Source organism: Phalacrocorax carbo, chromosome 3 (genome assembly GCF_963921805.1).
Source record: "Phalacrocorax carbo chromosome 3, bPhaCar2.1, whole genome shotgun sequence".
Classification (NCBI taxonomy): Eukaryota; Metazoa; Chordata; class Aves; order Suliformes; family Phalacrocoracidae; genus Phalacrocorax; species Phalacrocorax carbo.
This window is the reverse complement of record NC_087515.1, coordinates 51654684-51726772: the sequence shown is the minus strand read 5'-3', so window position 1 is coordinate 51726772 and position 72089 is coordinate 51654684. Positions and strand designations below refer to the sequence as shown.

The window sequence follows — 72089 nt, the reverse complement described above, 5'->3', positions numbered from 1 at the left end:
ACCCTGGAAATTACCACTGACACTAGGCTGCAGAGTTATGTTGCTTTTGTTTGGCCATCATTTGATCTCATTACTTTCTTGAAGCAAGACTAGTCCAGAGTCCAGGTCCAGCCTGGACAGTTTCCCGGTTTATGAGTTAGGGATGTTGCTGGAAAGTAGGAGATAAACCGCAGAAATAGCTGAACACAGAGCTATCACTTTCTAGGGAGGGGTTGCAAGCAGCTGCCAAGCCACTATACAAGAGGTGAACATTGCTTCCTTCTCTGCCTTTTTGAGTGGGAGTAGCATGGGCAGCTGGGTTTTTGTGTTCAGGTGTACTCTGAGCATATCAAGGGGAGCCAACTCCTCAGGAGCTTTCAGTCACAGGCACTACCTCAGTTGTAGGTCATAAAGGCACCCAGGTTGTCACAAGGGACAACCCAGTTCACCACGCTTGACTACTTGAGGGTGTGTTTGCACATCCAACTTTACATGCACAACTTTTTGGGCCAGAGAGCTTCATTAGTTTTACACATCTCTAGCTAGGCAGCCACTGAGTGTGCACTGTCTAGCTTGCTGTCTTTTATCTAGGCAACTAAATAGCATTGGAATCCTGCTTTTGGTGTCAGAACAAGCATTCAGGATCTCACTCCAAGAACTGTGAATTAATGGGGCTTTTCCATTTCCTGTAAACTCACTTCACAGAATCTGTCACTGGAGAGGGAGACTTTAAGGCAAGTATTATGTTTCTGTTCACCTCAACATTAGTCACTTGGAAATTGGCCAATAGCTGTTCTTGTTTATTTCCACTTACTGACATGTTGAAATACCACCAGGACTGGTTATTCAATAGATGAATAAGATGCTAAGTGCTTAGGCATTATCCTACTTCACAAAAAACAAATAACTTGAGTTGGGAAGTAACTTCTGGAGATCATCTAGTCCCACCCTCTTGCTCAAAGCAGGGTCAGCTACAGCAGATTGCTCAGGACTGTTTTTGAGTATTTCTAAAGATGGAGACTGTACAACACCTCTCTGGATGACCTATTCTACTGCTTGACCACCTTCATTACAAAAAAAAATATTTTTATTATGTTTAAATGGAATACTTTGTATTTCAGTTTGTGCTCACTTCCTCCTGGCTTATGGATTTTCTTTCAGATAAGTAAATTTACCAAGTCAAAGCTTACATCTACTGAAAAGTCCTGCCTGTTCCTCCTATGGGCCTCGGTACTAGAGAGGTAAGTATCAGGAGAGCATTGAAAGCTATGCACACTGCAGTACGACTTTCCCCCTGGAATACTGCTGCAGACCTGTCATGACCTGCACGCAACAGCTATCTTCAGCCCCACCTCTGAAAGGCTCTTCACATTTCTGAGTGACAGTTGTCCATGTGTCAACAGATAAGCCACACCTTCCGCAACACTTCCTTAGCTTAGCAGGTGTGTAGAAGTGCCTCCTTCTACAGCAGGGAGAGCTTGAATCCATTTTATAACTAAAAGTACATCAGCAGAAGAGTTTTTTATCAACAAAAAACTCCTGCTTACTTATGGAACTTCTACCAGACTTCCTTTGGCCATGCAATTATAGTCCCTGAAGCATATTCCAACATTTTTGTCATCTGATCAGCCCTGCATAATTTACTTGATAGCAGCTGTGTGTGCTTTCTTCATACTTTCCCCCTTGTGCATTAATACTTTTTTTTTTTTTTGAAAGCTTTCCAGGGATTGTGAAAATTGTCTTTTGTTTCTTCCTTTTCTTACACTCCTCCCACACTGTAACACCAGCTTGTGCTTTTGCCTAATGGAAACCATCGAAGATGCACCTTTAAAAGACAAGAAGCAATTCTGCAACTTTGTTAAAAATCTAGAAAAAAAGATGCTTGCTTCTACTATGAGATACCTGAGCTTATTTTATGCCCTGCCACAAGCCTCCAGTTTAACCTCAGCAGGACTCATCTAGCCTATACTTGTCCAATTTTTCTGCAGAGGTGTTGGGAGAATAAAATACCTGAAAAAGATATTGGGTGAAGCCATGTTGCATCATAAGCATTTTCCCACTATAACTTAGCACATTTTTGAGAATCAATTTCCAAGCTTTTTACAAAAAATTCTAGAAGATGGCAATAAAATAAACTTCTCCCACAAAGCAGATTCAGACTTAAAATGGCAGCTGACATTATGTAGATATATATTTTAGTGATGATCATACTGGGAAAAATCGGGGAGGAACGGCAGTGGAAATGAGCACATCACCTGTAGAGTTATATTCAGTAAGAGTATCTTTCTTATAGAGGTTACACAGCTGGTGACTGAGATAAAGCAGAAAGAATATCACAAACAGCATGCATCTTGCATGGAAGAGTCACCAGATTGTAATATGGGCTATTCCTGCAATTGTTGTACATGATGAGTTCTCCAAATCATGCTACAGTTATTAACCAGAGAGGAAGGAGAACAATGGAAAAATTGTTAATTTGTGACCCAAATTCCGTACACTTTTTAAACCACTTTCCCCTTGAACAGAGTATCTGAAAGCAATATCCTGGCATGAGTTTAATCAAATTTAAAGTAACACAGGCTAATCTTCTGAGACCTGTTATGTCTATGAAAAGTTAAGCCCTGCTTCCCTTCTGGAAGTCTGTTAGTCATGAAATAAGCAAGCAGCAGTGTCTGAGGCAGTAAATACAGCGGTCACCCCCCATCCTACCCCCCACCCAGCCTCTGCTTGCTGCTTTCACAAAGAATATAACATCAAATGCCACTAATGAAACAGCTCTTTTTTTCCCCTCTGAGATAAAGGGTAATGAACAAGAGAATGGTTAATAGAGGTGGTAGCCATCATAACGGACCGGCATTACAAGGTTTTGGCAGTCATTTTCAAATGCTGGAACCAGAAGTTGAACATTTAATATCATTTGAGGAGTCTGATTTGAACCACTTACTTTCCTTCTTTTTTTAAAAAAAAAAACATTTTCCTTAGCACATGGTTCCAGTGCTGATACGCATCTGGATTTCTGGTTGTTAACTGAAATTTCTGGAAAGTCCCTAAAACCCTCTTGTGCTTCCCTTTCTTTCCCCACCCCCCAATCTCCTTACCCACAGAGCAGGATCTGGTTTCTTTCTTTATGCTCTTTTCTCTCTTAAAAAAGTCAGTATCACCAGCAGAACTTGTCTTCAGTTTCTTTGCCTTTCCTTCCAGGAAGGAAGGCTGGGTCCCATTAAGCCTCTCCAGTGCTGAAACAACTGGGTGTCCCATGGGCACTCGCTGCATTCACATTAAATCACTCCATGCTCCAAGACTCAGTAAGACACAGTAGCCAGCTGCCAAATGCTGCTGGTTTGCAGTTTTCAAGTGGAAGCAGCAATTTGTATCCTAGGTCTAAGACTGCATCCCAGTACTATCAAATTCTCGCCTTTGATTTTAATGTGATTACTGAAGAGCATACCTCAAAACTCAAAAGCAGCTTAATTAAGAGGCATGGAAATGTATTGTCCTGGATGGGATAGAGTTAATTTTCTTCACAGTAGCTAGTATGGGGCTATGGTTTAGTTTTCTGCTGAACACAGTGTTGATAACAGAGGGATGTTTTCATTACTGCTGAGCAGCGCTTACACAGAGTCAAGGCCTTTTCTGCTCCTCACCCCACCCCACCTGCGAGTGGCTGGGGGTGCACAAGAAGCTGGGAGGAGACATGGCTGGGACAGCTGACCCCAACTGACCAAAGGGATAGTCCACACCATATGACATCATGCTCAGCATATAAAGCTTGGGGAAGAAGAAGGAGGGACATTCAGAGTGACAGCATTTGTCTTCCCAAGCAACCGTTATGCATGATGGAGCCCTGCTTTCCCGGAGATGGCTGAACACCTGCCTGCCCATGGGCAGCAGTGAATTAATTCCTTGTTTTGCTTTGCTTGCGTGTACGGCTTTTACTTTACCTATTGAACTGTCTTTATCTCAACCCATGAGTTTTCTCACTTTTACTCTTCTGATTCTCTCCCCCATCCCACTGGGGCAAGTGAGTGAGCATCTGTGTGGTGCTTGGTTGCCAGCTGGGGTTAAATCACAACAGGTATCTATGCACACAAAAGACAACGTGACTGTCTTGTACCATATGTTAGCTTAGAGGATTCTTCATGCTCCACATTAATCCAAGTGTAAAAAAGTCAAGGCTGGCATGGGTCTGCCACAACGCTGAGGACAATTTAAAATACTAAATAAAATAAACCTTCCACAACTTGGACCCATCATAGCTCCAGGCTCAGAGCCATTTTTAGCACAGAGAGCTCCTCACTGCTTTCTGTGAGAGATCCCCACACAAAAGAGATTACAAAAGTCAGTCCCCTGGGGAACAGGGAATGTTGTTCCCAATTCCTCCTCTCAAGCTGCTATCAGATCAATGGAACTTTCTGTACGCATAGTATTCCCTCCTCTGAAGTTTCCTTTACTCTTTCAGCTCTGATTTCTGGGCTTTCTGTCCTGTTAGTTTCCCCCTAGGCATGATACTATTTGAGCTTCTCCTTTTCTCTCATGTTCCCTTGCATCCTGCTGAGAACATTGCAGGAAGAATTATAGCCAATTCATTTGCCTGCCTGCCAATTAGAAGTATACTATGTCAGAGTCAAGTGAGTAAATACCAATAAACAATATGACAGCTATCCAGCCCATTTGACCTTCTGACAGTTTTCAGTGCTTTCCACTTTATTAAAATGAGGTATTAATAGAACAGATATGTTTCACAAGACACAGCACTGTAGTACTTTGACTCACAGAGCTGATTTTTATAGGCAGAAAACAGATTCTTTAACATGCTTCTTTATGCCAGACACTGTTAAATCACAAAGTTCTGTGGGCATTTATTCTAGTGTTCCAGTGATAAAATAACCACACTGGTGAGCAGATATTCTCTTAACTCACTATATTTTTAATATTTGATTATGAATATTTGGAACAGTAACCAGTTCATATTGCTCGCACGACATCGCAAGGTCCCAGGTCTAGATTTGAGTAGCCAGGTCCTCTTGTAAAACACAGTAGTTCAGCAGACACTTTACGTCAACAGATGCCTTAGATATAAATAGAAGGAACAAGTCTTTCCTCCAAAGAGTAAGCAATTTAAGACCTCAGCTCCGTGTTGTGCATGGTGTCAGGGAAATTTTGCTTGCCCAGAAACACTGTTATTTGAAGACGACTCAACGTGGGCACCTGAAACTGCACACTTCTCAGCAAGGTGCTGGAGCATAAACAGACTACAACCTGGAAGAGGCAAACAATCAGACATATGGTCTCATGAAAAAGATATCTCATGCCATGAATATTTTTAATATGAGGCAACAATTTGACATAACTCATACTCAAGCAAGTTAAAACTATTCAGCATGCTATATTTAATATACGTTACAAGGCGGTAGTTTTAGCAACTCTCCACTTGAATGCTTTGATTTTCTTTTGCAGGCAAATAACCTTATGCTGCATCCATTTTTTTCACTGAAAAAACATTTCAACAATTATTTCCAGCTTGCACGCATTTGGATGTCCACCCTTAAAATATGGATAGCTGAGCTCCTGGAGGAAGGCCAATCACAGCTCTAAGCTCTGCAACTAGCGTGAAGTGAGAGAGGTATCAGCACCACAAAGCACAAACACACTCAAACCAGGGCTGTATAACCGAAGAGTCTCTTTGCAGCAGTAAAACCAGACGAGTTTCAGTATGCGCTGGCATGAGTAAATAGCAAGTACAAGGCCTAATGTGAGGAAGGCGCAGTACTAGAGGATGCTTTGTGAGTCTGCAGCAAGTGAGACAACTCTTTTCTGCCAAAATTAAACTACAGCAAGTAACCAAGTCAGGGCACCTCACTGCTCTTGGACATAGCCTTCATCTAAAAGAAGAGAGTCTCTCCTACCCCCACTCTTCTGGGAAGCACAAGCAGCCTCTCCCATTAATACTTATTTTTCGGTAGGATGCTAATACTGACTCACTACCAGGAGATCAAAGTTTATCTACAGAAGCCTTGTCCCTGTCCTTCTAAGTCTTTCCTTTAAAGACCCTTGACTCTCTTTTTCCTAAAAACCTTGTCGTGTGCTGTGGGACACGGAAAACCACACAGTATTCCCAGGCCAGCTATTCTTCAGCAATTGTGCCAAAAGCTTTCTCCCTTAAGTACACATTGCTGGAGCCGTACCTTCAAATGGCTGCTTTGAAGCAGCACGTCGTATAGCCAATACACCCCAGAAAGCAGAGTTCATCCTTGCCCAACAGTTAAGTGAAGCATTGCTTTATGTCCCAGCTCAGCTATCCTGTCAAATGAAACCCTGGTGTAAGTAGTAATTCCCTAACAAGGCACACATAATCAATATTTCCCCACAATTAATAGAGGAAAAACATGTGGTTAACAGACTTCCCTAATAAAATGGACAGAAAGCTTATTCAGCGCTACTAAATAGATTTAACTTATACTCGTGAAAAAAAGTTCCAAACCACGAATCTCCCTGGAATAGTGCTACATGTTGCAAAACTTCCATTTCATCCCTGCATACATGTTAGAGAGATTAAAACAAACCACACACTAGGTAAACCATGACTGCCTCACTGTGGATTAAAGCAATGCTTGCTTCCAGTAGATTGCTATTGCTACCCAAATATTGGCTTTTTCTTCATCCCTCAGAAAAAAAAAAAAAAATTGACATTTTGTTCAGGTGAACAATCCAAGGTATTTCTGAACATACTATTACAATATTTGTGTTGGCTGACAAATAGCTTGCAATAGGTGAAGCTGAATAATCAGTTGATCTTGGCTGAAATCACAGCCATTCACCTCAAGCATATCTTGAGGCTTGCATTTCTGCTACATGTGGATTTATTCTCAAATTTTGTCAAAACTCTCAATAGCTTTGCAAAAAATCTGCTTTAACACTGAATACTGGGTATTACATAACCATTTACTTTCAGGTAGGTTTAGAACCTACCTAGCAACTTCATTGCTATACCCGAGTTCACATTTCCTTCCTCTGAATTTTCTTATGAACTTCCTTGGAAGCACAGGCTGGCTGGGCTCCAGCTTTGAACTTCCTGGAGGATTTGCTTAAACAAGTACTCGCTTGCATCTGATCAGATGGACAGCAACAAACCAGATTTTATTTTCACAAGATAATGACATTCTAGCTCTCAGAGCATGACCATTGCGTACCTTGGGACCTGTTACTTACCACATGTAGGTCTTTTTAACCTGGTTCAATTAAAAAGAGTTAGACTGGAGTTGCTATTCCACAGACTTATTTCCGGATCTTTTACCACAGCCTCTGTAGCATTCCAGGCTGCATACAGTAAAATCATTGCTTCTTCAAAGCAAGGACGTCTTCTTATACAGAGGACACTGGTACCTTATGACATACCAAACACTTTGCATTTTATGTTGAACCTCAGCATGGTAGCTGGGTGTTGTTCAATTACTTTAGTGACTTTATATATCGTTCCGAAAGATTCATTTACAGAGTAATCTGAATTATGCAGGCTATGGTGCTGTCAAACACATATCCTTGGCAATTCATGTGTATGGCTTCTGCATGGAGACATAATCTGGTTACTAGATGCAATATTTACCTGGCTAGATCAACAGCTATAGCTACGGGCTGTCAGAGTAATGTATATGGTTAGTGCTGGTATACAGGCCATGTTGCTCAATCAAAAAAGAAAGTTTTCATCAACTTTTGTATGATACCTGTATTAATAAAACTAAGATGTCTTATTTCTTCTGCTATTATGACATATTATTTTCTGGCACTTCCTTCAGACATAGGCCCCACTGCATTAAACAGCCAGGATTTGTGCCCTTTCATTTGAGGAACTCCACTTGTCAAACTACATTTTCGTTCAGTTTTGGAATGTAGAAGTTCCTCATGAAAGTGAGAATCCAAACCAAGCAAAACTGCTGCAGAAGCTATCCATGAAATAATTTTAAGCATTTCTGTCCAAAATTTAGCAGCTCTAAAACAGGAGCCTTGGAATGGGGCTTGGATGTGCTGCAGTCAGGAGCCGTGGGACTCCCAGCACAGGAGCACCCTCCCAGGCAGTTACCCCAGGGACACCCAGGCACAACTCCCCTCCCAGGGCGTTACCCGCCACTCATCCACACACCTCCATTTTGACAAAACATCATTTCCCACACAAGCAAAAGCTGTTTTATCAGTGAATTCCTGCCCAGCCCCATTATTGACTCCAGTTTCCATCCCCTCAGCCTGGCCCTCATGAACAACTATTTAGCTGGAGTTTAAAAGCATTAACAACTTTCAAGTTAAATTGCTTTGTAACTTCCAAATCCTCATTAAGACATTTTGTCTCACCAAGAAGAAAGTAGTATATAAACAATGAAAAAGCATTAGATATCCATCCAAGGGCCTTTCAACCCCATAACAAAGCACTGAAGGGCCTAGAAAAGGTCACAGATGGAAGCTCCAGAGTGATGCAGAAAGCAAGGCAGAGCAGCGCTAGGAATATTCCATAACTGCTTAAACCAAAGATACTTGTCCAGGAGCAATTTCTCCCCCTCAGGCTCTTCCCAGTGTCTGTTGATTATTATTAATGTTATGGAAAGACTCAAAAAGTAGCTTGCATTGTCCTTACCTGGGACAAGTCTGAATTTTACCAGTCCCATCACTTCATGCTGGGATAAATAATCTCAAGAGCTGCAGTAGTTTCTGAAACTCACAGGCAACCTGGTGATCAGCATTCTCCTCAAGCTGTATGAGACAATTATGGCTTTATTGTGAAAGATTAACTATCAAGGTGAAATCTTTGTGGGGAAGAAAGAAGTAGGTAACTCTGTCTTAGTAATACTCATGTAAGAAAAAAACAAACCTGAGCTTTAGCTCTGACCTTTGATTTTCCTTCTATTTACTTCAACTTCAGTGAAGTCTATACCCTTTTGCTGACAGGGAGAACCACACATCCTCTCTACTTACAGTTTTCTTGACTTCAGAAGTGCACATGTGGGGGTAGAAAGAGGCATTTCACACAGCACAGGTAACTTGCTCCCTGCACAACAGAACTAAGATATCCCAGTTTCAGACAGATTGCCAAGCCTGTGCACCTACACCCTCCCATCACACCAGATGCTCCTGCTTACATACTCCAGCACACCCTAAGACACCTGGTCAGCACACACAGGGTCAGAGGGGTGGCTCTCACAGGCGTGCCGCAGCTGCTTGGTGATACCTACTCCAGGTCTTCTCCCCAGTGAGACCATTCTTCACGTCTCAGTTGCTTTAGGACATCTCTGCCTTCCTGCTCCCATGCAACAAACCGAGTAATAGGTTCAAAAGGTTTTAGGATAATACTGATCAGCAGATCAATGGGCAGCCAGTAAAACCCCACCAGTGCTGTTTCCTTAGCAAATGAGAATGAACATTTGGGAAAGGTTGTGTTGGATGGCTGGAACCTCAACGCTTGATGGGGAAGAGGAGGAGGGAGGAATGTGCTTGAGGGCCGGTTTTTGTTCTTTGATCTTGCTGCTAAACATACATGTTTCTTGCAGTAACCCTTTTACTAATTTTGAAAATTCACATTTTTTTATGTTTCATACCCTGTCATCTGAGGAACAATAAATTTATAAGCAGCACTGCCAATAAAAAGCCAGTTAAAGTTTTTGAAGGCCAAGGTGCTCCATTCCTGAATACATACATGCTTTTCCCACATATGTAAAGCATCTGTGTCTGAAACAACTCCTGGAGGAAGCTCAGGGGAGGAAACTCAAACATTGTGAGTCAAAGCTCCAGAAGGAGAGGCTATTATTCACAGAAGGTTACAAAATCTTTTCCTGCCCTTAAAAAAAACAAAACACAAAAGCCAAGAAACCAAAAACCAAAACGCACGAGACAAGAGCAATACATGCCTGCTCACTGTGAATATAAGTAAATCTCACTCCAGAAACATTTTTCTCTGACATGCCTTGCTCTTACCCCAGCCCTAAAGGCAAAGCCTGCTCTGGGAATTATGACAAAAGGATTGCCAAATAAATTCGTTTTGTTTCAAAATTCTAGCTTGGTTTTCCAGGGAAAAGGTGTTTAGTTGTCCATTTCATGGACAACTCTCCCCCATGGAACAGCAGTTAAGGGCTCCCTGTCCAGGGGGAAGCACATGGAGCCCATGCAGAGGGGAGGTGTTGGGAGGATGTGGGGGCAAAGCAGGGATAAGAAAAAGCCATTGTAACCATTACAGATAGAAGACAGGGCTTTTTGTGAATTAAATAAAACAAACACGTCTCTAACAGCTTGTGGAGTGGAACAAGAACAACACACAGTTTCAAAGTTGCCTAAGATAAACTTGATTTTGCTTTTCTTGCTGCAGAGGCTGGAAACAGCAGTTCCTTGGCAGGTTGCCACCAACACAGTCCACTCAACATGAGATCGGCTGACCTAACCAGGTTGCGTCAGAATGAAGCGATACCCACACCATGTGCTGCAGATGCACTGAAGTGGTGTCATGTATTCGCTTTGGCAAGGAGGTTATGCTGAACTTCGGGCTGCTCCACCTTAGGAGGAAAGAGGGACTTCGCACAAGCCCAGCCCAGGGGCACTGTGGGGTGGATGTGAGGCTGGGCCAGTGGCACAGTGCTACGGACTGCCCGCCCAGCCCAGAGGAGCACAGAGTACCCCTAAGCAGGCAGGTGCCAGTGTGACCTGCTGCTGGCATCCATCTGACCACCAAGACAGGTGTCAGCAGTTTATCCCCACAATGCCCTTTTCTCCTACCAGGAGGTCAATGTAACAGTATCGGTCAAGAACTTGGTCCTAAGCCTGAGACTGTGGTAGGTCTCACACGGCACTGGTCCACCTTCCAACCTCTTTCCATTTAAAACACAGTGCTAAGGGTTGAGGATTTGTTCCCAATAAGCTTTTAGAGCTGGCAACAACCTAATGCCCAGAAGGCTGGAGAAGCGGCGAGCATGACACAAGAACAAGCTGCAGTGAAAGCATGAATCAGAAAGCTACACTGGGTATGACGATCATCCACTTTAGTTTAAGGAAACTTCACAAAAGGAAGGAACAATACTGATACAGATTTTTTTGTGTGTACTCGTTACCTGACCACTGAATGCTGCTAGAACCATTTAGTTCGTATAATCCCTCCTCTATCATAGGTCACAAAATTATACCCAGGGCAGTTTCTTCAGCAAAAGAAGCTCTCTCTTCTCTAAACAGTAAATAAAAGCAATTACAAAGTTTAATATTAGATTCCGTAGTCATATTCCAGACTTCCAGAAGGATTTGCCCCTTTGCCAAAATGTTCTTTTTGAAAACCTGAGCCGATTTCAAAAGAAGCAGCTTTTAAGCTAACCACGCGCTTATCTAACACAAAGCTACCTAAGTTAGAGAAGTATTTTAACTAGCACGTCTCATCTTCCTTAGCTGATTAGCTATCCGTACTTTAAAAAGTGCTTAGCCTCAGGGTATATTTTTATACAGCTTTTGCACAGAGGAAATTATTTCTCTCCCGGTGTATTTCCCCCTACCAAAATAGAGGTAAAAACTGCATTAATATGCAGTGAGTAATGAACACATTCATAAGTCTTATTCATGGTCAAGCCCTGTATGAAGAGAGTATTTGCTGGCCGCAAAAATCAGTTCCCCTGAATTGCTCATAAGCGTCGCTGTCAGGGCTAGCAGGGAGCCTCACGCACTCTCAGAGGCAGGTAACGCGTTAGAAAACTTCGCTGCAGCGTGGAAATTGTCGTTGCAACGACTCATCACTGCCCCCTAGCCTCATGTCTCAGCGTGGCATCGTTCGGTGAGGTGGTGCATTTGCCTTTACCAGAGGAGGATTCCTATAGCCTGTAGGGCAACAGGAACCAGCTGGAGCAGCGCAGCGGGCTGAGCTGGCTAAGGACCACTCTCTTCTCATCCATCACACTGTCCTCCCCATGCGTACAGGCTTTTTTTTTTTAAAAAATCATAATTAAAAATAACAATTTCTAAGATGCTTCTTTCCAAACTAGAAAATCCTCTTGTGTAGCACTGAGGAGCCCCACAGGGAAACCCCTTGCCACTGTCAATGCCAAAGCAGAGCGTCCCAGCCCAAAGGGGTGCTTCATGGTCTCTTTTCCCATAGCGTTTTGCAGTCCAGACAGGCTAAGAGATACAAAGAGAAAGGACATATTTTAAGTGTGCTTGATTTAGAGTAAATAACCTAAAGCAGGAACATTTGTGTTTATTCACAGACTTTAAGATCCGGAAAGATGAGACCAAATCTCAACTGTTAACCAGTGCAAGAGTTGCCATGCTTTGCTGTGTTTATGAAATCCTACCCAGCAAAATGCTGTCAGCTGTCCTCGGTTCAGCTCTTCTCTTCAAAACTCCAGAAAGAGATTTAAATGATCAAGAAAAACAAACATAGATGCCATTAAAGCAGAGTTAGAAAGGACAAGGCTTTCATCAAGGCAATCCTGGAAGTGCTGCCTCAGAGGCAGAGCAGCTGTACAAGAAGAAACCAAGGGATTATTGCAGCTGATCATGTGTACGGCAGCTGAAACAGAAAACAGTGACCATGGCGCAGGCAAATATGAAGTTACTGCTTTTGCAGCTTTCATATATGCACTTTTTAAACTAAGTTTAGCTTTGTTCTCCTCCTTGTTAAACTATCCAAAAACTTACACAACACTGTAAGAATCAGCAGTATTTCAGTTGCTACAAAGCAACATATTAGCAACAGAAAAAAGTAGCAAGGGACAGCCAAAACATGAAAGGCAGCTTTTAAAAGTTAGCTCTGCTCTGCCAAATACAATGGTCGGTTTCTTCTGCAGCAGCCTTTATTCATGGGGCCAGTTTGAGGCTGGTTCACACAAGAGCTACACCCCAGGGAAGGTAACCCAGTGTGTTTTAATATTTAGTACACAGAACATGCTTGCCTAGGAATTAATTTATCAGTTGCGAGCTGCGCCGAGCCGCACATCATACCACTATGATTTTACGTGCTTATACGAAGGAAAGAGGAATCTATCCACAAGAGGGAGATAGCAGACCAGCAATAACACAGTCCTGTGCTCTGTTACAGGTGTAACTAACAGGCTGGTACAGCCTCAGGCTCAGAGCTCTGTTCCTTCCCTCCACACACTCCCTTCCTCCCTCCCCTGCACTGCAACCTAGAAATGGCCCTACAGGGGGTAGAAGGGGAGAAGGAGCACTTCAGAGAGTGATGAAGTAGCCCATGGACTTGCTTGCTTCAAAATTCTGAAGCTGGGAAAAAAACTGAGCAGGTGAATACAAACTTAGCTCAAAACATATAGTCATTTGTTAGATGCGTTTTTTAGTATTTGGTCTAGCAAAAGAAATGTTGATTATGTTGAAGAAAGGCAAAAAGGAGGTGTTTTAGCTATGGCTGGTGAAATTACATGTAGCAGTAGCCCAAAGAAGAGGCCTGATGCTTCAGCAGGGCAGTTTATCAGACAAAAGCATTTGATATTAAGTGAAAGATACTAAAGAATGACCATCTATTTTTGAGTATTTTCTTATTGGAGTGGCCTCTAACAGAGGTCTGAGCACAGAAACTGTCTGTGCTCCATATGTAATACCTGGGATGTTTTTATTAGCATTGCTTGCTGTCCGATGGGAGGGACTTTGTCACAAGCAACCTGCCCGGTCTTGTTCTAGAAATTACGGTGACAGTTTGGTGGTCACTTGAGGACCTTGACACCCCTGGCAGCCAGAAAAACTCAAGCTTCTGTGCCTCAGGGAGCACCTGTGCTACACCTGCAGCATGGACCTGAGGAGAGCCAGTGCCAGAGGCTGCAGCCTGACCACCCTACTCAGGTGTGGCAGCCCAAGGAGGGGTTCAGCTGCAGTGCTCATTTCTGAAACCTTATCACACAGATGAGCAAAAACCTCACCACAGCCTCCTCACAGGCTGGCAGGCCCATTAATAAATGCTGGTTTGAGTTTTTTCCACATCAGCACAGCATTCCCCAGCAACAGGAGCAAGCTGGCTGCTCCTGCCTGGCTCTGCCATTGCACCCACGCTTGTGCTTAGAACAAGTCAGTTATTTGCCCCCAGCAGGAGCTGTAGACCTGTCAGCACATCCCATTTGGGATTTGCTACCTTTTCCTCTTCCTCCTGGGCCAGGATGTTCTCCCAAAGCAGGAGCCTTCAGCTGAGCAGGGGAAGGGGCTTTGCCTCTTCTCAGCCTCTGCCTCAGCTCATTACACATGCATGGACACCCAAAAAAACCCACAACAAGAATACAATTTTTAAAAATATTTAGTGATCAGCAATGTGACTTTTCACTTGGAAGATGTTTCTTGAGATTCCATGTGCTGGCACCACCTGGACATGTCATGCCCTCCTCCAGAACAGGGAGAGATAGGGCTAGACACAGCCCAGACAATGGTGCAGGCTACACACATCAGGAAGGTCTCCATCCCTCAACAAAGGTGTTCTGCAGCTGCCTGAAGCCCAACTTCAGAGTCACACATGGAGATTGTGTAGTCAGTTCGTTCCCACACAGGAAGATAGGATTCTGGAGTGGGGAATCCTCATTGAGGGAAGACTATCCTCCAGCTTTCTGTTATCTCAGGATCAGCATCTCAGCTGACACTACCCTTTCCACATTAACCGCCTTAATTTTACTGACTCTAAATGCTTGCCAACAGTGGCATCCTGGTATCTACAGAAATTCACCGCAAGGAAAAAGGGCAAAGTGTTTCCACAAACATTTCAGGGTAATGCAGTCTGCAGAAGGAGGTCCCTTCATGAGATCACTCCCCTGTAGCAATGCACTAGAAAGCAGCATGGATGCTTTTGCAGGCAGAGAGAATAGGGTGAGCCTGGCAGCACACAACTGTACACTTAGGGGGACCATCTCACTGGCAGTAACACACTGTAACCCATCCCGTAGGGGCAGAGCAAGAGCTAAAGCAGAGAAGAATGTATCTGTAAGAGTCTAAATTTCTTTTAAAAATAGAGTTGTGTGCAATATTTTTCTGCACTAATTTAAGAAATTCAAGGTTCAGGGGGAAAATGCACATTTCAGTAATAAGTTTCAAACCTTAGATTAACTGGGACCACCACAACCACATGAATCAGAGTTGAAATAAAACTGGGGAGGAGTAACAACCATTTGATACCAAATCTGTCAAAGCAAATTAGACTGTACTGGCAGCCTTTCTGAGCATGGGCTTTGTACATGTCATCAGCCACACTTCCCTAGGGCAAATTCATACAAGGAATAAGAGAGAGGTGCACCCCAGAACTTGGATGTCTACTGAAACCAGCTTCTGGATCTCTCAACAAACTGCAGATGTTTGCCTTATTTAATTACCTAGCAGCAGAAATTCAACAGTAAAGGAAAGGGATTCCTTAAACTCACTAATTAGCAGGCTGAGGGAATGCTGCCATCTATTCTCTAGCAAAAAAAAAAAAAAAGGCAAGTTAAATTTAAAAGTTAGTTTTGTTTGCTGTCACTGGTTAGTTTAAAAAACACAAATTTAGTCTTCTGACAGGCAATTTTTCAAGGGCTGTTTAATTACTACCAATTTTTGGTGGTCAGCGTATTTGCAGAATTCCCTGGCATTCCCTGACAGCAGCTCTGTGGTTTTCAGAAGCAAGTGCTTTCAAGATGAGCACCATTCCTCACCTACACAGAAAAATGTGCTTGTAAGTAAAAAAAAAAAAAAAAAAAATACATAGAGAGACTGCTGCATGTCCAGCTGCCGAAGTTCATCTCTTTTTACACATCCTGGAATGGAAGGTGTCACTAGCCTTATATTCAACTTAGTGTCCAGTTGCTGGGTATTTTTAGTGTGCTAAAAAATAACCCTAGCTTAGGGTAGTCACACTTACTCTCATTAATTTTATGTTAACATCTGCACCGTGCAAACCCTAGTGACACTGTGTCAATGCTCTTTATGCACTGTAGAGGAGATCACTACAAATAATCTACTTAGAGATATAAGAAAGTTCCTGTAAATAAAAGATGTTAAAATGTTACAGGGCTCATTTTCTCAAGCATCCTGACTGAGTGCTCCCCTTCCACCTACATGTCTCACCCTAAGCCTGGATTTCCCCTTTCCTTTACCCAGATCCCCAAGCTCCAACCCTGCAAGCATCCTGGCAGCAGCTGCACAGCAGCTGAAGCACCACCAAAAGGTGACAGATTCTCTGGCTGCCAAGGGCATAAGAAAAACCTGCATCCAGCCCATGACTATTTTGTGGGGTTTTTTTAGTTGGGTTTTTTAAGACTTTGCATGTGTCCAAACCAAAGGAACAGGAAGAAGCCAGAAGTTTCCACTGGCCTCAATGGTAAGACTGCATTTAATTTAGTAGAGACGTAACTACAGGAAATGCAAAATCCTGCTGCTTGGGCGAGTGGAAATTTCTGTCTTTTCCCTCCCACCCACCATAGTCAACGTATATCTGGGCAAAAAAGCAGCAGATGATGGAAACTCATATGAGCCATCCATATATTAGTAAGAGAGGGGCAGCCAGAACACATAGTTATTCCAGGTTACAAGTATTACAATTGCATGTCGCACAAACCATACGCCTGTGGGCATAAATTCAGGCAGAGTAGGGGATACTGCTTCTAGTGTACTGAAACAGAAGTTTTCATGTGGGAAGTTCTCAGAATGATTAAAGTTTCACAATTACTATTACTGATGCTGCATTAAGGTGAAGGACGGCAAAACACATGAAGTAGTAAGTCACACACGTTCAGTACAGTGCCCAGAACCCAACGCAACAAGCCAAAACCTTTTGCAAAACAGCATCAATGATTGTGCAGGATAACTAGTGGCAGCCACCTTGAATAACACGAAATTCACAAAGTCAAGCCAAAGTTAAGACAAGCTACCAGCCAATTTCATTTTCTTAGAGAAACCTCCTTTTCTGGGAGACACCAGAGTTTTCTGACACTGAAACAAGTTTGTATTTTCAAACGCAGGCAGAATCCCCAGGTCCCAACTACCAGCCAGATCCCCTTCACTGAGGATGCCCATTCTTCCCTAGCCCTAGCAGGTCAAGCAGTGGCCAGCCTCACCACTGCCTCCCTGTTATCAGGAAAGGTAGAAGAATAACCATTTTCTCCACCCCAGTGGCAAAAGATACCTGCAACAAGGCTCACAAAGGCTTTACCTTTCCCAACCACAAGCTTCTTGGCAGAAGCAATCATTGATTAAATACATTAGTGAGCAGTAAGACCACACTGCAGCAAGCTGTCCCTCTGGATGCTGAGCCGCAGGGCAGCCCCTGGGACCAAGCTACAGGCTCCTGGCCACCCCATCACAGGAGCATAGCCAAGCAGCAGCCCTACCCCAGAAGAATGTAGTGAAAACTTCACCACCCCACAGCAGCTCATTCCTCCCAGCACCGTCAGTTCCACAGCATAACCCCCAGCCCAGGAGTTCCTCTACACCTACCTGCAAGCTCTAGCATAGCTGCACCTGAGATTAAGGATAGACTCACTATTATCTTGCACATCCCAAATATTTCTGCAGTTCTCTCTCTCCCCAGCTAGCAAATCAGCTGGCTCTGACTGCTGCAAAAGCCCACCTGTGCCTACCCAAACCCACTTCACCTGCTTACTCTCCCTGCTCCCCACAGGGCTTGCCAGCCATGAGGTGGGTCAGTGCTGCTTGTGTGCCAGCTCCACAGGCCTAATGCAGCCCAGTTTCTGTAGGGACACGAGGCCTTTTGTAACAGATCATGAGTTGTTCAGCTTGCACACCAATCCCTGCAAAATTAGTAAAGGATCTTACATGACAAATATGAACAAATGGGCAGACTTGTTCATGAGCTGCTAAATGGTTCTGGTTTCCTTTCCGAGTGTCCTGTTAGGCTTCTTCAGGCTTTTCCCCATTCAGCGAGTGGGTTTTTCCAGGTTGCCTGTGTAAACCAAATAACTCTCCCCATACTGACCTACATCTCTTGGGCCTTGAATGGCACTCCAAGGAGAAGTCACTTAACAACATTCAGAGATCTCAAGTGCTGCAGACCTGACACACTCCATCTTGCTTTCGCCTCTGCCAAGGGTAAGGACCAGAAAAGTCCACAGCCCACATGCACAGAGTAGCGAGAGGGGGAAGTGTGTTTGCTGTGCCATTACAACGGGATGAAATTAAGGATAACAGAAGGTTTTTTTTCAGAGGCATTTGTTAGCCTGCTTCTGTTCTCAGTGAGGAGGAGGAGCAGGTATAATGGGAATGGTCATCTCTAAAATGCAAACAAGGTTCAAGCAGGTGAGTGTACTTGAGCTCAGGCAATAAACATATCCATTTTCTTCCAGACTTCGAGGACTGGAAATCCTGACCCAGCAGCAAGCATTCATTCCTCAGCTCGGGTGAGGCGTTGCATACTTAGCAAATAGCAGATGTCGGGGGTGTGTTTTACAAGGTGGGGGAAAGAAGCTGCTTGAGCAAGGCCAGGACTCACAGAGATGCAACCACATATGACAGACTTTGGGAGGTTTATCTTCCAGAGCAAACAGCCTGGCTACAAATTTTGAAAGAAAGGATAATGAAGGAGGGGGATGGAAATGTAAACTGGTATAGCCTGTGGGTTTATTGTTACCTGGCCTCAGCTGAAGCAACTAAGATGTCACAGCTCCTCTCCAGCCCTCTGAATCTCCCGTGCTGCAGACAGGGCCAGGGACAATCCGCAGAGCTTTGGGGGTGGGGTGGGGGGGTGGTATTATAGAAATGCATGTCTCCCTTGCAGCACCATTTCTCCCTGCTAGTTCTGGCCCTTGCAGGTGACCAGACTGCCACTGGGGCAGCCAGTGTCCCCATCTGCACAGGGCTGAGACCGTTCTCTTAAATCACAAATGGAGATTAGCAAGCGAATTATATAGACTAGGTAATGGCATAGCCTTTGAGGAAAGACCAGGATAGAGAGAGGCTGTTAGCAGAGGACTTGGACCAGTCTTGGTTTAGCACTTTCATTAATGACTTAGTCCAAAAATTAAGCGATCATTGACAAAAACTGCTGGAGATCTGAGGTTGAGAGATGTCATTAATACAGAACAGAGGTATCTCACAGGGCAAGCTGGACAACTGGGGAGCAATGGAAGTGGAGTAAAGCTGAATAGGACAAAGGCAAAGTCATAGTCAAGACACTAATAATAATACTTTCTGCCAAAAGGCAGTTCATCAGCAAAAAATAGCTAATGAAGGACTTGGATCACCGCAACCAGTCAATCACTGATGTAACTCTAGCTAATGAAAATGTGGTTTTCAAAGATATCAAAAGGGCTAGTTTCAGTGCAAATGGGGAAGGAGCAGAACATTGCATAGGCTCTTCTGCAAGCCCATGCATTATAGCATGTATACTCATGCTTTCCCTTTCATCAAGCCATACAGGCACAGAAGGCCAGGAGGAAAGGCTACGACCCAAGAAGAGAGGGTTTTTATAAGCTATCAAAAGAGAGACAGAGCAATCACTGCCTAACAACATATCTTAGCTTAAACACTACCAAAGGAGAAGAACTATGTAAGCTGGGAATAGGTTTTCATTCAAGAACAGATGGTTATAGGATGATTATAGATAAATTTCACCTGGCAACTAAAAGGTAGCTCCTAAGTATTGAGAAGCAAGGGGACCACAAGAGTCTTCCAACCAAAGAAGCAGCACCACTTACCACAAGCACATAGGCACACACAAAAACCTCTTCAAAATCTCACCAGCTGGTTTTCTGACAAATCCTAGTGCCTTCCTAAAATGTCTCAGTGAGGGGATTGTCTATAATTAAGGAGCTGGATTCAGGAGGCCCCTTCCAAATCTATGAGGTACAAGTCTGGTAATTGCATATCGCAGAGGAATTATTGGCATTGATGGACTGACTGAGGCAGTTAGTTAGTTTACGAGCATCAGGAAACAGTAACCTACTTTTGCAGTGCATCAAAACTGAGAAAAGAGAGGGAATGGCAAGAAAAAAGCTGCAAGCTGCTTGCCCAGCAAGTACAGACAGCTGTCTGTAGGAGGATATTCACTCCTCTGGTCACATACACATGGCATCACCCCAGGTGGTGCCTTGGGAGACAGGGCTCAGAAACACATTGGGAGTGCTGCACCAAAAGTATATTAAGATTATTAAGAAGTAATCAGCATGGTTTCACCAAGGAGAGATCATCCTTGACCAGCCTGATAGCCTTATACGATGGCATGACTGGCTGGGTAGGTGAAGGGAGAGCAGTGGATGTTGTTTACCTCAACTTCAGCAAGGCTTTTGACACTGTCTCTCCTAACATCCTTATAGGTAAGCTTAGGAAGTGTGAGTTAAATGGATGGACAGTGAGGTGGATTGAGAACTGGCTGAATGGCAGAGCTCAGAGGGTTGTGATGAATGGCACAGAGTCTGGTTGGCGGCGTGTAACTAGTGGTATTCCCCAGCGGTCTGCAGTGGGTCAAGTCCTGTTTAACATATTCATCAATGACCTGGATAAAAGGACAGAGCATAGCCTCAGCAAGTTTGTTGATGATAAAAACCTGGGAGGAGTGGCTGATATGCCAGAAGGCTGCGCTGCCGTTTCGCGAGACTGGGCAGGCTGGAGAGCTGGGCTGACGGGAACATAGTGAAATTCACCAAGAGCAAGTGCAAGGTCCTGCACCTGGGGAGGAACAGCCCCATGCACCAGCACAGGTTGGGGGCTGAACTACTGGAAAGCAGCTCTGTTGAGAAGGACCTGAGAGTGCTGATGGACAGCAAACTGACCATGAGCCGGCAATGTGCCCTTGGGGCCAAGACGGCCAACAGTATCCTGGGCTGCGTTAAAAGGAGTGTGGCCAGCAGGTTGAGAGAGGTTACCTTCCCCCTCTACTCTGTCCTAGTGATGTCACACCTGGAGTACTGTGTCCAGTTCTGGGCTCCACAGTTCAAGAAATTTGAATTGCAGTGAGCTGTGTGATCATATGTCGTGAAGCACAGTATATGTAAGCCCCAAGGGGCTGCTGATTGCTCCGTGCTGATTCAAGGCTGCAACCAGCCAGTGTTCACCTCTGGGAAACTATTGCTAAGAATGGGCTTCAGCACCCACCCTGCTCCTATCAGCCATGTAGCCACCCTTGAGACATGATAAACATAAGCCAAGCATGATAAACATAAGCCAACACTTGGTCTAACAATGGCTCCATCTGTGTATGGATGCTTTGCTGTGGTTCCCAGGAATAAAACTAGCAGTGTCAGCTTGGGGGACAAGGGGTGCAGATGAATACAAAGGACAGAAGGACAAATTTTGTGAGTGGAAAAGCACTAGTGGCTCCAGGAGGAGATCCCTGAGAAGCCCTGAGGCTTCTCTATTTACAAAAGCAACAGCTCCAGCCAGTCATATAACCTTGGGTGTTAAAGCACACAATGTCCAGATCCTTGATATCACAGTGGTATGTGCAGCAGGAGAACCTGGGTTTGGGTTTATTCTTATCTTTTCAAGGAATTTTTGACATTGGCAGAAATAAAGGCGCCTGTAAGATGCTAGTAGACACTATGAGAAATACTGGAACTGCACCATGCACCACTCAGACTGGCTCCCTCCTTTTCTTTATCTCAGTTTCCAAAGGCACAGAAATCCTGGAGCAGCTAAAGCCAGACTGCCTGAAGAGGACATTATTTTCTCCACAGTTTTAAGCCACTGGCATGGATCCGTGTGTGATTTAAAAAAATATACATATTTCTGCTTATTGTCTTCCTTACACCTGCCTAAGAATATGTGTGGGTGTTTTTAATTTCTAAAATTTTTTTTTTAGTTACTTTTTATTTTAATTACTTTTTACTGCTCAGACTGTTGACATCACTGTGTCAATGTGCATTAATTTGCATTATCTCACTTAACTCACAAATCTAATTGACGTATATGGGGAAGAGTCAGGCTGGAGACAAGTGTGAGAATACCCAGTCTCAACATTTTACTCCTATGTGGGACTGAGTATTCACATGGGTTTTGCAGACAGAGCAAGACATTTCTGTGCAATAGGGCTGAGGGGTCTACAGAGATTTCTGCAGCCAGCAACTATTCATTACCCAAAGGAAAATAAAGGGGAAAAAAAGCATTAATGTGCTGAGATGGTAAAAAATATAGGTTTCCTAAGAGTCCTGATCATTTGCTGATGGCTTAGCCCCTGAGCATTTGGACCACTCCCAGCCTCGCGTCATCTCTAGCCCCAGTGCTTGTCTGGCGTGCGGCACGATGACAGGAGCAGCGAAGAGCCACGGTCGAGCCAGTGCAGGGAAACCGCAGAGCCCTCTCGCCAGTGGGCCGACCGAGGCGAGCCGTCTCACACCAGCCTTCCTCAGCATTTGGAAATGTCGAGTATGTTTGTGCCTCCGCCTCGCCTCCGCCACCAGCCCCAGGGGCATGCTGGCGGGCAGCCAGGGCGGGAGCACGGCAGAGCACAGCACAGCACTGCTGTCACGAGCCCATGGGTGAGAAAAGTCTCTCCAGATGAGTCACACAGAATTCAGCTTGAGTAGTTGTAGTCATCTGGGTCTGAACACCCAGCACCTCCAGCAACTACAACCCCAAAGGTATCTGTAAGGTGAGCCTGAGGTGCCTCTGATGGCTGCTCCCAGTAAGAGAAAAAGCATGGTTCAGGAAGAAGATGGTGACAGAGCAGGTGTGAAAAGATATATGTTGAAATGCTCAGTCTGCTTTAAAGCAGCATGCAACCTGTGTTCAATGGCATGAAAGGTTTCGGTTTCTTTAATTTGAACGTATGGGAGAGAAAAAAATCCCACACCAAAAAAACCAATTAGGTGAGATCGATCTGATACCAAGCATTGAGCTGCCTGGAGATATACAATGCTGCATCTATGAAGGCCTTGTGTGTGTGCTTATTCTTCAGGATCAGAAATCTTTTAATGGTAATTAATTTATTTTAATGGCAATCTGCTTTTGGCTCAAGACCTAAAATAAGTATGCAAGTATAGACCAGCAGAGAAGTTGCCTGCATGTCATTGCCAAGGTTGCTCACCAAGCAGAACAGTTCTTTCTCACTAAGAACCTAACTCTTTCAGGACCCAGAGTTCAGCTCCCAGGTTAGCATCACACAGTCTTCCAGGCATCGGAAAGTTCCTGCCCACTTTAAGTGCACATCAAAACAGTGTCATGGAGGCCTCCAAGGCCATGCACCAAGCTATGGCAGGAAACGGCGACGGAGCTCATCCACTTCACGGCCAGAAGGCCCTAGCTGCAGGCAGGTTAGTTCAGCAAGCCCCAGCTAAATCAACACATGGAGAAACTATTTCTGTCCACATGGACATGGCAATTGTTTCTTCAGTACAAGGTCTACAAGAACCTGAGAAACCACTGACCTCTGTGCTGGGTGGCAGCTGTGGGCTGTCCTCTACACAAGCCTCTCTGGAGCAGACAGCCCTGCAGTGGGCTGCCTGTCAAGGGCCGTGCAAAGGGACATTGTGCAGCCCTGGACCTCACACCTCTCTCACACGTCACAGATCCCTTTCCCTTTCTCTGCACGGCAGATCAGTCATTCTCTTCCCCTGACATGTCTGCTTTGAGGGTGTAGAACTGCGGCAAAGGATAAAGCTGGCTCCCTCCACGACATGAGCTGGGCTCCCTCACTGACCATGTCAGCTCTCAGAAGTGAGATTTGCGTGCTCAGTCACTGCAGTGCCAGATCAGCCTACAACATAGACCCCCTTCAGTAGCTGAGTATACCAGGCAGCAGTTAGGAATTTGTTGCTGGAGGGGAGTTATTTAGAAACACACTTGAACACCAGGCTGTCGAGGTAGAACACAGCAGCTGCCAGGATCGCACCCAGCTCCAGCACTTACCCTACAAGTTGGTCACTGCGCGAAGAGAGCTTTCACCCAATACCAGTTGCAGCTACCACCTCTGACCACCAGTCAGTCAAGGATTTACCAAAGGCAGGGAGAAGCGAAGGAGGGAAAAAAAGAGCGGGGAGAAGTGGATGAGGATATTGTACCATCTCAAGAGATCTTTCTAAGATCTTCACGACAAAAGAATCATTAATTTGGTTGTGGAGAACTCTCTCACCCTTCGCCTACAGCCGGAAGCCGCTGTGCAGCAGGAACTATTTGTGAAACTGCTACATGGAAGATCTACATTCTGTAGGTTCAATATGCCTGATGTGCATTTGTTTCACCTTTCCCACCGACCCCCACAAACCGAAAATGAAGCATTGAGTTTATTTAAGAATCTTTACTCTTTTTTTTTTTTCAATTTAAATTACATTTCCGAAATAGAAGTAAAAAAAAACTCACAATGAAATATGTTGCTATTTTCTACGAAACAGCCTAAATAATAATGCAGTTACATCATTTACACAATTTACCTTCACAATAAAATAGGAACACTGAGATCAATATTTACATATTGACAGAGAACATGGTCATGCAGCCATCTGCTTCTGGTGCCATCTCCTGCTGGAGTACCTCTGGGAGACTGCAGCCTGCAGTTGCACACAAATCCTTCTGCAGGGAGAAAGCCCTGCCAAAGTCTTTCTAGGTGCAGAGACCTGTCCATAGGGTGCCAAAGAGACCAAAATGGTGGCAAATATTTGCTTTTTCATCTTAAAGCTGCCACTGTAGCACATGAGCACACATCGATGAGTTATCTAAGGAATTCCCTGATATAAAATTTTGCTTCACGATATTAGGCACTTCATTATAAAAGTTATTTATTATGGCTTATGCAAAACAATTCACTTTCCTCAGGATATGTACTTGCCAGAGTCGGTGGGAGGAAAAGGCAAGTCCAAGGGTGCACTTTAAGCCAATGTTTTGGGTTAGTCTGCATTTGAAATTTAGATCATATTGCTTAATATCAGTCCCGAAGGAAGTATTTTATCAAGACCTGATCTTTCCAGCAAGTCAAACAGTCAGTGTATTTTAAAGGTTAGTATATCTGCACTTTTCCCCCAAAGTATTGGTATCTAGAGCTTTCCCTTTTACAATAAGTTATCTACTTACATCCATGCTGTTCAATGTGCCATTGGGTGACATATCCCACGTATGATTGTCTTAAAAGAATACACCATCGGTTGAGGGTTTATTTACATATCTTAACATGTAGAAAAAAAAGTTGTAACTTACCAAATAATAAATATAGATCAACGGAGTACAATATTGAAATAAAATAAATTAGAATGATTCTCCAGGTGTTGAATTCCTTCCCTCCCTTAAGGCCCGAGCCAGAGACCATTAAAAAAAAAATCATGCTTTTTCAATGGCTCGAAAAGGTTCAGGACAGGGCTTCTTATTAGACACTGGCTGTTTGAAATGAGATGTTTAGCTAAGCTGACAGGTATTTGACATCTATATGATCAAACAGCAAAACTTACCTCTCAAAGGAGTCTTTTGGGTAAAATGATTTAGACCAAATATTAATACTGCGTTTATTAGGAACAATGTGGTTCTTGCAGATTGTCTCGACATTAATTCAGCAGCAAGGAAATAAGCGTACAGTTAAGAACACAACGTATTTGTAAGGCAAATACGTGTTAGTGCACATGGTTTTCCAAAATCTTCACTCCTCAGCTACATTTGTGCATACTTCAGAATGCTTCTAACTAGAGGGTTAATAAAAGTCTTCTCATGACTATAGCTAAGTTTGCCATTAAAAAAATTAACTGAAAAACAGTTAGGAGTAACTTAGTCAAGAACGATGCCAAACTTCATGTCTAGATATACTGAGAAATTTGGAATCAAAGTAAAAATCTTAAAACTTAGGTCTATCAAACTTAAAATAAAAAAAAAAAGGAAAAAATATTAAAAGCAGTGAATCTGCTCTCAGAATTGCACACTCACCAGATTTGTAAACTCCACATGAAGTCAGTGATGCACTGTTCACTATAAGAGGTATAACGTAGATGGTCTATGCAAAGCAGTGCAGCTACTTTGTCTGTAATTTACTTCATGTCTCCTTTTTCTCTTCTTTGAGGATTAAGCAATTAAAGTAATTCAGTAGCTAAAGAAAGTCTGTCTTATAGGAAAAGGTCTGGGTTTACATGGAAGGAGGGGTGACAGGCGTCCACGTGGATGCTAGCCTGGCATGTGCGGAGGCATCGTACTGGCTGTCGGGCAGGTCCGTGGGTGCCCCACTGTCGTACAGGGGGGAGGCGGAGGAGGCGGCAGTGACCGGGTGCGGGAGGGCGGTGTAGTGCGCTGGAGAGCCACGTAAAAACTGGGAGCTCAGGCCGTTGGACATCCCGCTCGACTGAGACACCGGTGTGATGGTGCTGTTACTCACAGACCATAAGTTAGGGTACTGACTGAAAGAGGGAAGTGATAAACAAAATAGGTTATTAGTGACTCTAGTGCCTGCTGGCAGTTGCTCGGGTCACAACACAGCTTCCAGGCTGGGTTCATTTGCTGGAGACAGTGAATTTCTTTAGGAAGCTCCCAGCCACTGCGAGGTAGGAAGGACCCCCAGGCAGGAGGTCATGTTCATGGCATCCCACCGATAAATCTAACCTCCCTGTTTCCCCCACAGCAGGTCCGGCACTGGGTATGCTTGCAAATTTTAAGCCAAGCTGAGGAATGAACAGGCTGGCCTGAAAAATGCAGAGGTTTGAGAGCTGATTTCCTAAGCCATGCCATACCCTTTCCTCAGAGGAAAGCCACATGATGGAGGTGCTTGGACACAGCAGCTCTAGGACCCAGATGGGTTTGAATCTGTTGCCTGCCATGAGTCTGACAAAGCCCTAATCTCCCTTGTGTGCCTCTAGTCAGAAAGGGACAGATGCCTCCAGACAGCAATTCAGCCCTCTTAGGACCTTGTTCACCATCTCATGTTAGAAGGGGAGGAGCTAGATTGATGGCTGCAGGTTGCACGGATACTGCAGAAAGGGCTGCTTAAAAGGGAAAAAAGCCTTGTCAGGATGCTACAGCCTCCACTCTCTCTCTCCCTCCTCTGGGTATGTATATACATGTACACATATGTGTAAACGCACATATGAATTACAAGAAACAAGTTGATTCAAGAGAAACACTACGAGAAAAAGCTCAGTCCTATTGTGTAATACTAGTTGATCCCAAGCATTTTAGCAAATACTTTACAAACAGGGGCTTTGACAAAAGGGATGGCAGAAATGCCTTCCCTGAGGTCCCACAGTTCCAGCTCTACTGGTTTTATCTACTGGACAATTCTTAGTGTAGCAACTGAAACTCAGTGGGTTTTGCAGCCTTCCAGATATGTACCCTGGGGGCCAGACACGGGAATAAGTGTTAGGAGGACCTGTCTACTTCATTAACATACGTTCAGTAATACAGTTATTTTATACTGGATAGCATACTCTGATTAATAGCTAAGTGTCTATCTGTATGGTACAAATAAAAATGGTTTCCACAGACAGAGTGGTAGATCTGAATTGCCAAGAAAGATGCCCAAACAATAGCCCTCTGTGGCTAACGGCAAAGATTTTACCACCTTATCTGTATTTCTTTGAATTTGCGAGTTTAGCTCCAAGGGACTGACTATAAACTAAATCTCTGCTAAAGGATCCAAAAGTTTAATTAAGATAAAAAGTACAAAGAGGAGAAAAAGATACATTTATATGATCACAAAACGGCAAAGGTTTTCACCAAGCGTACAATCCCACATTATGCTGGCTTCTGTGGCAATGCTCAAGTAAAGAATTACTGCCCCAACTCCTTGCTCCTTCTCCCCAGTATGGTTCGCTGCCTCTTCATTTGCAGCAGAACAAGGGTTTGTGGAGATGGATGGGAAAGTGGTGACTGGCTAAAATGAAACAGATCAGAAAAACTCTTTGAACACCATTTTGCTGAAAAGCAAAATGGAGATGAAGCTTAAAAGACCATCCTAAAATTCAATAGATGTTTGTATAAGTGACTTGCAATCCTTCATCTCTCAAATATTGCTGTCACAAGTACCTACATTTCTAAAACCAAAACATGAAATAATAGGTTTTATCTCTTTCTTCAATTTGCTGGTGACTCTTTGCCTCCTTTTTCAGCCCTCTCTTCCTAGAAAGGCTCAATATAGCAATGTGAGGGCTGCTGAGGGATGGACTCCTACCTGGAGCTGGTAGCTGTGCCAGTGCTGTGACTCATGGGCAGCATCGTCGTGTGTGTGGGAACTCCTAGCGAAGACCAGTTGTCATGGGACTGCAGCATGGAAAGGCAGGCGGAAGAGTTATCGGCATAGGCTGCTGAGAAAACAAGCAAGCAGTTAAACACACTAGAATCCGACCAAATGAAAATCTTGTATTCAAATGCAATGCATAGCTTTGAATCACCCTCCCCGTTACTGCCTTGCAAAAAAACAAACTTCACATACACACAGAAAAATTAAGTCAGCTACCGGTGTTGTGTCCAAGTTTACACTTCCACTGGCATGCCCCTGCTGATGTGCTGTTTTGCTCAACTTAAAACTGCAAAGTCTTATTTCTATGAAGGGTCTACGGCCAAAAAGCTGCCTTCAAAGCACCTGCTAATTCAGCCCATGCTTCCTTTTTCGGTCAGCAGAAAGAGGTGGGCTCCTTACTTACACTACCCCAATCACTGTTCCAGGGCGCCTTCTTTTCCTCCACATTGGCAGTAAGCCTGGCGGCCCTGGATAACGAGCATATCGCTGGATCAAACATCCCAGTTTTGAGCTGAGCATGCCACCATAGGCTCTGAAGCCTGCCTTAGGCACCATCAGGAGTGATTGGACAGTGGCTTCATCTTGTGACAAAAGCTGGCTGGCCAACACGGCAGAGGCACTAGGAAGCTATAAAGGGAATCCTGTACAGCCATCCATAGCTAGAAGGAAGTGACCAAGGGAAGGAGAAGAGGTTCCTCGCTGAGGACAAGGGAACAAGAAGGAAGTGTTGTTCTTTCATTCTGTTTCAAGTCAAAAAACTTGCATAAAATTTCCAAGAAGCAAGAAAAGCCCACAGAAAGCTAGTTTTCCACTTTAAAATGAGCTACAAAGTTACATACAAGATATCAGGCTGCATCTAGAAGCCTGTGTATTACCTCACAATTCAAAATAGGCTGAAAGGCAAAAACAGGCTGAAGGGCAAAAATTGTTAACAGGCCTTTGCCAGAAGAAAGAAAAGGAAAAAAAAAAAAAGAAAAAACCACCACTGTTAAAAATCCCCTTCTCTCCTCTCCCTTAAGTACCTATGGCTTAAGGCACTTTAAGCTATTGGCTATTTATGAGCACAACTTCTAAATAACTCTGCAGTTGACTCAGCTCCATACTGCTTCTGTGTGTCACACGTTCACTGAGAACAACCTTAATGCACGGATGTTAGCAACAGCAACAGGCAAGTAAAAGTGGCAGAATCAGGCCCTCAATTATTATGTGTTAATAACAAGTGACACTAACAGAACCAGACATATATTTCTTTATTTCATTGTATTACCCGTAACTTATGATTAGAATCTTCACTTTCAAACTTAACTTAAAAAAAAGATCAAAGTAAGTGTAAGCTCACTGGTTACAAGCGTTCAGGAGCACAAGGCAAAGCCAGCTCAATATAATTGAATCAATTAGCAGGAGACGGTTCAACACACCCCCTTGGTTTTTCCATCATAAAGAGACTGGGGACACGCTCTCATCGTCCCTATTTTTTTGCAATGCTGGCCCCGAGCCCTCTGCGCAGACTGAGCTAGATAGCGACCTCCCTTTCTGCGGACGCCCACCGCTCAAAGCTCGCGTCCCTCGGCTCATCATTTCCCATCTTTTTACAGAGCTGCAACGTCAGACTTACTTGGCGAGTTGTTTCTATGGGTGTAGGGGTTGGGGTAGGGGGCAGGACGGTGGTTCCTCAGCGATGAGTACCTTTCACAGCTGTGAGCAGGGGAGAGCGACAGTGGGGCTCCAAACTGAGGGTGAGGATTGGCAGGCGGGCACAGAGTGCCAGTCCCAGGAATAAGCCAACTACCTACTGTGGGGAAGCGAGAGGTTTGTCAGATGGGCGCGTCACGCAGCCCCGCAGGGAAAGAATCACAGGGCTACGAGATAAATAACTGAACTTTGAGGAAATGCACGCTCAGGAAAGGAAGCAGGGTTTCAACATGACTGAAAAATCTGGATCTTTACAACTTTCTTAAACAATCTTGTGAAGGAAAAGTAGACAAAAGCTTAGAAAAATCCCCATGTCAGGCTAACATTAGTTGTTAAAATTACCACTTAGTTACAGTCACAGTAAGGAAACACTGAAATGGTAAAACCCTCCCTTACGTAAGCAGTGTGTGCTCAGTAATTGTTAGCGTAATCTTCAGTTTTAAATTGCTCTTTGGGGGTCTCAAACCTATAGCTAAGCTCTGAAGTTTCTCAGACAGCTAAAAAGAACTCTTAAAATCTAAGTATTTTCACTGAAACAAAATCATTCCTACTGCAACTCAACTCAACCTTCCCCCTTTATAGGCTGCATAGATTTTTTGGCAATAATCTGTTAAAACAGAAATCACTAATGCTTTTTATTCATCTGAAAGAAAAAAAAACGTTTTAAGCAAATGCGCCAAATTTTCTTGAAGTACTTGAAACACAAGTACCATTTTAATGATTTTCTATATTTCGAAATACATTTTTGCCTCTATATCCGTATGGATATTGCTGTCTTTATATACAAAGGCGGCTGTCTTTTTGGACACAAAGGTAACTGCAAGATTCTATTAAAGGATTTTGAATGTAATGCCGAAGTCTTAACCACAGAGACATAGATCATAATGTTCATACAACCATGAACCTGCATGAACCACAGTCATAAGGATTGGTAATATTATTCTCCCTATGAGCTAAGAAGCCAGCCAGCAAACACCGGTCTCGAAGTTTTGCTTAACTTAATGGATGAGATGGAAGAAATCAAAGCGATGTTCATGATGCAGAATGAAAGGGAACGTACACTGCGAATACCCAGACTGCTGGTTGTCTCCCACTTCCTCCATCATGTCCTTGTGATCACTTCTGTAAAAGAAACCATGTTGCATTAGCTAAGAATATGCTTTTACAAATCTATGTGAAAAAATCCACAGTTTAGAATTAAGAGTTCTCACCTTTCTTTTGCATCAAGAAATGCCTTTGCAAACGGATTGTATTTAATTTTTAAAGCTGTGATCTAAAAACAACAACAAATATCTTTATTTGCAAGTATCACCACTCATCATCATACAGATACTGGGATTTGAATTAGGACTACCCACCGAAGTTAGTAAAATCACAGATTTTTGAAGAAATAAGATTGGGCCCATAATACCAACCTGTGGACATCAATTAAACAGCCTCTAAGGTCAGAAGCATTAGCAGAGGGCTAGGAATTAGTCCCTCTGCCAAAGCCTAAGGGACTGAATTGCCTGGGTTTATTGATCACCTAAGGAAACAGCTAAGAAAGGTAGCACACTAAAGAGCTGTAAAAAGCTTCACATTTCAAGCCAGAGCAGAATAGATAATTAAAAAAAAAAAAAAAATATTGGTAATTTACAGATTCATTAACTGTAGACATGCATTTCGGCTAACGGAGAAAGGCCAGTTTGAAAGCAGCATGTCTGGTTATTTCACTGTGTAGCCAAAAATAACAACTGTATTTCTGACCATACTTGTTTGGCCCACAGAATCTTTTAAGAATTACTCTCCTGCAATGAATTTGCAGCACGAATTGAGACACTGAGAAGAACTTTGTGCTACTGTACATTCATAGGGCATTTACATAGATAAATTTCTTTTTTTTAATATATATTTTGCTTCAACCAAAGCACAGAAAGAACCGAAAAACATGAAGCGAGATCCATTATCTTGCTCTGTAACAAGGACTTTGCCACTCGAAACCTCCTGGTACTTGCATCCTTTCTTCCCTGCTGTGCATACCTCCTCATTCTGGTAGGCCGTCACGGCTATAAACTGGGTCTCTGGGAAGGAATGGCTGGTGATCATCCGCTGCGGGCCACCCACTCGCACTATATGAATCCTCGGCTCATACTTGTGCAGAGAGTTCAACATGATCTGTGAGCAAACGGATAGAGCGGGTAAGCAGTGACAGAGTGGCGGCAGATGCTGGCAGGCACAGAAAGCGCTCAGGTTTTAAAGTATCTAATGGTCCATCTTTCCAGCAGAGGAGAAAGAGGCAACAGGTACGAATAAACCCTGAAAGCAAAGCTGTAAAAGAGGAAAGGAACACTGCGGTCAGACACCCCAGCTTTTCGCCTAGTTACCTGCATCCCTGCTACTCGACAGGGCAGCTTGCACAGTCACAAACGCGTTGGCGGTAAATAGCCAGAAAGACTCATCTGCTACACCCTTGGAATTAGCAGATATTCAGACAGACAGATACTGGGGGGGGGGGGGGGGAGGGGGAAGTCAAAACACCAGGGCACCCATCCTCGGCGGAGGGACCAGCTCTGCTGAAAGAACGCAGCTGGGGGGGAGGAGGAAGCCGGGGAGCACGGCCGCGCCAGCACGTTTGATAAGAGCAGTATAAAAAGGAGCATTAAGAAGGGCGTGGGCGGTGTCAGGGCCGGTGCCGGTGCTTACCTGCCCGCCGCCGTTGAGCTTGTTGGTGAGTTTGACTTTACTGAAGGAGACGGGCGCCTTCATCCAGTGGGCGCCGAAGTTGGGCGAGTCGGGGTGGATGTAGACGCAGCTGGGCGCCTGCGGCTCCGGCTTCCCGCCCGGCACCCACTCCCCGTTCACGTACTTCCAGCGGTGCCCGTCGGCCGCCACGAAGTCCAGCAGGAAGGAGTACATGGCGTTGGGGTCCAGCCCCGACACGCTCACCTTCAGCACCGGGAACATCCTCCTGCGGGGCGACACGGAGGCGCGAGGCACGGCGGGGGGCAGCCCCCCGCCCCCCCGGGCTCGGCCGGGCCCCCCCCCCGCCCGCCGCCCCCGCGGGAGGGGTGCGTGGGCCGGGGGGCGGAGGCGGCGGGAGGGCGCGGGGCCCGCGGCACCCCTACCTGCCGTTTTTGGTGACGATCATCTCGTTGGTGAGCTCCTTGAAGCGCAGCCACAGGTCGTTGTCCTCCAGCGTGACCCGCAGCTCCCGCTCCGTGGGGTCGCCCTTCTCGCTGCCCGCCTGCAGCTCGCTCTCCACGGCGCTCAGCAGGTGGTCCACGCGGTACTGCGGGGGCTTGCCCGCCCCCTCCGTGCCGGGGGAGCTCATCCTGGCCCCGCGCCCGCCTGCCGGGGCGGGAGCCCTGCCTCAGCCCCGAGCGGCGCCGGCACCGGGGCCGGGGCCGGGGCCAGGACCGGGACCGGGACCGGGACGAGGACCTAGACCGGAGCCAGAGCCGGGACCGGGACCGGGACCGACTCCACTTGACCTCCGCGGCCCCAGCGAGCGGGAGCGGGGAAGGGGCCGCTGTTATACCCCGCCATAAACATCCCCCCGGTGACATCACAATGCCGGCGGGGGGGCCCCGCTGATTGGCGGACGGCCGCTTTGATCTCTCCGGCCGCCCTTTCCCATTGGCTGCCCGCGGCCATATCACAACGGTGCCCGGGGAAGCCTGTGATGTTAATTGCAGCCCGCGGGATTAAACGCGGCTATTTTATGTAAATCTGCCCCCAAATGTTTGCACCTCTATCAAAGCCGCCGGGGCCGGGGCTCCGGCAGCCGCGGAGGAAATGGCCCATCTCGGCAACAGCCCCATAACCCGCGTGGGGCTCCCGCCCGCAGCCCTCCCGAGCGCGGCCGCCGGCGCCCGCCCCGGCAAGCCAGCCCTAAAGCCAGCCCTGGCTTTAGGCGGCCGCTCCTGGACGGGAGACGCCCGGGCCGCGCATCCATATGTAGGAAAACAATGGGAAAGTCCTTCCCCCCGGGCCCCCGCAGGCTGCCCGCAGCCCCCCGCGCCCGCCCCCGCCGCTTCCCACGCTCCCTTGCCGCCGGGCGCCGCGCTTCTGCTGAAGCCGAGGTGGCAGCTGGCGACGGCAAACCTTGCTGGGACATTCAACCAAAAAGGTGAAACCACCCCGCAGACCGGCTGACCCGCAACCGGGCGCAGTAAGCCCACACCACCCCCCCGCCACCCCGCGGGAAGAGGCGCAGCGTGCGCCTCCCGCCGCCGGGGCAGGCGGTGCCTTCGCCGACGGGCGCAGCCGAGATGCTCGACCGCGACGGTTTCGAGCCGTCCCACCTCAATTAAAAACCACTTCTAAAAACCGGGCCGATGGTTACGAGCCAACCCGCCTAAATAAACCCAATAGTTCTTAAAAATCAGCTCGATAGCTAAAGGCTTCCTTTCCTTGAGCAAGGAGAAACCCCCGCGAGTTTCTGCAGGCAGGAGTGGAGCCTGAGCCTCACGGGTGAAAACTTTGCTGGGGGCTGAATTTCTTTTAAAGAAGACAGTTGTTGGGCGCAAAAGGAAGAGACGGGCCGAGGGAGAGGAGGGCTGTTTTGAAACCCTCCCGCCCGCCGGTGTTTTAATAGTTTGCATTCTCCGGGGCTGCGGCGGTCGGTGGTGTGAGGGAAACACTTTATTACCTTGCCGTGAGAATCCCTGGACAGAGGGCGAGGGGGAGAGAGGTGACAATGAGCAGGAAATAGTTCAATGGGGTCTCTTTAAACAATAACACGTTCTTTAAATGGGAGCAAAGGAGAGGGAAAAGGAGCTGCGCGGTGTAAAAATAAGGGTTTCTTTCAAAATAGGCGTCTTCCCGCTCTCCGAACACGGCGCGTCGTCGCTGCCGGGGCTTTTAAGGTTTTAGGAGAAAGTGCCCGGGGTAGGCAAGCAAGCTGCCTGGGAGCAGAAGGAGCTGGAAGTCGGGGTTACGGGGGGAAGGTGCGCTGAAGGGGTCCCCTTCGCAGGATGCAGACGGCGGTTCGGTCGGGGCACCGGCGCCTTTTGCGGGCGGGCACCCCCTGCCCGCACCCCCTGCCCGCACCCCCTGCCCTTCCCCGCTCCGCACCCAGCGCAGCAGCAGCCCCGGCGCGTCTGCCTTCATCCAACTTCAAAAAAACCCAACGCGTCCGCTATTATTTTCAGTTTCTTTTTAGTTTAGGAGCTGTATTGTCATTACACAGCCCCGTCGGGCTCAGGTATCCTTCACTTAACTCCGCAGAGCTCTTCTTCCCTTCAGCCTGACATGCTAAAGCCCGCACGCCAGCTCTCTTCAACTACTGCCTAGAAAAACGCGAAAAGTTGTTACCCGTCAGACTAATTCCCGCGGTAAAGTTCCTTAAAGCTCTTTCTGTCTGAGCACCCACCGCCCGCTTTTTGTTCTCTTCGGAAGGGGAAAGCAGCATTCCCAAAGAAATTATGGGCGAGGCTTACTAAGCTGGTTACCTAGAAGCTACTGCAGAGGTTTTGAGATGGTCTTTTCACCATCAGGTATTTATTTCGCTTGCGGTGCTCCGCTCAAAACAAACGCGCCCGCCGTGGCGCCCGCCGCGAGCATCCAAGCCCCGAAGGAGCACGGCCGTCTCTCGGTCGGGCTGGCGGCACCGCCGCGCTCGAAGGGGTGCTCGAAGGAGACATTTCAAACATTGTAATCCTGGGCGGGGGGGGGGGGGGGGGGGGAAAGGCGAGCACCAGGAGAAGTTAAGCCCATCTGAGGACTCGCACGGCCAGCCACTCACCCCGTGGAGGTGGAGGGGAGAGAAGGGACCTTCCCCCCCTTACAGAAGTCGCGTCCCTTTTAGGGTGCGGTCCCCGGGGAAGGGGGGTCGGACGAGAGTGGTGCTGGTGGTGCTGGGTCCTGTGCAGGGCAAGCTCCTCTCCGTTCTTCCTCAGCTCGACCTCCCCTGGCGCTGAACGCGTTTAAGACCCGAAAGCAGCAGAACCAGCCGGAATTGAAAGCGGCGGGGCCGTTTGGGTGGAAAATGAACCGTTCCGAAAAAAAGAATAAACAGACGAGATCTAAGTGTGTGTCTAGGCGACCCGAGTTTTAAAAACACTATTTAATTCTTCCGAATGGATGCTTCAAGGAGGAGCTAATTCTTAATACCTGAATGCATGCGCACACAAGGCATGGGAAGCAACCTCAGCCTCTTCGGCAGCAGACGCTCCTCTATACGGTTCCTACTCTTTGCACGGATCGCTCTCTTCAGGCAAAGGGAGGAGCCTTGAGGCCGAATTTAATTTGATGTATTTCACGTTTTGCTTAATACTTCGCAAATGACCGCGCCACTCACCCCAGACAAATAAGGTGTGCACTCAAAGTTAGTTGGTCTTTCAAAAAGAAGTCTATCCAGCTTTAAACTCTTAAATGACCATTAAAAAAAGTTTCCGGAAGTTATACATAATCTTTGGAACGGGGAAAAAAAGAAAAAAGAGCCCAAACAAACAACCAAGCCCCAAACCCTGAAGTTCTTCCTCGGCTCGGATTCCTGCCGTCTTTATTTGATTTCCTTCTCCCTCTTTCTGATCTTAATTGCACTGCGATTCTCAGGAGGGAGGACTCCCCACTTTCACCGAGGGCTGCAGTGCATGACAGTTTACAGCCAAAAAACTTCCTCCAGCCGAACAGCTATAAAGATTCCCGATTTATAGCAAGACTTTCCTTCTCGCACGGGGCCAGCAGTAGCCTCCAGCTGTTCCTTCGGCTTCATAAGACCTGTCCGTCGTTCCCTGCCTTATTCCCCCGGGGCAGCGCAACTCCCCAGGCACCCTCCCGACGGGAACCTGCCGCCGGCCGCGCCCGCAGCGCTCGGGCACCCCCGACCCCCACGAGCGGCGCTAATCGCCTGGGGATGCCAGGCGAAAACGAGAGTGTGGATAGGTTTTTGGAGGCAGTTGTCTCATTATCTTTCAGCTTGCGGTTCGGGACACACGCACAGACAGACCCACAGACACCCGCAGACCCACAGCCAGGCAATTATCGCCGGCCCGGGTGCCGGCCCGGCGCCCCCGCAGCCCCCGCAGCCCCCGCCTTCCGCCGCCGCCCCGGGGAGCAGCGCCGAGCCGGGCAGGCACCCTCCGCACCCGGGGTGAAACCCACCTTCCAAAGGCCAAAACGTCCCGCCCCGAAGAATAAACACCTACGTTCCCATGACCTGCCTTTTTTTTTTTTTTTTTTCCCGTTTAATTTCCTTTTTTCCCCCCTTAAGAAAAATGAACACATTTAATAGGATATGTGTGTAGTAGAGATGCACATCTCTATCTCTGCTTGTCAGCTGCTTTTTCCGGGACACTGGGGAGGAATGTCCTGCTGATACCACTGTCGAGGCATTGACTGAGGATGTAAATGCTTCTTCATAAGAAGCTTCTGGATTTCTTTCTAATCTGGCATATCGTTTTCCTTAAACAAGAAAAAGCCTAAAGATCGTTCTGGGAGAGCTCTTTATAAGAACTCACCATTTTGTGACTCCAACGTACTAGCATATATCTACAGAGGAAACAACTTGTGAAAACATAGAGTGGCTTTACCCATTTTAAGTTCATACATTGTGAGCGTTAAGCTTCTGGAATAATTACATTTCAGGTTTTCTACTTTTAGTATCTAAGAAATAGGACTGGTTTTCCTCCAAAGGTTTTAGTGCAGACACATTTTGAAATACATTTGCTTTTCAAGTAGTCTGAACTGAGCACAACATGTTGATTTTGATTTGTTTTGCTTCCCCCTTTAGCCTTTTGGAGGGCAAGGCAAAGGCAGAGTGCCATCCTGCATTTTCTGAAGGTGGCAAAACTCCCGTTGACTTAGTCAGATCTTTGCCTGAGTACTGCTAAGTACCCTCTCCATCTCAAATGCTCAGATCCTGAGGTTTCCCTCATGAAAGTCAATGATCAAACTTCCAATGACTTCAGGCCTGCTGCACTAGACAGCATCAACTAAGGAAAAACAACTAAGTAAACTAAAGCTCCCATGAAAGCCCTTAAGGGAGAGTCTGGCTCAAAGATGGATGAAATCAGCAAACTTGAGAGCAGAGTCCTTTTGATTCAAACTCAAAATTTTGAGCTAGAATATCCTTTTTAATACCTTAATGGTATTGCTTAGAAGACTAGAGCTATTTAAATCAAGTTTTCACAGGTGAGCAAGTGGGAACGTGTAGATGACACAAAAAAGAGCCACCCACCGCTCTTAAAAACAGGCCATTTCTTTAAAAACTGCAAAGAGGGACAGACACAATGGACCACTGGGGCTGCAAAGAGAAGTAGCAAAATAATAGATATTGTTTACTTCTTTATCCTGGCCTAAAGGATAATCTTAAAAAAAAAAAACCAAAACAAACCAAAACCAAAACCAAAACAACAACGAAACAAACCCCACACACCGAAGAGGTATTCTGCTTCAAACAGGGACTGTAGGAGTCTGATGACAGAAAGTACTTGCATCACCATAAACATCCTAGCAGGAGTCCTGTAGAGAGACCCTACCGTAAACAATACCTTTTCTTATACTTCAACCCACACAGTTCTTAAAGGGCACTAACGTAAATATTACTTTTCTTGCTGAGATATGTCAGGGTAAGATAAAAAGTTAATCTTCAATTCTCAAATACAGAAGTCCTTGGATTTTCTGACATTATCATTAGTAACCAAAACAACATACTCTTACTGGGTATATTCATCTTTGTCCTCAGCATTGCTGCTCTTTAAAAGCCTGCAGTGCTAAAAATCAAACAGGCCATATTCCTTTTTGCAGTTCTTTTAATATCAATGAAAGATTTAAGGGAGTCAGGAATCCATAGCTTCTCCTTTCCCTCTCCTTTGAACATTTCATGGAGATTACTGCAAGGCTTAAGACAAACTGGGTGCATCACAGCTGCATGTTATTAACACCTCTAGAAAAAAAGATACAAGTCCTAATTTGTAATTGCAAAATTTTAAAAAACAAATCAACTTTTCCCTTTTTCTTCTTCTCCTTTTTTTTCTTCTCTTTTTCTCCTTCTTTACTGGTTTAACACTTTTCTTCCTCATCCTCACTGCTCCACAGGAAAGGTATCTACCTTTCCTTAAACTTAAAACTTAGTTAAAATTTTCCTAAAACTTACCCTTACTACTTACACAGTGCTAATGAGTCCTATTTTATATTTTATATTTTATATTTTATAAATAAAGGTCAAACTTTTAGTATTTGCCTGGCAACTTGTGCCTAAATGTAGATTATCTCATGTTTTGGAATTAGCAATTGCCTTGAATGTGGCCTCAAAGCTTCCAGCCTCTACTGAGCCCTCTGCTGCCAAGATTAGTTCCTGATTTCTTGCTCTAGGTACCCCTCTCATCCATAGGAAATAAAAGCACTTGAACAGCTTCAGCAATGAGGGGTTACTGAAAGCAAAGTCTCTGCCTCTCATCAGCAAGGAAACTAACTGATGGAAAACTGTTTTCTTCTTTACCTCATTGGAGTTAATCTCCACTGACTGATACCAACAGTTTTGCCTAAATCTCATGCTGGTTTTCATCATCTTGCTGCAGCTGGCTCCTAGGGAAGAACTGGAACTTAACCTAGATATTATCTGAACTCACAGGTAGGGTACTTCTACATCAACTGAGCCACTTTTTAGCTCCCTCCACTGTCTCTTCTTTTACACTGCTCTGTACCCAACTAATTTCTTTCTTCCAAGTTGTATGTGACCTACCTTTACTCTATGCACCCAACTGTTCATCTTATCCACACTTGCTTCACCAACAAGGACTTCTTCACATCTGATATAAATGTTTTCATATTACTACTTTTAAGAAAGTTAAAAACTCCCTGAAAGATCAACTCACCACTGTATTTTCCTGTAAATCTTTTTTCCATTAGGTACACATATGTGTTGTGCACTATCCTGGACAGGTCTGCTCAGAGGAAAATATGTGGTAGAAGGACCACACAGAGCAGAAGAACGGGACTGTGATGCCAACAACTTTAAATCTGGACGAGGAGTGAATAAGCAAGGCAACATTCACTGGAAAGTGCCAATTGCAAAGAAAAGAGAAACTACTGGCATGACAGCTCCTTAAAGAAGCTCCTGTTGGTCTTCTCAGGGGGAACAGTGGGCAAACTAATGCCACCTTCTTCCCGTCATACAGGGCTCAGACCCAGAGAGCAGCCTTTGGGATGTGTAGACATGTTTGTGGTCCTGTGTTTCATGACCAGGAGTGTAAAATATTTTGCAAACCAGCCTCTCAGCATTAGAGGTACCCATTAAGCTCTGACAAACACAAATGTTTCCTACAGTTTCCTATTTCGAGTTCAGCAAAGGTTAATTGGGTCTTGGACGCTTTTTCCTGCCTTATGACACCTAATGAGTTTAGCGGCGGGAAGGTGGTTGATGCAGTGTACAGCACGAGAGACTGGAAGGCAGGAGCGCTGATTCTGAGCTCCACTGACTCACTGTCTCACTTTGGGCAAGGCTTCAGGGTCTCCATTTTGGTAAGCTGCTCTACTTTATGGGAAAATACTGCACAGAAATTTTCATTGGTAATACCCCATACTTATTTTCTCTGGAACCATTTGTGATGAAAGTAAGTATCTGATAAACTAATAATGCATAATGAAAAGTAATTACATGTAAAAACAAGGATTCACGATCTTTGTTCCTGGTAACGCAAATCCAGGCTGATTCTCTAACAAGGGTGCACTTTTCCTGCTGGATGCTTTTTGAACCCTTGCATTTTTACCAGACTGCTCGTTTTAGTCCCACTTAGTTCCAGTGTGCTACAGACATTGGCTCATTTTGCACTTCCAATTTGTTTTAAAAAAAACAAGTCTGCATAGTAAAAAGGGACGGTGTAAGCCTTACCTTTTTGCCCAGCAGTCCATGCTGTCAGTGCCACATGCAGATACAAGAGAGACGATGAATGAGCAGCAAATGATGAATGTACGGGGACCACATCATGTAATAACCACCAGTGCATGTGCCACAGGAGGCAGTGCCAGGAATGCCTGGGAGACACTGCAGACACCCACGCCTCTCTTTGAAATATCTGCACGTTAGATACTTCCCCAGGGCCAGAAAACATTTCATGCCCTTGCTAAGAAAATGTCAGCTGTGACCCAGGACTAGTGGTCTGTGTAGTTCAATGTCCTGTCTAACAGTGGTTAATCGTTACGTAGGAAGATGTGATCCTTCACCCCTCATTACGCAGATTATTTTGTAATGTTTCCAGTCAGAGAGGCATTGCCTTTGTGGTTCTGTTGACTCACTTATTCCCCAAAGCATGAAGACTTATAGCTATATTTTTTATAAGCCAGTTTGATTTCAAATGTTTCTCTTATCCACCTTGTGTTTGATCCCAACACTAATCAAAATTGCTCATTCCTGTGAAACTACTTTTTATGTCTAGTTCAGACCAGTAGATGTTCACTGCATTCCTGAGTTATCAAAAATGTTCTTGCAGGTTGCTAGGAAAAATTACAGCTCCCTCGCCTAGAAAATCTTTACTATCTTTTCACGTTAAACACCAGTGGCCTCAATTAGTGGTTAACTAGTTCAAAACTCTCTACAGAGGCACAATTTCGATAAGGTGGTACACTAAGTCTCTTACTTTCGATGCCAATTCCAACAACCTAACATCAAATTCTCAGGTAAGACCAACTAAACAGCAGTGGATCTAACTGGGGCAGCTATTTCTTTTTACTCCCTTGGACCTGAGAAAAGCTTCTTCCCCAAGCTTCCGCTCATCACCTCATACCAGCTTGTACATTCCCCTGTAAGATGATTGAAGAAAGTGAATAATTTATTTTAAAAGTTAATGATAGAACCACAGGGTAATTCATCCAGATCTCTAGAAGACAGAATATGAATTCAGGAATACCCAGCTTTATTATTGCTAGGAATTTAGTTGCACAAAAATCCTTCAATGCTAACATCTTTGTCTCCTCCTCAGCAGGTACAAATGTAAATTTGTGATAGCTGGCTAGTCAATGCTGTGCTACACGCTTGCACCAAGGTAACTGTCTAGCCTATTCACATCGGTATTCTTGCTGTAGAAAATGCAGAACCCTCAAGCCTTGTCCTGACCTTTTCTTTATAAATCTGCGTGGCTAACTTCTGTGTGAGAACAGAAAAAGAGATCGATCCCAATTACGTCTATGTTCATTAGTACATTTGATAGCTCCTAATTCAGGAGGGATTTTGTCACTTGTCCTTACTGTCATTCCACACCATGCTGTGGACGTTTTCTCCCAGTGAGCACCAGAAACTTTTGACCCGACTGCAGTGGCATTCCAGAGTATCATGTTCAGTATCCCAGATCCCTGACTGAAAAAACAGTAGCCATCATATACGAGGTACCAAGCATTTTAAATCTGAGTTACTTTTCTGTTCTTTCAGAGGTGCTTTATCAGGCTGAGAACTTCTGAAAGACGAAATCTGGTGATGCTGCCAGCTGGCAGGTTACTTTTAGTCACGGACTTTCCACTTGCATCCTTGTTTGTGTAATACATTAATAGTCTTGCAGGCACATTGCAAGCATTTATTTGCCTTCTTCAGCTTTTTTAAGCTGATGTTATATTTATTGCTGTTTTACGCTAGTAAAAAACCCACAAACACCACTAATTGAAGCCTTCTCCAATTCTATCCCTTAGACAGTTTGTTATTTTTGTTTAACATTGGCTTTGCAAAAACTTTCTTCAAGAAGCCAGAGGGAAAACTTCAGTATTGTCCAAGGCTGTTATTTAAGGTACATGTCACTTTCAGAATCTTGTGGCAGATGCTATGTATCCCCAGGAATTCAATCCTGATTCTGGCTGTCCAGATGTTAAGGACAGGGACAATGTGAGCAGTAGAAAAAGAACTGCTTTACCTTCAAGACACCTTCCTTTAGGAAAAAAAAATACAACCTTCACTTCAAGACCCAACGCATTGACAGCTTTGATAAATATAGAATATAATTCAAGACTCCATCTTCAGCAGATGTCTTGTCTCACACATTAAGTTGTGTACACTTGTAGTAAATACATTTCTATTCAAATAGCAACTTCTGTGATGAACTGAAATGCTTTCTCCCCATTTTACATCTAGAAATAGAAGATTACTGTATGCAAACTGAAACAATATTAAGTTAAGAAGTCAGGTATACACTTCTGATCAAGAAACTAGAAAATCCACAAACTCATTATATTGATGAACTCTTATGTTAAAAAAGTTCTTAAACATCAGCTAGATCCTATAGATTTTACCTGGGAAAAATTTCTGTTGAAAGCAAAGGAAGCTTTTTCATAAGTAATACACACAAGATTAAAACTGAATGAAGTATGAATGTCTCCATAATTCTTACAATTTCTGTTCTCAGAGCAACAACTGGAAGCTGAAAATTCTTGTATTTGCAAGACTGGGTAATGACTTGTGTCCCTGTTTGCTTTTTGCTTTTGCTTTGGTTTTGTGGGGTTTTTTTTTTAATTTTTCCAATTTGCGCCCTGAATAACAGTGAAGAAGAGGTGTAACATGATCGAGTGTACACACTACAAGTCTTCCTTCCAGAAAAGCAAAGACTGAAATGAACCCAGTTTCCAAAATTCTTTCTTTAGTCCTGACTTTTCTTTAAAAACCCTTGCTTTGCCACAGGGAGGTTTTGGCAAAGCATTTCTTTTGGGAAGGGGGGAGGAGAAGGAAAAGCAGGGGGGGAACCTAAAAATCGCCACCTTTTGGCTGTCTCAAGTGCTTGTCTGCCTGGAAGCTCAATATGATGCAATTAATGAACAGCAATCCTCCACCTTCAGTGCTTCCTTCCCTTTCTTGAGACAGATGTGCTGACAGCATGGCACCTTCTTTAAAGGAACTCAGTTTTATGGAAGCTGATCTCTCAGCAAGGCAGAAGTGGCTACAAGCTTTTGGCTGCTCCATGTATTTTCAAGCAAAATCACCATGTTTCATGCCAAATAGCCAGAGACAATTCCAGAGATAAAACCGTTTCTATGCAGGGTCCAGCAAATGCCTCCTTTATCCAGATCCCTTTCAAATGTCCACACATGCTAAAATTTCCTTTGCTTCTCTTGGAAAACACTTTTGTAGACAAATGTATCTCACTTGCAAGCTATGTTTTTTCTTATATGCTGCACATATTTTACTCTGCTTAGCTTTCATCCTCTTCCTCCTAGACTTATCTTCATATGCAACCTCAAAACAGTTCTCTCCCTCCATGCTTTTACATCGTACAAGACATACAACACCACCCTCTCCTCACTTATCCAAACTCAAGTAACAAACCAACTCAAAACTCAACCTATCTGGGTGCCTAAAGTTAAACACCTAAATAAGTTACCTGTTAATCAGTGGTGCTAAATACCTACAATTCCTACCAAAGTCAGGAACTTTTGAAAACTAGGATAATTCAGCCCCTGCAACTTCCATTTCCCACCTGCCCCCAGACAGAGAGAGTTACCCATATTCTCAGCTTTGCTCACCAAACTAATTGTATTGGGCTCAATCATACTGGATAAAGCAATTGCAGAAATTAAGTTATTGAATTGGGTTCACGTGCCTAAATTTAGCCACAGAAATTTGATACATTTTTTCGCTTAAACATTAAAGAAAAAAAAGAAAACAGGAAGACAGCAGAAAAGAACTGGATAGATACACAGAATCCCAGCCTTTCTTCCAGGAGGAAGCACAGCTCCAGGAAGCCTTATGGATATCAATCAGCTGTCATGAAAAGTAGGGGTATGGCATAACTGTTTTCTCCAGGCTTCATGCTTCACAGTGCCTTGCAAAGGCCGTGCGTACAGAATAGAACCTTTCCCTCCAGTCTTTTCAAAGACTTCAGCAAAACTTCATTTTCCTAATATTGCCAATGTTCTGACATGGAGAAAGATCAGAGGAAAATAGTGATCCCCAGCATATTTGAAGTATCCGTGGCCATAATTTTTTGTCTGTCTGTGAAAAAGGTTGGGTTAAGCTTCAATCATAATTCAAAACAAGATCCACATTTTAAAAATATTTCTCAAAAAAAAGATAAAAATTTCTATAAATTGTCTTGGAGTTAAGAAAGCAACATGAGCTTCTACACAAAACAGATTATTTATAGAGTATACACCTTTTCTTGAATTACTATTAAACTATGGAAAGTGACATTATTTCAACAGCTTTAGACCAACTATTACGTCATTTGAACAGTAATATTGAGCAGTAACTGAACATAACAGTAAAGGGTTGGAGGGTGTTTTCCATGGGTATATTTGAGATGCCTCAATTGAGAAAGTTTAACATGAAATCCCAAGTATTTCTATCTATTTTTTACTTCAGTGTTTTGTTTCTAGGCTTCCAAATAGAACTCCTGTAGTGGATGCAAAGGCACTATCTTCCCTGCCACTCGTAGCTGAAGAGCTTTGTGCAGAGCGCTGGAGCGATTCCTTCTGTTGCTGAAAGTCATGGTGAGAACCTCCTTCAGGAGGACAAACCTATGGAAAACTCAGAAAGGGGAAGGCAGTTGCCCATTTCATAGCTGTTTTGATATTCATTTCTTTACTCTATATGAATTAAAATCTCTAAAAGACTTTGTAAGAAAAGGAGATTCTTTTCGCGGGTTGCTGGGAGCTGCACTTTTCATGGAGAAGAGGCTGAAGATCTTGCATAAAAAGGCAGTCAGCAGAAATATGTTATTCTGGAAAGGGATGCTGACTTTGCAGTACACTTTAGAGTACACTAATCACACTTAACACACTGAAAAAAATCACTTTTTAAGTATTTCTTCTGCCTTTTTCAATCCACTGGTCATAAAGAGACATGGGGTGGGGGAGAAAATATATGGAATCTTATATTGGGAATGCTTTCACCCTCAAGATGTGTGAGAGTAGATGGCTTAGGTCTTGCCCCAAGAATAGCTACGGTCATTTAGAAGTACTTATCTTGTCGAAGGTGTCCAGATTAAAAACTATAATCTTTGCTATATCTTTTGATATATAATAAAACCAAAATTCTTTGATTTTTTGACCTGTCTTTACTTAAGACTGAACTTCAGGTTTCTACCGCCATCACTCGCAGTGGACTTCCACTTAAAACCTGGACCCTGAGTCAATTCCCGTCGCCATTCCCCAGCAGCCAGCCAGCTATATAACTGCAGTACAGTGGAACAAAATCGGGTCTGTTCCTTCCCATGGTGCCCCTGCCTGGCTTTATGTATACACTCTCTTAGTGTATGCATAGGAAGAAACACATGAATATCAAGGTCTATTCCTCTGCTTAGACTTCATTTTAACTGATGGAAGAGGTTGTATTCAGAATCTCAGCGAAGTAAACCAAGCAAAATCTTAAGACACAACACACTGTGATTTTCAGATTTAAATTGGACGCTACATAGTTTTCCATCCGACCACAAATTCATTAATAAACTATGATTTTTCTTTTTTTTTTTTTAACTCAAGGTAGCTTTTAGGTAAGTCTTTCTTCTCCTTTAAAATTCACTGTAAATGATTACTATGGTACTTATAATTTCTAAGTCATTTTACAGGAGCGTAACGGAGGTGAATGTGACAAATCTAGATACCTCAACATACCATGTCCTCATTTGCACTGTGGCATTACATTTCTTACTCTCCATCCTTGGCTTCTAATCATTGGCTTATAGTGGGTAAATATTAATTTTCGTACATTTCAGAATAGTGAAATAATCTGCAAGAAATTTTTTTAATAACCTCCCTTATTTTTTTGCCTGTTGATTCTTGTTCAGTTGCGTATTTTTATTTTCAGTAACACCTTGGACCAAGTCAACTTTGGAGTAGCAAGGTTTACTGCCTGGCAGGGCTTCTTGAGGACGAGGAAGATGATATATAGAAGCTTACTTCAAGCTTGCATGAGTTCAGAAATTAGTCTTACATTTGTAATGAAAGCAGGGGTTTGGTTTCAATAACATCATTAATTAAATGTAACAGTTACTACCTTACTAGCAGTTAGCAACCAGATTTAGAAAGCCTTCTGCACAAAACCAAATCATATATATGCCAGATAAGTATTGTGTGTGTATTAAAGAAAAGTATAAAAATGATATGTATATATAATGGTGTCTCACATATAGTGAGACATAACTCCTTAGTTCACACAGTTGCTCTGGTTTATGCTAGTTGCAGTACAGTAAATCAACCTGTCCTTTTGCAAGTAGACTGGTGTTAACCATCTACTCAGGTTTTCCCAGTCCTGAATCTTGAAAGCACACAGCAGTATCTCACTAACTACGTTATCAATTGACATGTTCAACACCTAAACAGTGTAATACACCATCAGGAGTAGATGACAGTACAAGTCCTTTCAGGGGAAGGTTCTCAACCTGTGGTCACAAACGTTAAGTAAGTGGACTGTTGATATACTTGCCTCTTTAGGGGGGATCTGTCAAAAACGGAGAAAAAAATAGGTATTCTCCAAAAGTTTAGCTAAAAGGGTGTACTGTTGCCCTTTGTTTATTATATGTTCTCTCTTTAAATTCTAGCAACAGGCATTAGTAAAGCATCTCAAGCAGTTGTCTCCAGAAGCTGTCTATGAAGTGGTTGCATCTAGTAACAAGGTAAATTGAATGTATATATACATAGATGTTCAGAAGTGGCAGGACTGTAAGTGGACTGTTTGCTGGGTAGCTGCAGTAAGGATCCTTTCTGTTCAGCAGCACTGAGTTAGATGATTAACGTATAAAACACTCTCACAGAACTTCCAGTTATTTAAGCATCTTAGAGGAAGGATGCTAAGATTCAGAGACCCAAGTTTTGAAGGCTGCAGCGGTAATGACAAAGCAGGGACTGATTTGAGAGAAAGTAGATACAACCTATGAGAGTCATAAGAATGACAGTATTTCAAAAATCACCCCCCAATATGTACATTTCTTTTTCCTTCTGGTGCTTAACTGAGGTTGGCAGTTTCTATGTGTTTTGTTTTGCAACATAATTTGAAACAATGATTTGGGTTTGGCACTTATTGACACACCAGCAGAAAATAAATTGTTAGAAACATCACAGTCCTGAAGACAGGATTGTTCATTGAGGTATTTTCTTGGCCTTTGTACTACCTGCCTTCTCACATTTTTGAATTACCTTTAATTATGTGCAGATAATAAAAATATGCCTTTATTTGACTCTATTTAAGCTATCATTGACAGTCCAACAAAGTGTTTTTACATTTGAGCAATTGCTTGGCAGGAAATCAGCCCAGCAATGACTTAAAAGAAAAAAAACCCAACCCCTTCTTTAGGTCTTCTTTGCTTTGGAAAGTTCTCTCCAAAGTCCCTCAGCTCTTTCCCAGGTTCCTAATTATGTATTTCTTTTTTAATAGGCTAAACCAGCTAGACATAGCACAGCCCAGATCTGAGGAAGGGAGTTCCAGGACCATCCAGGGAAAAGCTGCCCAGCAATTCAATTTCTGTCTTATATGCAGGAAGGAAGAGCCCATTTTGGGGAGCAGTCCAAACCACAGTTCAGCTGGAGTGAGTGGTTTTAGGTTGCCCCTATAATAAAAACCCTTAGGCCCCTATTACAGTCTAAAGGGGCTGCTGGCATGCATTCACACAGTCCTACTGAAATGCCCTTCTCACTAAGTACCACGTCAGGGTCAAAATGTAGCTCCTGAATGGCTTCAGGATGGCAGAGTAACTGTTGATCGCTAGGATTTGTTTAATTTTGCAAGGACAGGGGAATTGGAAGATTAAGATCTGGTTATCTAGTCAGGTTTCTTCGCAATGCAAGGTCTCCTCCTGTTATACTGGTGTACTGTAAATTGCTATGGAATTGCCAGCAAGGATGACAGCATTTTGTCACAGCTGTGATTCGTAGACCGAATCCTTAGGGCCCCTTTGATTGCCTCTCCTGTTGTCCTAATTCAAGTAGAACTTAATTGTTTTCAATGCATGGAAGGAGGATTCAGGTGGAAATACTAGCAAATTTCTCTTCTGTCCCAGAGAGGTATGCAAACAAACAGCAGAAGTTAACTTCTAGAGAAATTATTTTACTGCCTATTAACATCTGCCAGCTTTCGTAGGTTCATCAGGACGCATGAGAATTCCCCTATAAAGTAATTTATGTGTTGTGCTGCAGAGCAACACTTGACTCTTTTGATCTTTGATATTAGGGATAATGAATCTGTAGGCACCCTCAGCTTCCTCAGCATTGCCATGCAACCTAAGTGGACTACTGGACTGGTCTGACTGCTGCTTGTCCCAGTTACTCGGTGCTAAGTAACACATTGTGATTATCTCAAGCATAAACTGGAAGCAGATGGGATTTTTAAAACAGTTAGAAGAACCTGATTAGAAAGCAAAGGTGCTTCATTTGCAATCGTACCTTTCTTAATTAGGGTGAATAGGTATGAGAGACATATCACTTTACAAACATTTTTTTTGGTTGCTTAAACTTGTTTTGGCAGTTATTCTCATAATCATCATATGGTGGTGATAAAAGTTGTTTTTTATGCTTTTAATGAAATATTTGGGATACACCCTTCCAAAGCTGGGAAAATGATAGTTGTGCCTTCTCTCCCACTTTAGAGAGACTGTATTTCTCTTACCCAGACCACCACCACACAAGCAGGTTAATACTATGCACCTGAGGCCTTCCTGTACTCTAGTACAGAAAGCTAGTTCCTTGCTAAATATCCTTACAAAGATTTGAAAATGTACTCATTATTTCTATGTGTAAAAGCTTTCAGAAAACTTTATGAGGCAACTTCAGCCCAAGTTGACTGTTTAGCTTAATTCCTCTTCACTTTCCTTCATGGGTATAAATGTGCTTCCAAAAACGTTGTTAAACACGTCATGAAAGGAAGTCCTTAATTCTGTACAAATGACTTAGCAATCTGTCATAATTGCATGCAAGTTGCGTGCAGTCTTTCTTGGTATTTGCATATCTCCTTCTGAAGGAAAACATGCCTGTCTTATGATCACATTTTCTTGAGGCATATGATGGTTCCTTCTTTTCTCTGCTATCTTCTTGTCTGCTGTCAATGGGGCTTCAAATGTTCCAGGTTTCCTCCCTGAGAAAAGGAAAAAAAAGAAAAAAAAAAAGAGAGAGCTGGGCTCCTGCTGCACATCTCCAGAGTGCTGTGAGAACAAAGAGCCAGAAGTGCTGGGTGGGAGGATGGAAAACCAGTGTGAAAGGGCAGGAGACAGGCAAGGCGGTGGGGGAAGGGGCCATGGGGTAATGGGAGCAGAAAGGAGCCAGATTTGGTAAACTGAGGAGTAGCCCAGTAGGAGAAACTTCTTTGTTCAGAGAAGAGAACAAAGGGGAAGGGGAAGGAAAGAAGATGGAAGAAGCATAGCTGTCAGGCTACAAGAAATTCGTTAGTCCTATCCACTCTCAGTCTGCACCCAAAAGGGACAAACCTAAACACTCCGAGGGAACTGATTAGCATGTGCAAAGAAACACGCTTCTTTTGCTCTGGTTGTGACAATTAACATTATCCCGCCCCCCCCCCCCCCCCCCCCCCCCCGCTTCTTTTGGCACTTAATTCACTTTGGACAAAAACAATTAGATATGAAAATGTAAAGATGAAAATGTAAAGCTGAAAATCTACGGGCATTGCCTTCATCGATCCTGACACGTTGATCTAAATGTATATATTTTCAGCAGCTCAGAAATACTGGTTTCTCTTAGACAGGGCTGACTGCTGCAAAGAAAACTAACCTGACCCACAGTGATTTGAGTTTCCTCTAAATCTAAAACTTAAATCTGTGACCCCCTCTCTCCACTTCTCCTGGGGTACGAGATATTTAGCAAGAAGAAGTTGGCATTCATGTCAAAGCTTTTGTACTGTTTGTACGTGTAACTGCTTTGTTTTAGGTTAAAAACTCCTGGTGGAAACCATTTCGTTGTGGGAAGCAGAAATGCCAAATCTGCATGGGAAATTAATATATGTCTTCATCAAACCATCTAAAATACCAAATACAGAGCAATACTTACCTTTTCTACGTTAACTTATATCAATTCTTTACTGTAGGACTGTTTTCCTCCTAGCAATATCACAGCAGAGTAGTCAGCATTTCAATGTAATCTGCACTACAATGCCCTATGTTAATGCAGACAGATACTTCAAAAACAGAACAACATGTTAATGGTCCCTCCCATATAACTCTTGGGCCTAACAATTAGTAGCCACTTTTATTAGCAGTTAAGTGCAGAAATATACCATTTAAAATCTTACAACCTTTGTTCTGGATTTTAGGTGACTTCAACAAAATGTGTCTTTACTAATCCCTTTTGTAAGATTGCATGTCTGTTGTAAATAGCATTTTTATCCCCCAGCTTGTTGCCTGGAGTATAAGGCAAAGAAATAGGACACCTTGTTTTGCTAAAACTGTTGGTTTCTTTTTAAAATTTATTTTAAGGTATGAGTAAAGGCTGGTAAACTTTCTTTACCGGTCATGGATATTTTTTTTTCCACTTCTTTATCTGCTGTACTTGGAACTCTGAAATTGGTTATTGGATTGGTGTGAGTGGGGTTAAACCCTGAATTTTCAATTACAAAATTGGATCAAACATACACTTACTGATCAACCCTGAAAAAATGGCTCAAAAGAGAGCACTATCAACTTCACAGAAATTCTTCCTGTTAACATGAATCATTTATCAGAATAGCCATGCTCTTGCAAAGTGGGCTGGCCAGTCCCGTTTTTGTCCGTTTGTAAAGTGTCATCACTGGCTTCACCTTTCACACATTTACCATTTCTGTTGCTTCTGTTAAGACACATTGGCTGTGTTCTGTGCAAGATATACAATACCAGTAGCCATTTCTGGAAGAAGGAAATGAACTTATTAACTAGATTCCTTTTTCTGCCCTTACATATGCATCCCTGGCCCTTCTAGTAGCTGCGGTGTTCAAGCCTTAAAACGAATCTCTTCTGCATGGTTGCATTGCGATAAACACCCTCCAAAGGCCTGCGTACTTAGCAGTGGCCACTAATACATGGGCTTGTAATACCTGCTGTAGGGCTTTTCTTCCAGCAGTTGGGGGGGGTGAGTTGCTAGCACTTTGACTTCATCAATGTTTAAACAAACTGAGAGTTGGCCAGTCAGTTCTCAGGGATCAGGAGGGCAGCTTACGTACCTGGCTAAATTTGCCTTGCAATTTCCAGCTGTGACAGGGAAATCAATTTGCCCATCCATTTCATGTTTTAAAGAGTGAGTGAACAAATCTTTACATATATAAAAATATGAGTGTTTTATCTACACACAACTTTCTGGAGTTTACGTATTTCCTTCTCTAACATCAATGATAAAATTTTTCATTTTGTTGAAGCTCCTAGTTCTCAGTGAGTATTTCTGGTTTAAAATAGTAGATCCACCTATGAGAAGTTTTTTTCTTCTCCACTGACCTTTTTTTTATTATTTTAGGTGTTCTCTTCTCTCCCATTGCATGAGTTGTGTTCTCTCATACAGCTGAGTGTCTTGTCTCTGCTACATGAATCTGTGGTCTGTTTACGTCATAAGCAGTTACTGAGAGAGTATAAGACAGCCCAAAACCATTTTTTTTTCAACATACCAAGAATATGAACGGATTTCTCAATATGCTTATTATACTGTTTCCTGGGAAGCTTAATTTATTGTCTCATATTCAGTTTTGTTGTTTGTACATACAGGGTACATGGAAGGTCTTACACTGGAAAACATTTTCTTCCAACTTAGATGTACTACAAAATTAAAAAAAACCCGCTGTGTATTAGCTCAAATGGGGAAATTAATGTTTCATGATACCAGTATAAGCTTTCAGTTGCAGTAATACCAACCATTCTGAAAAATTACTTTGCAGATTTGTTACAGAAGAGGAAGATAAAAGAGCAGCAAAATTTTTTATCTTCACACAGAGCCAGGATGATTGCTCATACCAAGACTTCCAAGTATTTATATATAGTCTGTACCTGATGTAGCTTTTTGAGAAATTATAAAAAGGCAATTTCTAGCTTCTACATTTTAGTCATTCTTTTCCAGTTTAGTTTTCTTCTTTACCAGCGTAATTAGTCCAATGAGTAAGTCTTGATTTAGCTTCCTAATGTTAAAAAACAAAATAAAACAAAAAAAGTTCACCATTGTATTGAAGAATTAAGCCCTGTGCATTAATACTATCAGTTCTGAACAAGAGATTTATCATCATTGTAGTTACATTAGCTTCTTAAAAATGCTTTAGTACTTTGCTACTTGAGGGAGAAAAATGCAGAATTTGCAGAAGTAAGCATTTTCACAGAGCGTGTAGAAATTGAACTGGAAAAATTCATACAAAAAATAATAATCTTTTTTAAGTCAAATCTGAGTCCCAATACTATTGTTTGTTAAACCAGTCTAAATGTTTGGAGCCAAGTACAACACCTGCCTGCCTTCAAGACAGATTCCATGTAAGGATGGTGGTTTATTTCCACATGGGCTCCCTCAACTGGACTGTGTATCCTATATTTACATCTGTTGTAAGGTCTCCCCTCTGGTAATGCTCTGGAGGTTTCAGGAGTGAGTGTAGCACAAGAGGCTGGTTTGATGTGGGAATCTAGCAGAGGCAGTCTGTGCTTCTCTCTTTGTGTAAGTTACAGCCCCCATGAGTCAGAAGGACATAGTAAGGATACAGGTTAACACTGAGCTGACCCAGAGCTCTTGGTGTCATTGCAACAAACTGAAATAACACAATCTGAGCCCAAAATATCAGTGTTTTAGTTGAGGAAGTTGTTTGGGTTTTCAAATCAAAACACAGCTTTCCTACTTCCAGACTGAGTCTTGAGATTTCTTCGGGGGGCGGGGGGGGGGAGGAGACACAGGACGGACACCAAAATATTTTACTACTTTTGTTCAGGGAGGAGAAAATGTTTCAAAATTCATGCATTCTCATTTTCTAATTCTAACCAGATCCACAAAACCTGTACTTTTAAAGTTCCTAATGCTATTTTTTAGGGAAAAGGCATTAATACCAATATACGCAGACAGTAGCGTTGGAGTCTCTGTGTGTTGCTGCATTCAGACTTGAGTGCAAAGTCAAACCCAAATCTCTTTGATCGATCAGAAATTGAACAAAGCCTTCAAACTTGGTACAACAGACTTATGGAACTGAACATCATGATGTAGAATAAATGAGGACCAACATATCAGCACAGGATGCTTTAGAGCCACCTCTTGAAGAGTCAGAAGCTTCTTGTGGGACTAAAGCACTGGCATTGGATTTCCGATGCTCTGGACTGCAAGATACATCAAAAAATCTTATAAAAAGTCTTACTATAAACATTAATTTAATATGTCTACAGAATAGTGCTATGTTTGCAAAATAATTATATTAGATACAAATTTTCTGTTATGATAAAATCATGTATGTCTCTTCATTTATTTAGAACATCTCTTCTTTGGTAGTACAACATCAAACCTTCTTTGCCTCAGTGGAAAATAAACTAGAAGTAAAATGTTACTCCAGAACACCTAAATAAATTTATCTAAAATTGAGCTGTGAAAATTGTATTTGCATGCATTTTTGCATTTGAGGAAACTCAAAATCTGTTTCTTTTAAGGGTACCAAAGTTGGCACAAATGGCACAAATCCCTGGAAGGTAAATAAGTGCCTTACTCTGTTTGAAGAAATCTGGCTTCAAAATAACAAAGTTATAGACTTTTGAAAACATGCATCCTGGTTTGCACAGCAGGTTTTTCTTAACATCAGAAGCAAACACCAGGATGTGATGTACTGAATATTCACTTTCAGTATATTTGAAAGCTCACACCTACTTGTATTTGAATGTGTGATTACTTTAAGAACTGCATTGTTCTGAATCACTGTTACAAAAGGAAAAAGGCGTTGGAGTCCTTATTGTTTATTATAAATCAGGTTTCTGCTTTCAGTCAGAGAATAAGAGAATATAGGCATTTTACTCACAGAAACTACTATTATTCTTGTAGAAGTAAACTTTAGACAGGGCTTCCTGCAAGAATGGCCATGATCTAGAAAATATGCTGATTCAAATCATTATGCAGAGAAAATATACTCACATTTCTGTGACTGCATTATCTTTGTTTCTTCATTCATTGGAAACTTTGCACGCTTAGGAAGATCTCTTGCAGTGCTGTCCCTGCTGCTTCTTTCTGGCCAAAACTGGAAATGTGTTTTCCTCCATCTTTCTCTCAGTGGCACCTGGTGATTTGTGTTCTCTCAGAAATAAATAATTCACCTTGGGATAGGAGAAACACAAAATTGTTTTGAGTAAAAAAAGCAACTCTGCACCCTCACAACGGAATACTGCACACTGCTAAAAGGCATAAAATATGGTAACAGTCCATAACATGCTCAGAATTTCATGCATCTCAAGCTCTGGATAACATCTGTTAGTTACTAGAACTATTCACCACCTTTGAGCCTCAATAATAGTTTTACACTGAATTTTGGAATGAATAAGTATATTTGTACCAGTTAGCATGGTGGGTTAGATTCATGGCTAACTCAAGTCTGAGTTAGCCAGCCCTGGTTCCTCATGACTGACAGAGGGCAGATAGGTGAGATAGGCAGAAGGTTAGACATTTAAAGCAGGTGCTTGAAAATAGGTAAGATAAATGCTGTCAAAATTAACTACTGTTTTATGGGGGTTTGCTCTACCAGAGTAACACTTACAGTTAATACCTCCACACACCCTGCTTGTTAACTACACAATATAAAGAAATAATGGGAGGAATCATGCAAGAGAAGCCTGTGAAAGAACAGTGTTTAAAGGTTTTGTTTCTTAAGAACAGCCATACATCCCTGAATTCAGTAAGAATGTCCCGCAATCTGAGACTACCATAACCTATTCATGGGTTTTGTTGGCTTTGATACTTTTCAGCAAAATATTAACTAAATGATGGAAATATGTATTTATTTATTACTTAATTTTATGTTATTGCTTGAAATAATGGTTCTTATTTTAGTCAAATGTCTGTTATTTGTCTATCAAAAATCAGAAATTAATTTCAAATGAAATGGGTCTTAATTCTCAGATTTTCCCTTTGGGTTTCATGTATCTTATTTGTAGTAAATATCTTGCATTCCCTTTTATGATGTACGATAAAGGTTTACTCCTGGTCTTACTATAGTTCTGGACTCATACATGCAAACAGGTGTTCTGCTAGGAACCTAATCCTTACTTTTAGTTTATTGTTTTTCAAAGGCACATGGCACCCGCAGCTCATTTTCTGCTATCTAGGATCCTCATATCATTTGCTTGAAAGGCTTATCTGTAGATATTAGATATCAGTAGATACTAAAACCCAGTTTTAAACCCTAGAAGACAAAAAAAAATATTAGTCTTATTTTTTTTCCAGTTAATACTTGAGAATACAACATTTCTAACCTGTAGGGTAACAAAACATGAAATTTACGTCCCAGAACTATTTAAAATTTATTACTTTTTGCTTGCAGGCCATTTCTTTTAATTTAATTCCTTTTAATTAAAATTCATGCAGAACAGGGAGAGGTTGAAAACAGAAGATGCAAACTCCTGCCCCTCCAGTCTTCTGGGCAGATTTACCATTGACACTACCAGAAGCACAATTTTTCAAAAAATCTTTAAAATAAAAATTTTGGTTAGTTTTAGCTCTCATGAGAACAAGAAGTTACAAGAGCTAGAAGGCATTCAGCTGACAGTCCTCGTCTGCCCACAAACTACAACTCTGTATTACCAGATTCTGCTACCTCAGTCCTGAACTGAACCTTATGCCAGTTATACCAAACTGCATAGTGGTTTCAAAGGTTTCCATGTGTGAGCTCCCTGCCTCTGGTACCTACCACGCATCTGTCTGCTACAGGCTTTCACTATGAAGCAACCAGTTTTAGTTTAGACCCTTACAACCCCCTAGAGCAATACTCTAGAAAGGTGATTTAGTCCTTACTTTGCCTTGCAAGCTCTTCATTAAAAAGAAACAAAGCAGAGAAGGAAGCTGTGATTATCTGATTACTAACCAGATCGTGGATGCTGTATACATTTTCAACAGCTGCAAACTGGTTGTTTTGCTCCAGCCTCCTACTCCAATTAGCACCAAATACAGAAACGCATTTGGAAGAAAGCAATAAAGTTCATCAGTCTTCGACTATATAGCATATATTATCATTACTGCCAAATCACCATCCCTTATGCAATACAGCGTGCCTGGGATCTAACTGTGGAGCTACCCTGAAAAACCACACCTCTGCATACCTTGTCTGTAATGTTTCTCCCTCAACGTTACAAATGGTCTGCAGCTTTTCTGGAGGACTGAGGGTCTTTTGTCTTAAAAGCAAGCGCTTCATCAGAGCTCAAGTACAGAAACAGGTTTCTTGCACAGGGAAGAATACGTGCATCAGGTATAAATTTTAAATCACTTAGCTTCCTATCTAAGATGGAGCCTCACTGTGACTTTGTCCTCAAAAAAAAAAAAACCAGTAACAAGTGTGAAGGACCATCAAAACACTAAGGCTGCTCACTGTTTTAAGGAGAAAATATTACAGTCAGGGAAGCCATTTGTATTCCTAAGTGCTTCTGAGAAGCTGGAGCAAGATGTTTGCAAGGACGTCCATCAGCTTCCTAAACAAGATTGGGGTTCCAGAAGAGAGGATTTTTATTTTTTTTTTTTAACAACAACAAACGCAGGTTGCCACTCTGATCCTCCAGTTCACATTCCTAGATCAAGATGCATTACATTTCTGTTTTATTGCTCTGGCAGTTTAAGAAGGACTTTGAAATGGGAATACAGTGATCTGGTCTAATGCAACTGGGATTTTTAAAAAGTATTGATTTGGTCTTCTGTCTCTAAGGTCTTTTGGCCCAACAGAAATGCATTCATTCATGCAACACAGAGCATGAAACACAGCAAATTTATAACCTTGCTTTGCCAAAATTTGGTGTTATATGTAGGGAAATAAATCTGAAGTTTAATCAGATTTTCAGGTATATACTAGCTGGTCTTTCTTTTCTTGAGCACATGGTTAACATGGAAGCAGTAGAGTCATCTTATTTTAATGATTTTTAATGTTTGTGACTTTTTTTCTGCATCACTTTGGTATTGTTTCACAATTGGGAATAAAACCCTGCTGTCATTTTTGCAAATGGGGAAACAGAAAGAAATGCTTGTAAAACAAACATCAGCATAATAACATCTTCCAAAATTCAGCAGAAACCTGCTAAACAGTGGAGCTATTTGCTGTCTTAGACAAAACTCAGAAGACCCAAAAATATCTTCATATAAGTTAAAATTAAATGTCTTCATATACAGTTATAGTAACTGACCTTCTGGACAATGCCATATTAAGAAAGGCAAGATGATACATCGGATGCAAGTAAAAAAGGTGCCTTTCTTGTTGGAAATATTTCTTACTCTTTTTAAAGGTTCTGTACCGTAGGTAAAAAAATATTGGAAACTGTGATTATTATAAGGTGTCATTATTATAAACGTTGTTATAAACTGTGAGCTTACTTAAACGAATGTTCATATGTGGATCCACTAGAAGATGAACACTGTCTTTATAATCCTGTATAACACTTGATATTTAATGACCTCCTGAAATTCCTATTAACTTAATTATTTTGATAAAGCCTTGAATTAGACTCAGAAAAATTATAATTAAAAAATTATCCAAAGTGAAAAACCTATGGTTAAATTACCATTTTCTACCATATTGGAATAGCTCTAGAGAAATTTAATATTTCTTACAAAATATAATTTTTATATTATGTATATAAAAATCTACAGTGTTTAACCTCCCCTATTCTGCTGACTGGTCCAGCAAGCAAACATGACTTGTCACTAACCCTCTCTGCCTTTCATTATTTCACTGTGTGACTGTGTCACTCTTATACATGTAATGTTCAGCTTGTGATTTGCAACGAAAAGATAAACTGCCATTAGTGACTTTAAGCAGCAATTCTTAATTGCAGAAATCTTTAATTTTTACATATGTACGCTGGCAAATTAATCAAGTTCTTAATTTTGCTTTTCTGTATGAATTCCACAGCTTTCTTGCCTCCTGAAGGAAACAAATCTGTTAAAAAAATCAATGAAGTATTTTATTCCTAGCAAGAGTTATTTGATCTCTAAGATTCTTGAGTGACTTGAGGACCAGCTGTAAGCTAAGGAAGGCTCTGGACCTGGCCTTCAGAAGACTTCAGGAATCATTCTTAATGCAGGATCCATTTTAATATATAAATTGCTGGTGTGGGTGACTCATTATACACCACCTTCAGCATTCTGCCTTCCACCAGAGTGAGGCTAACACAACTGGTAGGACTGTACAGAAACAAGAGCAGGACCATATGCTTGGTGGGCTGCTCCGCTATGCACTGAAAGCAACTGATTGTAGTACCATGTGAGTTGGCTTTTCTGTCCCGTATGTAACACTATGCAAGAAGTTATACTGAATAAAAATCTTGAAATAGCAAATGAAATCACACACAATTGAGCAGCCTGATGTCACCTTTGGAAATAATCTGTGGAACCAATAGGCTAGTATATCTAAAATAACATTTAAGAAGAACAGACGTGACATCCTATGGCCCTGACCCTCCAATATGCCTGCACCTCTGTGGAGTCTTTGGGGCTTCAGTGAGTTGTTTATGCAAAACTCCTTGCAGAGCCTGGTAAAAATAAACCCTTGCTATGAACAACAACAGAGAGGAAAAGTGCAGCTTAACTTTCATCTGGTACTTCTGTCCTCAGCTGTATGTGGTAAATCGCATGTCATAACCACTTGTAGCACCTACAGATTTAAATACATATAGCACTAGTTCTGTGACTAATCATGCAGGCTTGGGTAAGACTGCTCATGTGCACTGTGTCTTTGGATGACTGGGATTTAAAGATCAAACGGTCCCATATCTGCTTACTAGAATATTTGTCCACCTTTGAAACCAAATTAATAATATTTTTTTTAAAGGGTCACCAAAATCCTCCCACACTTAGCTAAATGATTTTGTTTTCTGCAGTAACAGAGCATGTTCACTGCTACTCGAAGGTCCTCTGCTTTTTCATAATTTTCTTCTTTAGGCATCTGAAAAAACACCAACTTGAGGAGGATCAGGGCTCCTGGGAAATATGGAGTTAACATAAACCAGGCTTGTTGCCATGAATAGGAAATAGCTTGCCTCTGCAGTCAATTTGCCTAATTGATTAGAAGCCTGATTGCATCCCTGAAGGGCTAGGTGCCCTCAGGGGATATGCATGCACAGAGGCAGGGAGCTTACAAGGCAGCTCCACAGAAAGGGAATCTCCTGTGCTGCTGGAGCCTGGGCTAAGAAATCATTTTTCACTGACCACTTCTGGATCAGAGCTCACGCCCATCTCCAGCATGCTCCCAAGCACAAAGCCAGCTCGTAGGCTTGGAGAGAGGGGGCCAGCAAGAAAAATCTGAGTGCTACCTCCTACAGGTTGCTGACAGGCCCAGCTGGCACAGAAACCAGCCAGTATGTGAGGACACTCAGCCCCCTGCAGTGAGGCTCTCCAGCAGAAGAAATGTTGTTTTGCCCACCCAAATGCTCCCCACCGGTAAACAGTAAGGGGTTTGCTTCTTTAGTCTTTCCTGCTCCTTCATATCTCAGGAGTGAGAACGAGCAATGCCCGAATGACAGAAGTCCCGAGGCTTGGCAAGCTTCCCCAAAGGTCAGAAACAACCAGGAGTGCCTCCGTGGTTCCCTAATCAGTTCAGTAAAGTTGCCTTGTGAAGCCCAGTGGCAGGAAGCAGTTTATAGTACAGTAACTCAGCCCATTGTCGGGGCTTTTTCAGCTTGGCTTCATTACTATTTCCATGATAAAGACCGGCATTTTTTTCTACTTCCCTTTTGCTCCTTCAAGTTTCTACTTGCTCTTGACTTCTCTGAATTTCACTTTGATACTTTGACACCTTGGTTGTTCTCCCAGACAGATATAATTACAAGAGTTCAAATAAACCTTGTTTTTGTTGAGGCAGGGGATAAGAGAATGAGGGGAAAGCATGGGTAGCAGAGAGATGCTGTGAAGATTTGTTGGGAGAACTCACCTCCTCCCCAGTTTGGAGCAGCTCTTCAGGTCTTTTCGGCAATTCAGAGTGCCCAGAAAGCTGCAACTGTGGGACATAATCCAACATTCAGGTTTAGCATAAAACAGAAATAGCAAAAAGTGAGCCCAACAGGATAAATAGGGATTGCAGACTGCCGACAGCATTTCAGTGTGCAATACTCCACCTTCTTCCAATGAGACCTCACCATTCTTACCTTGAGAAAGAATTTGACAACAGTTCAAATTTTAAAAGGAAGAAAAACCCATGTGAAGGCTCATTCAAAGCATCACACTGTGAAACAGCATGGCGGCTTACAGTCTACTACAGCACTCATTCAGTGCTGATGTGAAGGAAAATGTATTTTACTTCCCCTCCCTGCCATATCTTCACCATTCACTGGAATTCCTGGACAGTCCCCAAACTCAATACAGTCTGCTCTCCTTAGAGCTGTGGGACTTATGACCCCCTTGTTGCTAGGGCTGCAAGGTACCAAAAGAATAATGAATGTATTTCTGGGGTCCCTTATGAAAAGTAATCTCTGATCCAGACACCACAGAGCTCAGTTCTACTTTCCTGAGAGCAGAAAATGAGTCACAACTTCAGTCGTGGTTCACCTGGGAGTGGCTTACAGAGGCACTTTGTGTCAGCACAAAAAAAGACAGTCACCTGGTGAGGGCAAAACCGCCATCATCCAATCTCTAATGCAGTGTGAAAAGGAGAACTATGGCAGGGGTTAGACTTCTATTTCAGTGACATTCGTAAACCACCTGGAACAAAGACATGTGAGAAATGTGAGCCTAGCCTCAACAGAAGAATTATTTCTCTTATTTCCAATTAACATCTATTTCTGTCACTCAACATGCCAATACATTATTAGGAAATGGGACTGTATTTCTACAGGAAGATAGATCTTGTTGCTCTTTATCCTATTACATCCCAACTCCCTTTTTTTCTAGGCCATAAGTCCTTCTACATCCATACACTTCATTGCTGCTCCTGATTTAGTATTCTGAGGACCAGAGTTAGAAACACTAGACACAGCTTTAATCCTTTTGACAAAATATATTTATATTCCTCCTGTATTAATCTTAGAGTCCATAATACATCATGCAGTGACCTGGTTGACATAGTAGTGGATGCACTTAGTATGAGAATAATGTTAATAACACACTGATGTTTTAGTTGTTGCTGAGCAGTGCTTACACTAGTCAGGGACTTTTCCACCTTCCCATGCTCTGCCAGGTGCACAAGAAGCTGTGAGGGGAGGGGGCACAGGCAAGGCAGCTGATCCAAATTGGCCAATGGGATATTCCGTATCATATGATGTCATGACCAGTATATTAACTGGGGGAAGCTGGCCAGCAGAAGTTGGCCAGGGAAAGCATCAATTGTGGCTCTGGGACTAGCAGTGTTGGTCAGCGGGTGGTGAGCAGTTACACTGCATGTTTTTTTTCCTTTCCACCTGGGTTTTGTCTCTCTCTCATTTTTTTCCTTTTGGTATTACTGTTACTATTTTATTTTAATTATTAAACTGTTCTTATCTCAACCCATGAGTTTTTTTACTTTTGCCCTTCCAATTCTCTCCCCATACCACTGGGGTGAGGGGAGTGAACAAGCGGCTGTGTGGTGCTTCATTGCTGACTGGGACTAAACCATGACAGACTGCCAGGAAGCTGGGATTAGAATATAAAGTAAGTTTGACAAATTGGAAGTGTAGTCTGAAGAAGTGGCAGGCTACCCAGCACAGGCAAATGCAAGGCAGTGCACATGGGCAAGAATAATCCACTACATGAAGACAGGCTGCAAAACAGCTGGTTAGAGAGTGAGCTCTACAGAGATGAAAGCAGAAGGGCTAGAGAGGATTGCAAGCTTAGCAAACCCAAACACTGCAAGAGCAGCTATAAGTAAATCCAGCCTGGAAATCAAAAACCTTAATCATTCCATTGTATGCTGCATTGCAGCATCAAGGGGAGTACTGCATCCAGTTCTGTGTGAGGTGCTTCAAAAGGGATGCAGAACAGTTGAAGAGAATAAAGATGAGCAGAGGTCTAGAAAATACAATCAATTAAAATGGTGTTATCTTAAAAAGAAAAGACTGGAGAGACTGGTCTGCAAATGTGTGGAAAGGAAAGTGGTTTTTCTATTTACTTAGTTATTGCACGGGGGAAAATGCAAAAAGGAATGGGCTTAAATTGCAGGAAGAAGGTAAAGTTTCATATTTTACTGTAATATGATATCAGGAAACATTTTTGTCTTATGTTTAACTAACAGTGCAACAACTCTTAACACTAGATAAACTTGAAGACCATTAGTCTAAAGAAATGACTTCCAAAAACACCATGAAGTCTATCTATAGTACCCAATCCTAAAAAATGAAATAAACACTCCTATGCTGTGAGATGTATCACCAAGAGGGAACCATCTGTCTGCATGCTCTCTTGTGTGCTTTTCTGTTAATTCATATGTCCAGAGACAGAAAAACAAACACCAAGGAAAGACACGCAGACTTATTATACTGGAGTATATACCAGAGTATTAAAAATAGATTCTGTAAAAATAAATAATAGCTTAAACTAATTTACATAAATATTTTCCTTTACCTATGATGTATAAAATTATGTACTTCAACTACAGTTTATAAACATTAGTTAAAACATTCTCTTTATTTTTCTGTTTGAAAAACTGTATAAAAAATGTCACAGAAAAGAATGACTCCAAAATATTTTTTAAGTTATATGAACCATCCGTGTATAACACAATACACAGTTTGGTGCCCCCTTTTGTCCTTTTTTGAAGCTTTTAAAACACACTGGCATATTGGACCAGATGCAACTCCTATATAAAGCTGAAACACTTCTACCTGGATTCAGTGGATTTATACCAATATCCAATGGTACTTTTTCTTCTTTTTTTTCTTTCAAGCAGAGAACAGACTCAGGCCTATTGCAGTTACAAATCACAATTAAGTTTTACGTCATTGATATTGCACCCTTGGACTTTACTGTGAGATCACTCTGTACTTTACAGCAGGACAGCAGATCATTTTGTTGTGGTTTTTTTTTTTTCCCCTCCAGTCTGAAGGATTTTTTACATCTCCAGTAAATTCCCAAATGAATTTTCCCAGGCTTCAGCAATACCCACTGAATGTATTCAGGATTTAACTGTATTATCCTTTAATCGCCTCATAGAAATTCTCAGCCTGGTAGGTAGCTCATTCAGTTCTGAATTATTAGAGTGTTCAATTTATTGTTAAAATTATAAGTTAGGGAATATTTTGCATCTGCTTTCTTAGAGGATCTGTGGCACTTCAAAATATGTTTAGTTTCCTTTTTTCTTTCCAGCTGCAGTCTTCCATATGGATAATACCTTTGCCAAATTTGCAGCAAGAGAAATGGAAAATGTTCTGAGTGTTCAGATCTCTTAACACTTACTGTGAAGTATCACTATCATTGCATAGGCAAGAATATGTGAATATTTTGAACACCCCCTACAAGAAATACTTGTTTTAATAGCAATAATTATACATGCCTACATCGGCACAAATAGATTTCCTCATCCTTAAAGCATGCTTAAGTGTAAAGCTTTTCAGTCAAAAAGGACATCATAGAAAACACACTCCCGTGTATAAGTGTCTGACCCTAACATAGACATTTAATATCAATGTACTTTTGATTTACAGTCTTGTAAGTTAAATGCATGTAGTTCATACATGGATGACAACTACAGTTTGTATTTTCTCCTTACCCATTTCCCTGAACATACACTAAAATGTATAGAAAGTACAAAGAACGTACTAGTCCAAAATGAACCTTTGGCCTCTTGAGGGCACAGGAAAGTTTGGTTCCTGCAGTGACTGCAATTCCTCTACAAGATCCCTCAAATTCAGCTTTCAGCTACAGTAAAGCAAATTAAAAGCAACTTCCTGGTGCTAATGTGGATATTGACCAAAAGTAAATATGATAGACATTTATAAAAAAATTCTACCCATATACCCCAGGGGTGTGTTCTGGTTGCCATGGGAATAGTAATCATTAATTTCCTGGCTAGAATGTGATCAAAATACTAACTTTCAACACTGCATTAGTGTAATTTTTCACACTTGCAAGATACTGATTTTAGCTGTAGTTCAGGTGTTCCCAATGGAATAAACTTTTTTCCCTGACATTGTGCTAGGATGTTAAACTTAAAACAAAACAAAAAAACAGAAACAAAACCACAAAAAAATCCCAACAAAACAAAACACCCCCAGGAAAACCAAAACCAAGACAAACAACCAAAAAACCCCGAAACAACAGAAAAAAGAAAAAGTCACATACAGATGAAACCCTTACAGTATTACCTTCAGCATTTCCAACAAACCCCCACCAGTTTCCATTCAAACTAGTGGCTCAGTGTACCTGAGACAGCTAATTAAAAAAGGAAGTGGTCAAAGTCATGCTTTTTTTGTAAACTTCAAAGGTGATCCCTCTCCTTCCTCCTCTTTACATTTTACTGTCTGGCTTTCTGCCCATCCTGCAGCTGTTAGCTGAGCCTGTGTTTCATGGCGTCAAACCTGCCTCCTCACGGTCCATAAAGTTACAGCAGGGATCGTGATACGCAGGTGTGGAAAAGCCAGAAGTGCAAGATGGGCCCGTTAATGATTTTTCTGGCACCCCATGCTGAGTTGCTGAAAAAAGAGAGCAGCTCGCAGAAGGCAAGTGACTCTTTGTTTGTAAAGGTATTTGAGATCGTATTACTTCTCCCACAGCAAAGGTGTTGGGTTTTCACTTTAAGGGCTGTTTACAGAAATGATTCACCTTTTATATAGCTTTTAAAAAATGCTTTGAGGCTTTAATTGGACACAGGATTTGCATCACACCAGTACGAAAACTCTTACTTTTCATTTAACCCCCCATTAAATCGATGATCTTACTCAATGATAAGCAGCCAGCTCCCATTATGGGGACTTAACAGAGGAAAAGAAAAATCCAATCATTAGGGGTTCACTTATGTCCTAAGCTTTAATCTGGACTTTCTACACCCATTTACAGTTGGGCAATGAAGGCAGAGGGGACCAACTGCTGAAAAAAAAACAGGAAAAATCACGAATAACTGAATAATGTAATAACTAATATCTAAAACCCTTATCTTATAAAAATAACTTAGAAGTCTGCTTTATTTTAAACACGGCTCAAGCCACGGTCTGAACTGTGTCCAAAGAACAACTTTAAGTAACTCCAGGTCAAGATTTTTAGAAATGGATGCCTGAAACTAATGGCCTACAAGAACACACAAGTGACACATGATATTCTCCGCCACTCAGAATCAATGGGACTTACATTTGCAGATCATCCAAATACTGCAGCATGGCCCAGATTTCACAAAATATTTAGTGCCCAACCTCAGCTTATGTCCCTACCTCCACTAGAAGACAGAGCCTGAAGAGTTTCATTTGGGCTTTAAGCTCCTTCCTCAAGCCCTTGGCTAGTTGTGGGATGCTAGCACTTCTGCAACCTCTAGGTCCTAGATCCCCTGGCACCCCAGTCTTCAGGCATCTACATTCTAACTCTGGCCCTTTGCATCAGTGTTTTAAAGCTGGGCAGTATTTTGGTGCTAACAAAGCATGAGCAGATAAGGACTGAGAGAAGCAGCTAGTGAGGAACAAATTGTGTGGGGGTGGGAGATTTAAGAGGAGCTACTGAGGTAGAACGTGCTGCTGCTCTGTCATCTCTGCTGTTCATCCATACATCATTTACTTATATCAAAAGTTTAGCAAAGTAGGGATTTGTCTACACATAATTCTGTAAAAGAGTTACAATTTCTACTGCTACAACTCCTAAAGATACAGTGCTGCTGGGGACTGCCCAAAGCTCAAAGATGCAAGTTCAGTTCTGGAATGGCGTATCCAACTAGATCTACATGATGGATATGCCCCCTCTGGCAAGCAGTGGTAGATAAATTTCAGGCTCCTGACCTGCTCGCATATTTTTTCCTAATAGTTTATTTCCCTGAACAATGATTTCTGATGCAGCAATTCCTACGAACCACAGCTGGGAGCAATCACAAACCTGAAGAAAAGCAGTGCCAACCGTAAATGAGCTGGAACCAGAAGCATTATGCTTCTGCTACCGCTTCAGCATTCGATTGTGTTACTGAGTGGCATCCGAAGTTGTGGGATAGCGGGACATCTTTTTAAGAAAGGCCAGTGGGAACCAGATTGGACCTTATTGTCTGCAATAGTGAAGAATGTAGTGTGGTTTTCTCCATGCCTGCAGTTACAACTTGCTCAGAACTGGCATGGCTTTGCTGACAAACAAATGGATCAGGTGCCCTTTCTAAGGATATTGGGGAACAATGTGTGTGTGTTTCATGCTGCTTCTAAGTCCAGTTTTGACAACAGAATTTCAAGGGAACTCGGTCACGTAAGATGCATATAACATATATAACACAAACTGCTCATCCTAGGATTCCACAAAGATGGTCTGTATCCAGAAAAAGCAACTAAAGCTCAGAAACCTAACTCAGGAACAGAACTGTCAGAATATCCACATACAGCAGGGAAATAAAGAGATATAGAGAAGGTAACAACTCTATATTTTTGCTTGAAACATATTTCCCAGCTGTCAGAACAGAGAGTAAGGTGAGCTCATGAATAATTGCTTTTGCTGGTTCCCTTGGCCACCAGACTAATCTTTAGCTATCCATCCTGCAGCAGTCTGTAATAACCTCCCCATGTGTGTCAGCAGATACATTTTAACAGCAAAGTGGAAAAAAGAAAATCTTCTTTTAAACGCAATAAATCTCAATAGCCTTTGTGCTTGTGCTTCACCCACAAGCCACCTAGATTACATGAACTGGCCTGTCTCATTATGTTTGTGATGCCCAAAAAGGTGTTCCCAACCATACGTTATATAGCTCATGAAAAACTGCTCTGCCATCAGCTTTTCAAGAAAGAAACTCTGACCTTGCAGCTTGGGAGGGTGATGAGTCAGTCTTCTGTGCTCTCACAAGAAAATAAATTTAAAAAAAAAGCATGTTAGAAACTGAAAAGCTGAGGGAGGCTGGACATGGTGGGTCAGTGTTGCAGAACGCTGTGGTAAATTATTGGCTCTGCCACAGGACTCTTCAATGGCCACATGCATGATATACAGCCTTTTTGCACAACTCCTTTCTCTGGTGGTGATGGCAGCACAACCCTCATCTCACAAGGAAGGGTTGCAATGAAACAAGTAAACAAACTTAAGGGTTGTAAGGTGCTCAAATAGCAAAATACTTTGAGGCAACAGATTTATCTCAGACTGATTTTTAGGTTCCGCCTTTCTCTAGACTTCTGTAGGATTCTTTATTCTGAGATTCCCAAGCGCTTTTTTTTTTTTTTTTTGTGGATACTGCCAGCAACAGTGAGTGCCACGAGAAGAATCCTTATTTTTGCTACATTACAGTCCCTTTTGAAATGCCTCAAACAGTTTGGTAAAGCCAGGTACAAGCCTCAAGGAGTAAGCATCTCACATCCAGGTGTTCTCATCTGTTCTCCACAGACAATTAAGGACTCTGGGTTCGGCTGCTGAGCATCCCACTGGGACTGCACGATGGGGTTTTTCTCAGCCAGCCTCAGCTCTGCCCTCCCCAGCACAACTGGGGCAGTGGCAACTCCAGCTCCCAGCCACATGCTACATGGAGACGACTTGTATGCCACAAATGACATGAACCACAGCAGGGCATCCCCTGCTTTACTAAATCCTATAGGCTACTTAAAACATATGACGGTTATCAACATCACACACAGCAAACTAGTTTTTGCAGACCACTATTGCCATCTCTGGTCTGTATCAGTGTACTTGTGGGATACATTTTGATTTAAACAAGCACTTTTTTGATATCAAACTCTGACTTCTATCAGCTTATTTGTCCAACATTTAATCAGTTATGTTATTATGACATGGTCCTCCTTAGTTTGAAATCAAAGGCTTTAATCTTATGGCTGAATGAGGGACAACACATTGCAGTGCAAGGTTAGATCTCCTATTTGAACCTGCATGGAGCACCAGGATGTCCTGCTCCTTATAACCCTGCTAGCTTACTCAGAGAACAAGAAGTTTCTAGTACACCTTGATTTTCCTGAACTTGTTTGCAAACTTTTTCAATTAAAAATATTTGGTGTTCGCAATTATTCTTGAATTCTGATTGACCAGCTTATAACAACTGAAACAAGTATAAGCTATAGCCCATCTATGTGCTTTTATTTTTAAATTGAAACACTGTTTTCAAACTGTAACAATTTCAAAACTATCAAAATGCTGAAAGTGTGTGAAATTTAAACCCAATAAAACATATTGTGAAAACCAGTGGAGTTCAAACTTATAAATATTTCCCATTTCTTCGTTTCTCCCTTTTTCAGTCAATTCTAATTGAAAAAATGCTAAAGAACATTAAAACTTGATAAACCCATGATAATATGAAACGGACTAAACCTTGTCTGATCTGGCAAGTGAGAGGAAGGTGAGAGGAATTCTGAGAGAGCGGCTGGAGTGAGAAGTGAAACTGCAAGACCATGAGATGATGATCAAAGGGAACAAGGACTCCCAGGCACAGTGAGAAAAAGCATTACTGTCTTGGAGAGATGAATGAAAAAAATCTGTAAAAACCACGGTCCTTTTTGTACTTAAATTCTTCCAGTGCTGTTCAGAAGATCTGATTTTTAGCTGTTACTTTAGCCCAATTCAGATAATTTCATCAGCTTCCTTAAATTCACCTTGTTATCTCAAATAACAAGCTCTGGAGTCCATGTCACTACACACTGGGTGCAAATACACCACCAGATGTGACAACATTTCAGGCACTATTCACCCAACTACATGTCCAAAAGCTTAATGAGCTGCTGTTTGAAAAATGTTTAATCTAAGAATCATGAAAGGCAACTAGTACGGCACCACATCAGTAAGAAACAAATTAAACAGCTGAGTTTTTCTTTTTATTGCTGTTGTCAACAACAACAGTCTCTATACATCAAGGAAACAACTTTCAGACTTGGAATATCATTATGTTTTAAAGCAATAACTAATGCTGTTAATTTTTCTTAGATATAAAAGAGAATTTTATTGCAACAGTAAGGGTTGTGGTTTTTTTGAGGCATTTTCTATGGTAAGTTTGAACATAAAGATCCTTCAGGTATGGTATAGACAGATATCAAAGCAGTGGGAGGGAAACCATATAAATTAAAAAAACACACTACCAAAATTTAAAAACCAAACAAAAACCCAACACAACCCCCACAAAAAAGCCCCAAAATAGCAGAACAGTCTGCTCCTTAATTCTGAAGTCCTGATACTGACCATTTTTTCAAGCTGGCACACCTCAGTGCTGCCCCATAGCTCTCATTCATAGAATTTTTTTTCTGGTGCTGAATGGAGCAGAGACCATACAATACTTCAGTTGATAGAACAAGATCATGGTGGGGAAGGGGGGAAGCAGTGCTCTTTTAGTAATGAATTAGAAGGCATTTTGGAAAACTTCATCACTTCCGGCTAGAGCTGAAATTTAAAATACTGTCTTAAGATTCTGTTTTCTTTTCTGCTCCTGACTACAGTTAGCCACCTGTTTCTATGAGTAGTATCTATGGTTTGTTTATAGTAGTTTCTACATAGCAATAATTGTTTTTAATGTTCAGGAAGGAGCTGTATCTCTCAAGCTGGTCAAGAGGTGGACACACAGAGAAAAACTGGTGAAGGGAAAGAAAGAATTTATATGGGGCTTAGAGACCTGCTCCACTCAGGGCACTGAGGTGGGCTATTAGGATGACTGTGGTCTGGGCACTCTGAACAAACTCAGAGAACTTGTGCAATAATTAGGCAGCAACATACAGGCAGCAGCAGAGAAGAAGAATATAGCTGAGGATATTAGGAAAGCAAGGCAATAGGAGGTACTGCAACAGAGAAGAAAAGCTTCAAGGATTTTTGAAGGTAAGACCTGGATTCAGTGGGAGATCCTCCCATGGGACTGGCACAACTCAAGCAATAGGCCAAGAAATTATTTTAGCTCTTATGCTCTGAAGAATGGAAGTATCTGTCCTGGAGGTGGAAGGGGGCTAAACGTCATTTTATTATCAAGGTGGGACTAAATGTAGGCCTGAACAGTGGTCCAGTGCAACAAAGAGATAATATTCAAAGTTCTCCCAGTATCTACTAACCAGAGGGAAAAACACAATTAAAAAATGTATTGTTTCATCCTCATCAGTAAGAAAGAAGGACAGCCACGCTTGTTTAAAACCAGTATATGCATAACATTTAGAATTAGTGATATATAACATATTTGTTATTGAGAGCGTTAGCATGGGGAATTTCACCAGAAAGCCTGAAGGAGGGGGAACAGTATAGTCACTGCCTGAAATCCCTCTCTATGTGCAAAGCACAGACACGACCTTCACAAGTGATATATTAGCCTCATGTTGTACAAGGCTGGACTACTCCTCTTGCACCTTATGGACATATGAATAAAGTATTATTAAAGTAAAAAAATATGCCTTGAATGACTTCGTAAGATTTTAAGATTATTACTATTTTAAAAAGACACATCAGAGAAGTATTAAAACTAGAATTTAAAAATTGATGGTTATAACAGAACTGCCTCTTCAACAGGTGGGGATTGACAAGTTACAAATATTTTCCTTTTTAGTTCAGATAACTTTTTACAGCAGTAAAATCAGCTCTCAAGTGCTTTGAAGCCAAGCGTAACCAAACCACCCACTGACTTATGAGTAACTCTGTAGAAATGGCTACCAAGTGCAACTCTTGTAAGGCCACTGGAAAAAACTGTCGACAAACACGGCCTTGATTTCATACACTCAGCTTGATAATTATAGCGCAATATTCAGCTGAAAGGACCCATCGAATGCTGGGATTTTCACACTTACCTTAGGAAATATTTGCTCAGTTTCTTTTTGGGGCTTTGTGTGTTTATGATGATGAGACAGATGTTGTGGCAGCATGCCGATCCCCCTATTCTGGCTTGGTGCTGTGGGCAGAAGAAAGAAAACAAAGTCAGAAGGATGAGTTATCTAAATGGGATACCCAGTTCATGGTGGAGTATTTGCCCCTTGATGTACCATCCTAAAGTGAATCTTCACCTGGAAAAAAGTAACTAACATAACAAGCAGGACTGTTTTAGAGATTGTATTTTCCTTACTCAAGCCAATCTCCATTTTTCTGAAAGAAAAAAAGACTTCTGAACAGGACCACATTCTGAATTTTTTCATACTTCACTCTCTATCCTACATATTTTCTTTCCATTGCGCAGTATTCTGCTTTCATTTACCTTCAGTGGAAATAGCAAGTAAATGCTCTAGTGACAGTGAAATGGGTTCAGTTTTACATGGGCATAGCTGAAGTAGCCCTTCTACGTTGTCTCTCAGCCAAAACAAGTGGAAGTTACCAGCTGAAGGAGGTCCTGTCCCCTCCTTCTAGT

The 72089-nt window shown here is 42.6% G+C and overlaps 1 protein-coding gene and 1 long non-coding RNA gene across 3 annotated transcripts; both read right to left on the bottom strand.

The window, feature by feature from the left end:
* Positions 1–24124: 24124 nt before the first annotated feature.
* Positions 24125–33679, bottom strand: TBXT (T-box transcription factor T). 2 transcript variants are annotated; one of them, XM_064446928.1, is made up of 8 exons: positions 32836–33679; positions 32414–32678; positions 31751–31885; positions 30943–31004; positions 30792–30853; positions 29655–29831; positions 27971–28103; positions 24125–26204 (listed from the first exon to the last, which is right to left on the bottom strand). In XM_064446928.1, exons 1-8 carry the CDS (start codon positions 33039–33041, stop codon positions 25937–25939), a joined length of 1308 nt encoding a protein of 435 aa, XP_064302998.1. In that variant the 5' UTR covers positions 33042–33679; the 3' UTR covers positions 24125–25936. The 2 variants fall into 2 exon arrangements, with proteins under 2 accessions (XP_064302998.1, XP_064302999.1); XM_064446929.1 differs by having other exon boundaries at positions 27971–28100.
* A 1706-nt stretch (positions 33680–35385) lies between these two features.
* LOC135312554 (uncharacterized) lies at positions 35386–40829 on the bottom strand. Its single transcript, XR_010372138.1, has 3 exons — positions 40548–40829; positions 39399–39465; positions 35386–38600 (listed from the first exon to the last, which is right to left on the bottom strand). It is a non-coding gene; the product is annotated as an uncharacterized LOC135312554 (long non-coding RNA).
* Positions 40830–72089: the final 31260 nt, after the last annotated feature.

Coding starts and splice junctions, on each gene's coding strand:
- TBXT (XM_064446928.1), bottom strand. CDS start 33,041: ATGAGCTCCCCCGGCACGGAGGGGGCGGGCAAGCCCCCGCAGTACCGC. Junction 30,854..30,942: donor TTTCTTGATGCAAAAGAAAG/GTGAGAACTCTT, acceptor TTTCTTTTACAG/AAGTGATCACAAGGACATGA. Junction 29,832..30,791: donor GCAGTCTGGGTATTCGCAGT/GTACGTTCCCTT, acceptor GCTTCCCCACAG/TAGGTAGTTGGCTTATTCCT.